The following is a 67,037-nucleotide window of genomic DNA, read 5'->3' on the forward strand; positions in this document are numbered from 1 at the left end:
CTGTCATGATTCCTCTATCAATCTGAGTAAAATGGAAAGTTTTTCCAGTGGCCTACAGTGCCTTTCATGATCCAACGTACCTTCTACCAAGCTGTTCCTCACTCACACGCTTTTGGTTGCATTAGCTTTCTTACTCTAACTGGAACATGAAAGGTATGCACTGGCTCAAGGCATTTATTCTAGTTGTTTCCTCTGTGGAACACAAGGCTATATACATGGTTAACCCCATATTCTTTTACTTATTTTTTTAAGATTTTATTTATTTATGTGACAGAGAGACACAGCGAGAGAGGGAACACAAGCAGGGGAGTGGGAGAGGGAGAAGCAGGCTTCCTGTGGAGCAGGGAGCCCGATGCGGGGCTCGATTCCAGGACCCTGGGATCATGACCTGAGCCAAAGGCAGGCCCTTAACGACCCTGGGATCATGACCTGAGCCAAAGGCAGGCCCTTAACGACCCTGGGATCATGACCTGAGCCACCCAGGCACGCCCCCCACATTCTTTTATTAATAGAGCAGCCTACTCAACTCTCTTTTTTTTTCCAGCTTTATTGAGGAATAGTTGACAAACCCTCTTCAATATCACAACCTATCTGCACTCTCCTGCACTTCTCATTGTTGTTACCCTGTTTTCTATTTCAAAGCACCTATCCCCTTAAAAGACACTATGTTGTTTATATTTACTTTTATTATTCTGATTAATATCCTCAATATGATTATAAGCAACATGAGATAGGGTTTGTTGTCTTGTTTCCTGAGACATAACACACCAAAAAGACTAACACACCAATATGCTCAATAAATGTTTATTGAAATAAAAAAAAATGAGACACCACTGCCTCCTTGTTCATCTTTACTACACTGGAAATGTTTTCTTAATTCTTTCTCTGTGTCTCCCTCAAATCTGGTAATTTTAAGTATCCACAAGGATTTTGAAGACATCACATTTGGAGACAAACCCTCAGGATAGCCAGGAACCCAGAATGCAGTCTGCTCACAGAAGGTCCTTTGCTCACCTGCTATTGATATTTAAATTATCTCAATAATTAAAGATATGTATTTCTGGCACTTTTTATGGGTAACATTAACATCAGTAGCATTCAGGGCCTTGCACATTTTGCAAATGTTTTGCAGAGATCATCTCAACTCTTCATGTAGATGCAGTCATAGCAATTAGAGGTGAAATGATAATAACTTCCCAGAAAGAGATGAGATCACAGATACAGAGACTTCTATCTCAGGGCTCATATATTCATTTTCTACACGTGCATGGATACAACCATGACAGCCACCATCCTGGCAGCAAGTGACAATTTGGTAAGTGCTATTTCCAGATAAGTGTCAAATTATAAGAATAGAACATTATGCAAATCATAAATAAATATCTTGAAAATCAATTCTGCTTGTTTGGGTTGGGACATAAATACAAAGAGAGGCACTGGGATGGTTTCTGAGGGACCCAGAGACATGTCACCCTTGTCTACTTGCTTTAGGGGTACCTACTTTTCCATGTTCTCTCTGATAGCCTGAGTTCATCTTTCATCTCTGACCAAATTGATCCTCACAATACCAGTCTGAAGCCTCCACTATGCATGAAGTGAAGATCAGTAAGAAGGTGTGTTTATTTTTTTTTTTTAAGATTTTATTTATTTATTTGACAGAGAGAGACAGCAGGAACACAAGCAGGGGGAGTGGGAGAGGGAGAAGCAGGCTTCCCGCTGAGCAGGGAGCCCGTTGTGGGACCCGATCCCAGGATCCTGGGATCATGACCTGAGCCGAAGGCAGACGCTTAACGACTGAGACACCCAGGCGCCCAAGAAGGTGTGTTTAACTCACAGCTACTGAGTATTCTTTTAGCATTTCTATAGCCATTATTGACACATTTTTTTTTCATCTCCAGGCATAATTTGCTAATGGAAGTTGGTAGGAATATTTTTTTCAACCCTTTTTTGATGTTTTCCCAGAGCTATCCTGCCACTACCTTTGAATGACTACATAATCATTATTAATGGTTTTCAGTGATTTTCATTTCACAACTTTTTCTGAGATAATTGCAACTCCTCATACAGACACCCTCCCTGCAATAACAGTAGGAATGATAATAACTTCCCATCAAATGGATGAGATCTTGGTGTCCTAAAAGCTTACCTCATGGTATCCCCTTTGCACATGTGCTCCTATATTGGGAACACTGTAGACACTGTCCTATTCCAAAATGACATTTGGTAAGTGGCTCTTTAAATAGTTGTCAGATTCCTAAAAGGAACTGATGTATCTAAGGCTATGGAGTAAGAAATACGGATATAAAACCCATGTTCCTCCGAGTTGGACACGGTCACTGAGAGTCATTTTCTGTGGGAACCCAAAACACAGTTCCACCTTTGTCCTCCTGTTTTACAGCAGCCTAACGTCCCTTCTGTATCTTCTCTGTTCTGTCCCTGTGTGGAGTCTTTTTCTTTTTGTTCTTGACCCAGCATACTGAAATTCACAAAACTGACTCTAAACGTTTCAAGCTAGAGGCACTTGAAAAAAGATAAAACTATTAGGTGGATACATTTTGTGTCTGAGTGACTCTGTAGAACAGATTTATAGTCATTGGGAGCATCTGAAATAACACACTGAGAATTCAGGAGAATGCTAAAGCTTCCAGAAGGCTGAAATAACGTCTCTAAACACAGGTGATCACTTGATCTTACTCAGAAGGCCGAGAAGCGAGAAGACACAGGTGATCAGTGGCAGACAACACTCCTCAGAAATCTTAAGGGCAGCCCCTTAAAGGAGAGAAGGCCCTCCCCCACCCCTGGAAGCTGGAGACACCACCTCTCAGTATCTCTCCCTCTCAGTTCTTTCCCATGGGTTTCCAGGTGAGCGACGCCAGCGCCAGGGCTTTTCGAGCTGTGAGAACTACATTACCCAGGGGACGCTGCGCCGGTCGCCGTCGGCGTGTAGCTAAGAAGGCTCCCGAGAAGGGCAACTTCGTGCGTGCGCATGACGTCGGGGCGGGACTTCCGGCGTCCTCGTCGTGGGGGTGGTTTTGGCTACTCTTAGGTCTGTTCGCTGAATCACACACTCTGATGCGCCGGTGGAGACTGAAGTAACAGGACCGGGAAGGCGCGAGAGGAGGCGCTGTCCCCTGGGGTCCGCGGCTGGCGACGCCGCCCGGGCTGCCCTGCGCCGGGAGGGGGACCGCGGGTCCGGGTGTCCGCTCCGCCCACCGAGTCCGATGGCGGCGGCCGCGCCCAGGGAGCCGCCGCAGGGAAGCGCTCGTCCCCCGGGCCCTCCCCGCCGTCCCCCCACCCAGACCCCGGAGGCCCGAGCGCGGGGCGCCGGCTCGCGGCCCTGCGGCCCAGGCCCCGGCGTCGGACGGGGCGGCGGCGGGGGGCGGGGGCCCCGTGTGCGAGCGCCGGCGTGCCGGCGTGAGGAGCGGGCTCCGGGCCGGGGGGCCTGAGGCGGGAGGAGGCCGGAGGGGGCCTGAGGCGGGAGGAGGCTGCCCTCAGGGGACAGGGAGCGTGAGGCGGGGTCGCGCCGGGACTGGCGGGCCGAGGTGCCGAACCTCTGTTCCGAGGGCCCTGGGGGGTCGTGAACAGAAGAGGGACACAGTCAGTGTTAGGGTGTTAACAGTTTTCCAAAAGCTGCTCGAGGGAGTGAACAGGTTGGGACGGGGGTGAAGAAGACAGAGGCCCCGGAAGTGGAGTTCTTGCCCAAGGTCGCAGAGCTGGTGGGAGCACTGCGGACTGAAGCACAGAGGTTAGCCTGAGGTCACTGGGTTCCAGGGCTGGGTGAGATGCAGGGGAGCCTGGAGCGCATGGAACCCTGCCATGGTCACCTGCTTCTGGCAACTTTCCTCTTCATACAGATTGTTACCAGTGCAGAAGCACTTAGGGAACCCACAGAGGTGAGTGAGTGGATGGTGTTCGGAACCTCGCTGGTCCTGATCCCTCTCATGATCTCTGTGATTGTGGTGTCCTGGAGCTCTTCGCTTACCATTCTTCCAGGCCTTGGGCCTGGGGACCTGGAACAGATTGTAAGCCCAGGGTCCTCAGATCCGGCTGGAGGTTATATGGAGTGGTTCCTACTGCTGGCAACCAGGAGAGTGAGGTGTGGAGGAAGGTTGCCCCAGCATAGGTACCTGTGTGTGCAGACCCGTGGAGGGGAGACTGAGCTGAATAAGGGAACCTCAGTGTCCTTTCTTGTGGGAACAGAGAGCCAGGGGACAGGAGCCAGACCTGGATGACACCCTGAGAAGTTGGGTGTCTATTCTGGAGGTGATGGGAACAACGGGAGGCTTGGAGCAGTGGAGGGATCTGATCAAGCTCTTACGGGGCTTCCTGTGATTGCACCATGGAGAACAGACTAGGGGTGTGAGCAAAGTGGCAGGAAGACCAGGGAAGAGGGTACCTCAGTAGTCCAGTGAGTGTTGATGATGTGGACCAGTGTGGTGGCCTTGGAGGTAGAAAAAGTGGCTGGATTCTGAATCAAGTTTTTTTTAGTAGATCTTCGATTTTATGATTTTGAAGGTGAGAGAGAAAAAAGTAGAAGTCAGGGGTGACTGCAAGATTTTTGGTTTATCAGCTGGAAGGCTAGAAGCTGCAACTGGGATGTAGAAGTCGGTGATAGGATTAATTTTCCTTCAAGATACTAGTTTTGTTTTGGCCATGTTAAGTATATGAGATGTTTCAGAGAACAAATGAGTGGAAGTAGAAATGGGTAGCTGGATGCACAGGTCTGCAAAATGTGGACCAGGATGGAGCTGTGTTTCTTAGCTTGGGCAGCTAAAACAAAATACCTTTATTTCTCAGAGTTCTGGAAGCCAGGAAGTCCAAGATGAAAGTGTTGGCAGCTTCATTTCCTGGTGAGAGTCTCTCTTCCTGTCTTGCTGATGGCTACCTCCTCACTGTATCCTCACATAGCCTTTTGTTGGTGCAAACAAGTGAAGAGAGCAGGAGATCTATCTTTCTCTCCTTAGAAGGGTCCCAGCCTCTGAATCTAAACCTCCCAAAGCCCCAGCCTCCACATACCATCACACTGGGGGTCAGGGCTCCAACGAATGAATTTTGGGAGGGTGCATACACTCAGTCCATAATTGCTGTGGATCACATTTAGGAAGGGTAATCTCCGCCATGATGATGTAAATAGTAGTCCAGGAAGGGGAGGGCGGGATCAGAGGCCTGGGTCTCCTGCTTGGTCACCTATGTGTGGAGTGGCAGACATCATAAACACAAGTGAAAGAGAGAAGTGGTGGTGGGAACAGTGTAGAAGTGGATGAGATGGCCACTATGTACAGATGGCCAAGGCTTCTGAGGGATGAGATCCACCTGCACGTGAGGTGGATGCAGAGGCATAGGGGTAGTGGAGGCAGTGAGGCCAGGACTGCTGCTTATTCACTGCTCTGGGGTCACCAGGATTTTGTCATGACCTTGGTGTGTCTAGGGAGTTTCAGCCAGGCACGTGGATTAGCTCAGGGGCCACGTGGTCATGTAGGAGAATTGCTGGACCTGGGGTGGAAGGTCTCTGGCACTGGTTTTGAATGAGGGTTAGGAAGAGAGAGGAAGGCTTGACAGGCGAGAGCCCATCAAGTGCAGCACAAGTGGAGGAGGGTCATGGGTGTCTGAGATCCATAAGTGGTTCTGAGTGGCTGAGGTTGAAGCAAGGAATAGTCAGGCAGGGAGACTGTAGAGCAGGATTCTGGGCTGCCTCTGCCACTGGAGATGGGGTAGTTCTAGATCCTGTTTGAATTTGGCAGCACTCTCTATGCCATGTGCTGAATAACATGGAGCAAGGAGAACTGGGGAAGGGAGTGGGAAGTGAAGGCCCGAGGGCCCTGGCATTGAGGACATCAGGGTGAAATGGGAGCCCACACCCTTAGTTATGTCTGGGAGGTATGATCTGGGGGATCCTAGCAGAATTGCTTAACGAGAAAGTATTTCCCTGCAGGCCAGGCCCAGAGCGTAGGTATCGCTAACTGCCCACCTGCCTGTGGCTGCTGGGGGTGGGTATAGTGATCAAAGGGGGACCAGGAGGAGAGAGTGGGCATCAGTGGCATCAGGGCATCTCTTCTCTGAGATGGGGACATGAGGTGGGTGAGCAGGGGAAGAATGAGTGGGTAGATGAACTTGGGGTCCTAGGAGAGAAGCTGATTATGGAATGAGCCGTCCCATTATTGGCAGAGTTGTGTGACCTTTGAGGACGTGGCCGTGTACTTCTCCCAGGAGGAGTGGGGGCTCCTTGATGAGGCTCAGAGGCTCCTGTACCACAGTGTTATGCTAGAGAACTTGGCGCTTAACAACATCCGTGGGTAAGGCCTTCATTTTCCTCTCAGTATCCTGAACTGTCTTTCTCCCTCTCCCAGAACCAAACTTGGGCTTCTAACTTCCCCACTTCCTTGGCATATGTGTTATGGGTGCCTGTGCTAAGCTGTGTGCCCTGTCCCATGCAATGCATTCTTCAAGCAGCCCTAACACCTGCAACCCCATAGTGTGCAGGGGAAGGTCTAGGAGTCTGGAGTCTGGCAACCACCGTAATGGATCTCACTTCATTCACTCTCTCCCGGGCGGGATGACTGTGTCCAGATCAATGGCACCTTGTGCCCCAGGTTTTGCCCCTTCTTTTTATTTTATTTATTTATTTGACAGAGAGAAAGCATACAAGTGGGGGGAGAGGGAGAAGGAGGCTCCCCACTGAGCAGGGAGCCTGATGCGGGGCTCGATCCCAGGACCCCAAGATCATGATTTGAGCCAAAGGCAGATACTTAACCGACTGAGCCACCCAGGTACCCCTGCCCCCCTTTTTTTTTAATTGAGTTGTAATTGACAACATGTTAGTTTCAGGTGCACAGCATAATGATTTGATATTTGTATATATTGCAGAATGCTTACCACATTACATTTGATTAGCATTCATCACCATACAGAGTTCCAAATATTTTTTTCTTGTCATGAGAACTTTTAAAGATTCCTTGTGATTGCCTATATCAGGAATTGTAAGCATTGTCATGGTCACTATTTACGTGGTCCATAGACCTTTCTTTTTCTTTCTTTCTTTTTTTTTTTTAAGGATTTACTTATTTTAGAGAGAACGCGTGCGCATGAGGGCATGACGGGAGGGGCAGAAGGAGAGGGAGAGAGAATCTTAAGCAGACTCTCCGCTGAGCATGGAACCCAACACAGAGCTTGATCTCATGACCCTGAGATCTTGACCTGAGCAGAAACCAGGAGTCAGAGGCTTAACTGACTACGCCATCTAGGCGCCACCTGTGTGGTCCATAGACCTTTCTTGAAAGACCCTCTTTTGAGACTTTATTGTAATGTTCTTTCCTGTCTTCTGATGTTGCCTGAGTTGCTCTGGTCTGGTGCTGACCACTCACCTGTGCTCTCTTTCCCTAAGGACTTGCTTCATTCGGGTCCCATTTAGTTACACAACTGGGAGTCTGGGGAGCACCCTGCTTGCTTCACAGGGTGAACATGGCAGGATGGTCTCAGAGGAAGCCTGGCCCTGGTGAGTGGCAGCTGGTGGGGGGGGGGGGGCATGACATCCGGGCTGTGTTCAGAGCATACCAGGAACCTGCCCTGTGTCCACCAGTGTTTTGGTGCATTGCCACTGGACACATCATCTACACTGTTTTCTCTGTACTTGACACTTTTCTGATTCTGAGTGACATTTCATCTGTGACTTCCATTCCCTGGCCATCCCCAGGTTTCTGACCTCCATGTATCATTTGTTCCTCTCCACTGCACGGTCTGCTGTTCTCCCACATGTCATGTGCTGGGAGGTATGCACATAGCCTTAAACCCAGATGCTCAGTCCAACTTGCATTTCCCTCGGCCTGGACACAACCATCATTCTGTGTAGCGCGGACCTGTCCCCAGACAACAAGTTCCTGCTGAAGGCTGTTGAAGAGGAGTGAATCCGTGATTCTGCCTCGCCTCCCTGTGTTGCACCCCATCCTTGTGCCCTTTGTCTCAAAAGGTCTCCCTCATTCTCTTTAGAGGCCCAGTACTGCAAAGCAGCCCTCCCTTCACATTGCTGCCTCGTTCTGAAATTACTCCCATGGATTAAACATTTTATTTATTTATTTGAGAGAGAGAGTGAGAAACAGCATGAGAGGGAAGAGGGTCAGAGAGAGAAGCAGGCTCCCTGCTGAGCTGAGAGCCCAATGTGGGACTTGATCCCAGGACTCCGGGATCATGACCTGAGCCGAAGGCAGATGCTTAACCAGCTGAGCCACCCAGGTGCCCCTATAACACACATTCTTGATGGGACTTCACTCTCTGCAAAGTTAAAATATACTGTATCAGTATTTCTCTACTTTCACATTGTTGGTTTGGAGCAGAGGATGAGGAAGTAACTTCTAAGCAGAGTGTTTCTGTTAGGAGGAGTATCACAGGTCAGGACTTCTAAGGCAGACTCATCAATCCAAAAGACTCATTTCTGTGAGAATTATGTCCCAGTATTTTTTTTTTAAGATTTTATTTATTTTTTGACAGAAACACAGCGAGAGAGGGAACACAAGCAGGGGGAGTTGGAGAGGGAGAAGCAGGCTTCCGCTGAGCAGGGAGCCCGATGTGGGGCTGGAGCCCGATGTGGGGCTCGATCCCAGGACCCTGGGATCATGACCTGAGCCAAAGGCAGATGCTTAACTCACTGAGCCACCCAGGCGTCCCTGTGTCCCAATATTGAAAGACGATTTGCACCCTTCTGAGCCAAGCAGCATGTTCTGGGCAGAAGTCATACTTGGGTGGGGCATCCAGAGGCTTCTGGTTTGGTGCAAACCTTCACCAGTACCAGAAGCATGACAGTGGAGAGAAAATCTTCAAAATAGATGTGAACAGTGCCTTGTTTGTGATAAGCTGCAGATTCCGTGTATCAGGGAAGCCCTTCACCTATGGGGAGTGAGATCTTGACCTGAGCAGAAACCAAGAGTCAGACGCTTAACTGACTACGCCATCCACGTGCCCCCTATGTGGTCCATAGACCTTTCTTGAAAGACCCTTTCTTTCCAGCTACCTCAGGCCTTCTCCAGCACCCGGACACTCCCAGTGGTGAGAAGCCACTGAGTGCAGCATTGAGTGTGGGGAGCGCTTTAACAGTGGAATAAGTCACAAGTGGAGTGAATGCAGGACAGTTTTCAGTAGCACTTACACCCTTCACCACCAGTGATTCCACACCGGAGAAGGTCTTGATGAATTTAGCAAATGTGGAAAAGCCATCAGCTACAAATACAGACCTCTTCAGCACCAGCAAATTCACGCTGGGAAAGAGCTTATGAGTGTAGTGAATGTGGGAGATTCTTTAGCCACAAAACCCATCTCATTTGACACTGGCGAGTTCACACTGGAGCAAATCCTTATGAGTGCATAGAATGTGGCAGATCTTTTAGCCAGAAATCTTGACCTCATTCAGCACTGGAGAGTTCACGTACAACATGGTAATGTGTAAACACTTAGGAAACCATCACTGTTATCAGTGATGATGAGCATGTCCGTCATCTGCATCTTTTCCTTATTCCCTTTTACAATCTCTCCTTGACCCTCCAGGCCACCTTTGATTTACATTCCTTTACAACTGGTTGCATTTTCTAGAATTTTATGATTGATCATAAAGTGTTTACTCTTTTTTTCTGTTTTCTTGACACTGCTTTGAGATTCATAAATGGTGCTTATAGGACTATTTAATTCTTATGCTTTTTCTTTCATGTGTCGTCAACAATATTTATCCATTCATCAGTTTATGGATATTTTGGTTATTTCTACTGTTCAGCTATTGGAAATAAAGCTGATGTGAAAATTTGTTTATAATTCTTTATATGGATATATGTTTAATTTCTCTTATATTAATGACTCAGTGCATTGTCTGAGTCATAGGGGAGGTAAATATTTAACTTTTTAAAAAATATTGCCAAACTGTAATCTAAAATGGTTGTGTCTTTTTGTACTCCCACCAGCAGTGTGTGAGACTTCAAATTCCTTCACATCCTTGTCAATGCCTGGTAAGATGACTTTTTAATTTTACTGTTTTAAAATAAGCATTGGGGGCACCTGGGTGGCTCAGTTGGTTAAGCGACTGCCTTTGGCTCAAGTCATGATCCCAGGGTCCTGGGATCGAGTCCCACATGGGGCTCCCTGATCGGTGCGAAGCCTACTTCTCCCTCTCGCTCTCCCTCTGCCTGCTGCTCCCCTTGCTTGTGCAAGGGCTCAGGTCATGATCCTGGAGTCCCTGGATCGAGTCCCACATCAGGCTCCCTGCTCCGCGGGAAGCCTGCTTCTCCCTCTCCCACTACCCCTGCTTGTGTTCCCTCTCTCGCTGTGTCTCTCTCTGTCAAATAAATAAAATCTTTAAAACAAACAAACAAAAAACTAAAGTTTCCATGTGCCCTTTTTAAATTCGTTCTTCCCAGCATATAGAATTACTGATATGAGGACATATTCTACCTTTTGAATAATAATGGCTACTTTCAAATATAAACAGAAGTGGAAAAGACTCTCATGGAGCCTCAGTCTTCCATTGTTATTTATGGTCTTTCTGGTTTCATCTTCCTTTATACATATTAGTGGGCTATTTTACCCATGAAACATAGACATCATGTTTTTTAATGCATACTGAAGAATGCTTTTCTAAAATGTAAGAGCCTTTTCATAATGCTAATAACTTTCTCCCAGAATAAAAATATTTTAAATTATAAATATGAAAAATTCAATGATGAATTTTATCAGTTTTCTCAAAAATGTCTTTTTTCTTTAAGGTAGACTAGTTACAGGGGCACCTGGGTGGCTCAGTCGTTAAGCATCTGCCTTCCACTCAGGTCATGATCCCAGGGTCCTGGGATCGAGCCCCGCATCGGGCTCCCTGCTCGGCGGGAAGCCTGCTTCTCCCTCTCCCACTCGCCCTGCTTGTATTCCCTCTCTTGCTGTGTCTCTGTCAAATAAATAAATAAAACCTTTAATAAAAAGGTAGACTAGTTACAATCAGGATACAAAATATGGGGCACCTGGGTGGCTCAGTCGGTTGAGTGTCTACCTTCAGCTCTGGTCATGATGCCATGGTCCTGGGATCGAGCCCCACATTGGGCTCATGCTTGGTGGGGAGCCTGCTTCTCTTTCTCCCTCTGCCACTCCCTGTGCTTGTGCTCTCTTTCTCTCAAATAAATAAAATCTTTTCTTAAAAAAAAACAAAAGGATACAAAATGTGTTTTGTCGGTCTGTTAACCTATAGGTGCCACATCTCTTTTTTAGTATTACTTGTTAAAGTGATGAGCCGTGTGTCCATTACAGTTTGCAGCATTCTAGCTTTGGCTCCCTGTATCTCATAACATGCTGACCTTTCCCCCAAATTTCCTGTGCACTAGATATCAATGAATGATGAGTCCCAGCAGATGGGTGTATGGTGGTGGCACCACCTGGAAACACATTCAGGTATTCGATGGGATGGATGCGTGGCGATGACACTGCAGTGCAGCCTGGGGACACACACACACTCAGATACAGGGAGCCCTGTCTGGCAGGCGTGTGATACTGACTCCCCTTAGCACATCCTGGGGAGACCTGACATATACTCTGGGAACGTGCGTGACAAATGTGCAATGCTGACATCCTCGGCATTGCATGGACATGCATGCAGACACTATGTCCATGACACTGATGGTGTGTGACAGATGTGAGGCACACACAGCTGGTATATGTAAAACTCACTGGGGACCTGAGAGGTAGACATGAGGTCTTGACACCTCCTAGCAAGTACGGGGACACAAATTGCACAGACACCCCACAGAGACTCGGGACAGGCATGGTATAGGGACACTACTGAGTCTGGTTTGTGGGCCACACAGTCATTGTACGGTCCCCCTGGACCAAGTACAATATGGCAGGGGCAGCCTGGTTTGGAGGGAACAACCCTCTCCTCTGTCACTGCACGTTTGACAGTGCACTGAAGGAGGCAGAGGAGGCGCCTTTATAGTCATCCCTGTTTCCTTAAGGCCTGGGTCACAGTCCTCAGGTAGGGGAGATGGTTTTAGAGGGCATGCTGACATGGCATCAGGTGGCATAGGTGGGCATTCTGGGAGCCAGTCCTTCTTTCCCTTCTCTTCCTGACTGGCATCGGGAGGAAGTCTTGGTTTAGTGCTGAATCTGTATGCCCCCCTAAATATTACTGACTTCCCCTTTGGCAAACGGAGCAGTCCTAAGCAGGCCCCATGAGTTTGCTAGGATGTAATAGCATTATTTTGATTTTATTGTTGTGTTTTCATGGTAACCTATCCTTTATGGCAAGGAAAACTTTTCCCCATTTACCAGAAAGATGTAAAGACTACAATAGTTTAAGAAAAATAAATTGTGGAGCGCCTGGGTGGCTCAGATGGTTAAGCAACTGCCTTCGGCTCAGGTCATGATCCTGGAGTCCCAGGATCGAAGCCCGCTTCGGGCTCCCTGCTCAGCAGGGAGTCTGCTTCTCCCTCTGACCCTCCCCCCTCTCATGCTCTCTATCTCTCATTCTGTCTCTCTCAAATAAATAAATAAAATCTTTAAAAAAAAAGAAAAAAATATCAGTTTAAAGAGAAGAAATTATTTTTCTTTAAGATCTATTTATTTTGAGAGAGTGAGTGAGTGGGGGGATGGGCAGAGGGAGAGGGAGAGAATTTCAAGCAGACTCCCTGCTGAGTGGGGAGCCTGATGCGGGGCTTGATCCCAGGACCCTGAGATTATGACTTGAGCCAAAATGACGTTGGCTGCTCAACCAACTGAGCCACCCAGGCGCCCCTAGGGAAGAAATTATTAAAAAAACAAAAAAGCAGCAAACATCCCCTGAACACCAACCACATGTCTGGCCTGTTCAGGGCCCCAGTAATTCCTCGCTCAGTTAATCCTCCCCATATCTGTCACCTCAGCCAAGTAAGGAATATGCGCCCACTGCAGGAAATGCCTCACATCGGCGCTCACACACTGTAGATGACATGCCTCTGGCTTTGCTGGTAAGGGTTCTTTAGGAGTGTCGGAAGTGTTTTTGGAAATGTTGGGAAGTGGACGATACTTGGTGTCTGGGTAAATGTGTTTATTTTATTCAGTATAGATTAGTTTGCCTTTTTTAAAATTTCACATAACTCTAATCCTTACTCCTTGTGTGGCTTCTCTTATGTGGCACAGTTATATTTTGGCATTTATCTCTGTTGTGTCATGAATAGTTAGGATTTTTTTTTTGATTAGTATACTATATAGATATATATTTTATACTCTACAAATGTAACACCATTTGTTTATCCATTCATCTGTTAATTAACATCTGGATTGTTTTTCAGTTCTTGGTTTTTACAGATAAAGCTGCCACAGATGTTTACGTGAAGTCTTCATGGAAATATGTTTCGTTTCTTTTGAGTTCATACCTAGGAGTAGGGTGTCTGAGTCAGGGGGTAGGTAGATATTTCTCTTATTAAGAAACTGCCGAACTGGGGCACCTGCAGGGTGGGTGGCTCTGTTAAGCATCTGCCTTTGGCTCAGGTCACGATGATCTTGGGGTCCTGGGATCGAGCCCCGCGTCGGGCTCCCTGCTCAGTGGGGAGTCTGCTTCTCCCTCTCCCTCTGCCCCTGCTTGTACACTTTCTCTCTGTCCTTTGTTGGTTAAGTAGTCATTGCAGAGGGCAGTCTCCTATTTGTATGAAAATGAATCCAAATTATAATATCAATGACCTATTTTATAGTAGGATAGTAACAGAATAATTCACCATAAGCAAATTGGATTATTCTGTGAGTACAGTTCCATATAAGGATGGCAAGGTCAGAGATTTACTCCTGTTTCATTCAGATGCAAATGAACAATGGCCACTACCACACTATTACTACCCCAAACAATAGGGCACGCAAATTAAAATAAAAACACTGTAAAGCAAAAACATTAAAGGATCTCATTTGCAGAGGTTATAATTACCTTCTTTTTATATGTAGAGGATTAATTCAAAATGTAGTAGAATTAATGATACCCAAATATAAGAAAAACATACAAAATTAATAGTTTTCATATATCTCAGCATTAATTAATATACATATATTTTAAATACTTATTTTACAACATCCTTACATTTTCTTAAAAACTTTGAATAACGAGGAGAGAGTTATCCAAAATGTCTTTTTTCAGGAGCCTGGGCCTGTGGTGACAGTCACCACAATCAGAGGGTGGGTGGTGGGGAATCAGCAGAACCCTAAGACATAATTTAAAATTCTCTGATCTCACCTCAAATTATCCAGTCACCTGGTGCGGTAATGACAGTGCCTGCTTGGGGAGTTGAGAATAACTGGAACGCTTTCTGTCTCTTCTATCAATTGGCAGAAACAGTAGTGATTAGTAATGCTTCTCCAAGGAGCAGGAGAAACATTAGTGAGAGAAACTTTCCTGTGATCTGTGGAGACTGAGAGTCTCCCCAGAGGAGGGCAATAAATAGTGAGATCTGGGTCAGGAGACACTGCAGCCCAAGGAGCTAGTCTAAGTGGACTATGTGCGTCCATGATAAGGTTTCTATCCATTTTTATTATTGTTATTATTTAAAGATTTTTTTTTTAAGATTTTTTTTTTTTTTATTCATGAGAGTCAGAGAGAGAGAGAGAGAGAGAGAGAGAGAGGCAGAGGGAGAAGCAGGCTCCCAAGGAGCAGGGAGCCCAATGCGGGACTCGATCCCAGGACCCTGGGATCATGACCTGAGCCGAAGGCAGACGGTTAACCATCTGAGCCACCCAGGCGCCCTATTATTTAAAGATTTTATTTATTTATTTGACAGAGAGATAGAGAGCACAGATAGGCAGAGTGGCAGGCAGAGGTAGAAGCAGGCTTCCCGCTGAGCAGGGAGCCTGATGCGGGGCTCGATCCCAGGACCCTGGGATCATGACCTGAGCTGAAGGCAGACGCTTGACGACTGAGCCACCCAGGCGCCCCCAAATTTATTATTAATATTAACGATTCTTCAGACCTCAGAGAAGCATCCTTATTCATGATGTGGGCAGAGAAATAACATCTTACAAAAGAAGCAGAAAATGAGTTGTGGATAGATAAGGAGGAAAAGGAAGACTGGGAGGGTATAGATTGGATTTCAAGAAAAGAAAGAGCCTAAAAGCATCCAAAGATACTAGAGTGGCTACTTTTAAAAGACCTGGAAGTGACCATTGCATTTAGTGACAGTAAACTAGCTGACCATGCTGACAGCAGTCCTGCAGGATGTATAGGCCGAAGCCTGTGGGTAGTAGGGGGCAGCCTGCCATGAGACAGGGACAGACCTCAGATACCCACTTTTAGCTCTGAAAGGAACAGACATGGGGCGCCTGGGTGGCTCACTCAGTTAAGCGTCTGCCTTTGACTCAGGTCACGATCCCAGGACCCTGGGATCAAGCCCCGCATCGGGCTCCCAGGGAGCCTGCTTCTCCCTCTCCCTCTGCCTGCTGCTCCCCCTGCTTGTGCTCTTTCTCTCTCTGTCAAATAAATAAATAAAATCTTAAAAAAAAAAAAAAAAAGGAAAAGACATGAAAACCTTTCCTTTAAGTCCCCCTGTACAACTAATTGAAGTGCACAAGAAGTGGAGACAGAATAAATGGTCAGCTCTTCAACTCACCAGTCAACATTACTTTGTCAATGTAGGAGTCAGAAAATGTCAATCATTTGGTTAAAACCTTGCAATGTTCCCTAGCTTTTCTGAGAAAAGGCAAAATCCTTGCAGAGTCCTGGGGAGCCTTGCCAGACTCGGCGCCATGTTGCCTCTCTAAGCTCTTCTCTGACAAGTTCCTTCCGCTCTCCTGGTTCCATATGCACTGTCTGCTGGCTTTGCTGGAACACAACTGCTACCTCTTCCCTCTGCTTTAATCTCACCTCCCCAACTACCCACGTGAGCCTCCTGCCTCATCTCTTTTCAACTCTTGCCTCACGGTAAGGCCTCTCCTTATATCTCATCCCATCCCCACCCCTACCCTACTCTTTCCCCTAACTGGTTTTGTTTTTCTTTTTTAAGATTTTATTTATTTATTTGACAGAGAGCACAAGTAGGGGGAGTGGCAGGCAGAGGGAGAGGCAGGCTCCCCGCTGAGCAAGGACCTCCCCCCTCCCCCCCCCCATGGGGGACTCGATCCCAGGATCCTGGGATCATGACCTGAGCCGAAGGCAGATGCTTAACCAACTGGGCCACACAGGAGCCCCTCCCCTAACTGGTGTGCTGGTTTTCTGTCTTTCTTCCATGATCTTTCTCATACACTGAGAATAATGGGTGACATATTATGTGCTTCACGGATTTGTTGATTGAAACAGTGCCTAAAGTTTTCTCCACTTTCTACAGGTTCATCCCTAACACTCTGGCAGTTCCTTCTCATTTCCCCCTCATTGTTCTGCTCTTCAAGGTGGTTACTGCACATGGTTCTCTGAAATAAAATGTGATCCTGGTTGGGAGACATAGCCCTCAGGTTGACCACAAACACAGCTGCTCCTGCCTCAAGTCTCTGGATAAAGTAAGTAGTACTTATTACAGCATACAGAATTTAAACCCTTCTCAAATGTTCTTCTGGGATCATCTGAAGCCCCTATACAGGCATGGTCAGTGCAGTTATAGATGAGATGATAATTACTTCCCAGCAAGGGGGCTGACCTCATGGTGGGCCAAACCATTATCCTTAGGATAAAATGCCCCCTTTTCATTTGTGCTCTGTGACCATGATGGCCGCTGTCCCCCCAAGGAAATGTAATTTGGTGACTAGACCTTCTCTTTAGGCAAAACACAGAAATAGAATATTTACTAGAAAACCTAATACACCTGACACTAATATAGCACTGTATGTTAATTATACAGGAATTAAAAAAGAAAAAGAAAAAAGAAAACCTAGTAAATAGTGTGTGGAAATTTAATGATCTTGTTTCTCCGGAGGCTGCAATATGAGCCCTGGTGAGTATGGGTGGGAGGCATATTTTCCAAGCGTTCCTCGAATGTTTAGTCCTCATCTTCCTCTCCAGGGGTGCATGAGATTTAACCTCTGTCTTCTCTCTTAATGCTGTATCTGGAGTCTTCTTCCTAAGTAAATACACTGAACTCAAAGTCTTCATCCTCTCACATGTAAGCAAATGTGAATTCTGTTTTAGAGACTCGATTGTACAGGCAGGAAAGCCAGTCTGTGCCAGTTCAATCTGTGTTTGTTATAGAAATTCTTTAGTATGTAACATATTTATTCTATTAGATCAGATTATGGAAACTTGCTTTAATTTAGTTATATACACATAAGATGCACAGTTTATTTAATCACCTTTTAATTTTTCTCCCCCTGCATCAAGGGGTCTGTTTTCAAATCGATAAGTAATTTAGAGCTAGCATTATGCTCACCACACCTGCATTTGCTTAGTACCTGGGGAGTAAAATTCTTTTTTCCCCCTCCATCTTAGGCCTGTGCCCCCTAGAGCGGCATGCTTCCCCCCCCCCCCCCCCCCCGCCCCAGGCTTTGCTTCTGTCTTTGGTTGATAAGCTGAAAGTGGGAGGAGAAAGGGCCCTGGTCTCTCCAGGCAGTAGCCTCCCTTGGTAAGGCCCCAACTGCGGATAATCAGCCCTTTTTTGCCTTTTTTCTTTTTCTTTCTTTTCCCTCTTCTCTTAGCAAAACCTTTTAGAATGGCTCTTATCTGTAGGCAGCTAATTGTTTACCCCCCTCGTGGGCTGTCCACCTGACCATCTCTCCCAGTGGTGTTCTCCCTCTCCAGGGCGTCCCGATCAACCTCAGAGGGGCAGGGACCACGAGCGACCCCAGGAGGGATGAGGGGTGGGGTGGGGGCAGCCAGAACCCTTAGGAGGGGTCGGGGAGGACTGTGTGGGGAACATGCAGCCTGCCCCCAGAGGGAGGGGTGCAAGTGATCTTCCCCAAGGGCTACTGTGAAGCACTGAGCACCGCCCACGGGTCTCCCTCTCCGCCCAGCCCCCCGGGCAGTGCACAGCTGTGCGCCTCCGGGGAGATGCAGGATTCAGTGGCTGGAGACCTGAAATCCCTGTCACCAGAGGCGCACTGAGAAGTATCGCTTCACATGCCGGGTGGCTGGGAATCCGGGAGCCAGGGGATAATTACCCCTTCTTGTCAGGATCGCAGCTGGAGAGCGGCATCCCGGGTGCATTGTTGGGATGGGGACAGGGTCTGCACTTTGAGAGGCAGACTTCGCTACACTCGGAAGGAAGGGGCAACACCAAGCAGCTCCGAGTAGGGCACTGAGTACCAAGACAGGGAGCCTTCCCGGATGGTGCAGTTGGCGCAGTAAACAAGCCACGCAGTAAGTGCTCAGTCAAAGGCATCTCTTGGGGACTTTCCCCAGAGTTCAGAATCATTCCCTCCCCCTGGCCAAATGGAGGAATAATTCCCCTTGTGGAGTCTTTAAGGATCATTCCAACACGGCAGCAGAAATTACACTTGGAGAGGCATATTAAAGAATTGATTAGGGTGCCTGGGTGGCTCAGATGGTTAAGCGTCTGCCTTCAGCTCAGGTCATGATCCCAGGGTCCTGGGATCGAGTCCCGCATCGGGCTCCCTGCTCCTTGGGAGCCTGCTTCTCCCTCTGCCTCTCTCTCTCTCTCTCTCTCTCTCTCTGTCTCTCATGAATAAATAAATAAAATCTTAAAAAAAAAAAGAATTGATTATACTCACAGGTCCTAGAAGAGGGAGGCCAGATGCAAACTCAGGGGCCAGATGGAGGAGAGCCCAGGAAGCCGGTTCAACCAAGCAGGAGGGGAGCAGAGAGAGACAGACACAGAACAAAGACCAACAGACAGGAGACAGGAGAAAGCAAGAAGGGACACTTGTGGCAGGAGCCAGCCTTATCACACTGGTGCATTGGTCACCTGGTGTTCACAGCCTGTTTGTGGGGATGCTGAAGCATCAGGGACATGGGAAGTTTAAAAATTTTAGCTTACTGAGTGTGTGTGTGTTGTTTGATTGTTTTATCTTATGAATCACGTTGTGTTTGGGTGTCTCTAATAGCATGTCTCTAAAAATAGTGAGTGATAAGCGTGAGACTGAAAACCACCTTCTTCTCTTTTTGTGGGTTCAAGATTCTTTTTATTGTGCCTGTGACATTAGATTTCTAGTAAATATCTGTGGCGATGCAAAGTAAACTTCATCTCCTATTTAGAAAAATAGAAGTCATGTTAAATAAAAAGTGATACAAAGGTTGCAAAAGTTGGAGAGCAGGAATGACCAGGAAATGTAGATGGGTTCCATGTGACCCCGACATGTAACCAGATGTAAAAGTGCTTTGATAGACTCTGAACTCAGCACTCGCTTTGGATCTGCTGAATTTGTTGGAATTTCTAAAGCTTTTGCCCCTCTCAGCCTTTGATTAGTGATAACTTAGTCTGTCTAACTGCTTAAGTTCCAGCCAGAAAAACTGGGGTGGGCATTTTCCTATTACTGTCCCTGAGAGATGCACCCAGCTTAATCCCTAATTGTGCCTGCATGAGGAAATGAGTTAGTACTTTATTTGTCCATGAATGACTGCAGTTCTTCAACAGCATGTTAATCTAGAATTCACTGAGATTCACAGAACATTTGTAGACTCCGTTCACCTTTTTTATTTTTAAATTTTTTGATGACTTTCATCTTACATAAATTGTACACTTTTACATACTCATTGAATTAAGTAATTTTTAGCTTCTATTTTTGGCATTGCTTACTAAGTATTTGCCATAACTCTTGGAAGAAATACACACATTTCTAAGTGGTTTATTCATGTGCTCCATACACACTTGTTAGAGCAGTGCGTAAACATGACACCTCATATTCCCTGTTTATGATTACTCTTCCGGCTACTCTAAATGTCCTCTTCAACTGTCTCTCCAAGCTGGTATTGCTCACTGTGCTCATGAATGAAAAAGAAGACAATATCCTCAGAGTGACCAAGCTTCCAACAGAGACACATGTTCTCACCCCTAAATGACTTCTCAAAGTCACTGAGGTCTTAAATTTTTTCACCCTTCCCTGATGTTTCCCCAGAGCTTCCTGCCACTATCTTTAAAGAACTACATAAACATTATCAATAACTCTGTCATTTCTATTTCACTACTGTCTTTCTGAGATAATCTGAATTCCCCTTGCAGAACTTTCCCTTCAGTAACAGAAATGATCATCATTTCCCAGCAAACTGATGAGACCATGCAGTTCAGGTGCTTCCTTCCTCTTGAGATTCAGATACCCCCTTAGTATTGGGGTTCAGATGCTCCTTTTGCATTTGTGCTGGAAGTGTGAAAACTGCAGCTACTGTCCCATACCGAAGTAGCATTTGTTGGGGCACCTGGGTGTCTCGGTTAAGCATCTGCCTTCTGCTCAGGTCATGATCTCAGGGTCCTGGGATCACGCCCCCACCTCAGGCTCTCTGCTCATCGGGGAGTCAGCTCCTCCCTCTCACTCTCCCTCTGTGCTCTTCTCTCTCTCTCAAATAAATAAATAAAATATTTTTTTAAAAACAGCATTTGTTTAGTTGCTCTCCATTTGAGATACATGTCAGGTTCCTAAAAGGAGTTGGATATCTTGGAATATGGGGAAAGAAATAGCCTATGGATTAAACTGTTCCTCAATGGGTAGGACACAATCACAGTATATATAGGCGGGAGAGATGTTTTCTGTGAGAACCAGAGGCAGAGCTTCACCCTTGTGCAGTTGCTTCAGGGCAGCCCCCACATCCCTCTTCGGATGAACCTGTCTCGAGTCTTCTCCTCTTCTGCCTGACCAAACGTACGAAAACTCACAAAACTCACTTCGACCTCTTGAGGTTTCATGCATGTGAAGAACAATAAATGATGTTTATTAGTTTACAGCTAAGAATGTATATATTTTATGTCGAAATGACTTTAGGGAATGATATGTCCATTTATATCAGACTTTGGGGACACCAGAAATACTGTTTTTATTCTCTGGGAGGCTGCTGAGCTTCATGGGGTCTGAAATCATGTTTCTAAGACCTTTTGAGCACTTGCAGACAGCACCCCTTATAGATCCGCGGGAATCCCTTAAGGAAGCCTCCGGAACGTTGTCAGACCGTCACAGAACCTCAGAGCCCTTGGGATGGTTCCGGTGGGGAACGTCCTCCCTTCCGCCTCTACTACATTACCCAGAGGGTGCCGCGCGGAGAAGCTGCGGGTTGAGCCAGTTAAGGCCCAAGAGCGTGGGCCTCACGTGAGAGCTCTTCCGTGCGTTTAACAGCGCTGTGGGCGGGACTTCCGGCGTTCTCGTTGCGGCGGTGGTTTTGGGTGTTCCTGGGTTTGTCCCGGCACCGTCAGGCCGGTCCGGGACTCTGGTGACGGGACCGAGAAGGCGCCAGGGGAGGAGCTGTCCCTGCCGCACAGACTGGGGCCACCGGCTAGGGACGCCGCCCGGGCTGCCCCGCGCCGGGGCCGAGACGGGGACGGCCGGTCCGGGTGTCCGCTCCGCACACCGAGTCCGATGGCGGCGGCCGCGCCCAGGGAGCCGCCGCAGGTAAGCGCTCGTCCCCCGGGCCCTCCCCGCCGTCCCCCCACCCAGACCCCGGAGGCCCGAGCGCGGGGCGCCGGCTCGCGGCCCTGCGGCCCAGGCCCCGGCGTCGGACGGGGCGGCGGCGGGGGGCGGGGGCCCCGTGTGCGAGCGCCGGCGTGCCGGCGTGAGGAGCGGGCTCCGGGCCGGAGGGGGCCTGAGGCGGGAGGAGGCTCCCCGCAGGGGACAGCGCGTGAGGCGGGAGGAGGCTGCCCTCAGGGGACAGCGCGTGAGGCGGGAGGAGGCTGCCCTCAGGGGACAGCGCGTGAGGCGGGAGGAGGCTGCCCGCAGGGGACAGCGCGTGAGGCGGGAGGAGGCTCCCCGCAGGGGACAGCGCGTGAGGCGGGAGGAGGCTCCCCGCAGGGGACAGCGCGTGAGGCGGGAGGAGGCTGCCCGCAGGGGACAGCGCGTGAGGCGGGAGGAGGCTGCCCTCAGGGGACAGCGCGTGAGGCGGGAGGAGGCTGCCCGCAGGGGACAGCGCGTGAGGCGGGAGGAGGCTGCCCTCAGGGGACAGCGCGTGAGGCGGGAGGAGGCTGCCCGCAGGGCACAGCGCGTGAGGCGGGAGGAGGCTGCCCTCAGGGGACAGCGCGTGAGGCGGGAGGAGGCTGCCCGCAGGGGACAGCGCGTGAGGCGGGAGGAGGCTGCCCTCAGGGGACAGCGCGTGAGGCGGGAGGAGGCTGCCCGCAGGGCACAGCGCGTGAGGCGGGAGGAGGCTGCCCTCAGGGGACAGCGCGTGAGGCGGGAGGAGGCTGCCCGCAGGGCACAGCGCGTGAGGCGGGAGGAGGCTGCCCTCAGGGGACAGCGCGTGAGGCGGGAGGAGGCTGCCCTCAGGGGACAGCGCGTGAGGCGGGAGGAGGCTGCCCGCAGGGGACAGCGCGTGAGGCGGGAGGAGGCTGCCCGCAGGGGACAGCGCGTGAGGCGGGAGGAGGCTGCCCGCAGGGGACAGCGCGTGAGGCGGGAGGAGGCTGCCCGCAGGGGACAGAGGGCGTGAGGCGGGAGGAGGCTGCCCTCAGGGGACAGCGCGTGAGGCGGGAGGAGGCTGCCCGCAGGGGACAGCGCGTGAGGCGGGAGGAGGCTGCCCTCAGGGGACAGCGTGTGAGGCGGGAGGAGGCTGCCCTCAGGGGACAGCGCGTGAGGCGGGAGGAGGCTGCCCGCAGGGGACAGCGCGTGAGGCGGGAGGAGGCTGCCCTCAGGGGACAGCGCGTGAGGCGGGAGGAGGCTGCCCGCAGGGGACAGCGCGTGAGGCGGGGTCGCGCCGGGACTGGCGGGCCGAGGTGCCGTACCTCTGTCCCGAGGGCCCTGGGAGCCGTCGATGGTTGTGACGAGAAGAGGGACACGGTCTGATTTAGGGCCGGAAAGGTTTCCAAGGGCTGCTCAGAGGGAGAACAGGCTGGACCGGGAGTGATGAGGACGGTGAGGCACTGGGAGGTTGGGTCCAAGACACAGAACTGGGAGAAGGGAGTCCTGAGAACTGAAGTACAGAGTTGATTTAGCCTTTCGCCCAAGGGCTGCCGCCAGGGTTGGGTAGAGGTACAGGGGAGGTTGAGCCTGTTGAAATACTCATGGCCCCCAGCCTCTCTGACTTGCTGCTGTTCCTGATTCTCTGAGGCTGGAGCAGCACTTACGGAACCGACGCGGTGAAGTGGAGGGTGTCCCTCCCCTCACGGGTTTGGATCCCACCCATGTCCGCTTTGGGATTGTGGTGTGCTGGGACTCTTCACCTGCTTTTCTGCCAGCCCTTTTGGTTTGGGGACCTGGGAGAGATCCCAAGGGCAGGGGGTGATCCTGATTCCAGGTTATATGGACTCAGGGATTATATGGAGTTCTTATTCCTGGCCACCAATGGAAAGAAGTGTAGACGCTTATCCCGGGAACAGGGCGCAGCCTGTAGGAACTCTTAAGAACAAAGAGCAGGGGGACTGGAGTTGGTTTTGGAAATGGCTGCCTGAGAAGTTGGGCAACTATAATGGACGTAATGGAGATTTGGAACAGAGGAGGGAGGTGATCTTACCCAGGTTTAAATATCTCCGTCTGGTTGTAGAGTGGAAAACAGACTTTGGGACTGAGGGAGGAGGAAGGGTGACCAGGGGAGAGGCTACTGCGACAGTCTAGGTGAGTGTTCGTGGACCAGAGTGCTGGCTGTGGAGGTGGGAGAAGTGGTTGGATTCTGGATCCGTTTTTTCAAGAAGGGCTGATTTTGAGGATGAGAGAGAGAAAGGAAGGAGTCGGAGATGACACCAAAGTTTGGTCTTAGCAGCAGGAAGTGTGGAAGTTAGATCAACTGAGATGGGAAAATCAGCAGTAGGAGTGATCCCCCACTGGGGATATCAGGAGCTTTGCTTTTGGCCATGTTAAGATTCTGAGATACTTCAGAGACCAAGTGAGTCGTGGCATCAAATGGGCACTGGACACAGGTCTGGAAATCTGGAGTGGGGTTTAGGATGGAGGCATCCGAAAGTGGTGACTAGTATGTGCACCAGGGTGGAGCTGTGGATCATATTTAGAAATTAGAATTCAGCTCATGGCAGTAATGTTATTAGTGGGTCAGAAAGAAGAATAAGAGTTCCAAGGGCTGGATCTATTGCTCGGGTACCTGTTTGGGGGTTATGGGTATTATAAATACAGATGTAGGAGAGAAATACCCACAAAGGGAGTATGTGGGGAGGCTGGTCTTGGCAGGTGGCCAAGACTTCCAAGAGAAGAGTGGACATGAGATAGATAAAGAGAACTACTTGAGATAAGATGGGTTTACTATAATTTTGCGGTGAGCTTTGGTGGGTTCTGGGGTATTTGCTGGTGTGTAAGATCTGGGGCAAATGTGGTCATCTGTGAGAATCACTGTGCTTGGTATGGGTACCAGTATGGCTGAGCTTTGAATGAGGGTCAGGTGGAAAGAGGAGGGTTGTGGCTGCTGGGGGACAGCAAGTGCACACAGAAGTGGGAGAGGGTTGTGTGTATCTGAAATTCACATATAGTTCCATGTGATTAATGTTGAAGCAAGAATTAGAGACAGGCAGAGAAGGCCTTTGAAGCAGCATCCAGGGCTATCCCTGGTGTTGAGATCCATCGGAGGTCTGGAGTAGTACTGGATCCTATTTGAATTTGCCAAGTTCTTTCTGCATGCCATGTGCCAAGTAGCGTGGAGCAAGTCCAGGGAGATGCATATGGTGTGGGGCAGGGAGTTGGCAGTGGCTGTGGGGATGCATCTATGGGGTGTGAGGATGTGAGAGGTGCATGTGGAGAGAGGGAGTGTGAATGGATGGTCCTGGGCCCTGGTATTGGAGACTTAAGGATGATAGGTGACCCCAAATTTTATTGTGAGGCATGATATGGAGGACTCCAGGGAAATTGCCTGGCAGGAAGAGATGCAGCCCTGTAATTCAGTTCCTGAATGTAGATGGTGTCTCTCTGCCTACCTGCCTGCAGTTGCTGAGAGCTGGGCATGCTGATTAATAGAACCATGAGGAAAGAGCAGTACCAATGGCATCAGGTCCTGGTTTCTCCTCTCAGGTGGGGAGCTTGGGAAGGGGATGGGCATGGGGTAGATGTGTGAGAGTGGATTGTGGGTCCTCAGGAGGGAGGCTGTGGTTTCATCTGTCCCCAACATGACAGGACAATGTGACTTTGGAGGATGTGGCCGTGTACTTCTCCTGGGAGGAATGGGGTCTCCTTGATGAAGCTCAGAGACGCCTGTACCATGATGTGATGCTGGAGAACTTGGCGCTGATAACTTCTCTGGGTAAGTCCATCACACCTGCCACCATGACCTGGGTAGCAACTTTGCCTTTCTGCTTTTGCCTGCGGGCTGCTCTGTGCTTCCATCCAGACCATGGGCATTACATCCTTTCCTAGTTCCCTGGGTAGGTGCTGTTGTTGCTAGGACTGGATTGTTCACCCTGCCCTTTTCTCTCCCTACTACCTCAACACCTGCTGCCCTGAAGTCTAGTAGCAAAGGGTTCTAGGTAATCCTTCTAAGTCTTTGCAGTCAGTCAGATGGATCCCACCTTGGTTGCTCCCTCCCTGGCTGGGTGATTTCTGCAGTTCCATGGTACCTACTTACTTCAGGTTTTGCGCCCTTCTGATAGTTCTACATGTCTGCATGTGCCAGGAATTGCCATCACTGACATGGACACTACTATGTGCACTATGGGTTGTTTTTGGAGACCTTTGTGTGAGGTTTCTTTTGTAATGTTTAGTTTTCTGTGATCTGTCATGTGGGCTGATAGTGGCCACTTACATGTCCTGTCTTTCTCTTAGGACTTACATTATCCACGTCCCATGTAGTTGCTCAATTTGGGTTGTGGGGGAGACTTCTGGGCACTTCACAGAATGATATCACTCCTGCCATGGCAGGAGGAGCCAGAGGAGGCCTGGCCCTGCTGATTGGCAGCTGAAACAGGACATGACATCAGGGCTGTGTTCACCTAATACCAGGAACTTCTTCAAACTAGTGTTTTGGTGCCATTTCCAGTGGCCACACCTCATTTTCGCCTTTTCTTCCCTATTCTTGATACTTGACTAGTTTGTCATTTTTACTGTGACCTCTAGTCCCTGGCTGCTGGCAACTTCCCTGCATCTATCAGTTGCCCATTCCTTTCCACTGCTGCCATTGCAGTGTTCCCAGCATTGGCTCATGCTTAACAGCTGGTGAGCACTATCCTCAATAGTCCTTGAACACTAGCTACTCACTAGCAATCATTTTTCTCTTCCTGGACAAAAACGTCTTCATAATACTCACATGTGAGCAACACCCCTCCTGAAGGTCATTCTGAGAGGAGTAGGTTGGAAACTCTGCCTGCTTCTCCTTAACTGTGCTGCGTCACGTTCTTTTTTTTTTTTTTTTTAAAGATTTTATTTATTTATTTGGCAGAGAGAGACAGTGAGAGCAGGAACACAAGCAGGGGGAGTGGGAGAGGGAGAAGCAGGCTTCCCGCTGAGCAGGAAGCCCGATGTGGGACTTGATCCCAGGACCCTGGGATCATGACCTGAGCCGAAGGCAGACACTTAACTACTGAGCCACCCAGGGGCCCGCTGCGTCACATTCTTAACTTCTTTCATCTTGTGAGGCCTCCCTACTTCCTAGAGGAGCCTTTTAGAATCCCAGTACTGCAAAACAGCCCCTTCCTCATCTTGCCTCCCAACTCCTTCATCCTGAGAACACTCTCATGTATTCATTCTTTGGTATGTCAGGCACATATTTATAATGTGGCTGCCACCTGTCCCCAGAGACAACGTACTTTACTAGCATTTCTCTGTTTTCAGATTGTTTGTGTGGCATAGAGCATGAGGAGGTGCCTTCTGGACAGAATGTTTCTCTGGGAAGAATGCCACAAATCAGGTCTTCAGAGCCAAATCCGTCCACTGAGAAGGTTCATTTCTGTGAGATGTGTGTTTCTGTCATGAAAGATATTTTGTACCTGGCTAAGCATCAAGAAACACATACTGGGGAGAAGTCATACACATGTGTGGCATGTGGGAAACACTTCTGTTTCAGTGCAAATCTTCACCAACACCAGAATGAGCACAGTGGGAGAAAGCCCAATACCAAGGACATGGACAGGGCTTCCTTTGTGAAGATCTATAGAAGTCATTCATTAGGGAAGCCTTTCACCTGTGAGGTTGAAAAGGACTTCTTGGCCAGTTTGGGACTTCTCCAGTATCAGGCCACTCCCAAAGCAGTACTGAGTATACACAACAGTACTAAGTGTGAGGGTTCCTTTCACAGTAGAAAAAGTTCTTACAAATGCGGTGAATGTGGAAAAGCCTTCTGTCACAAACGTACACTTGTTCAGCACCAAAGAATTCACACTGGAGAAGGACTGTTTGAGTGCATTGAATGTGGGAAAACCTTCAGCTACAAGCATACATTTGTTCAGCATAAGACAGTCCACACTGGAGAAAAGCCTTTTGAGTGCAGTGAATGTGGAAAGGCCTTCAGGTTCAAATATAAACTTGTTCAGCACCAACGTACTCACACTGGAGAAAGGCCTTATGTGTGTAGTGAATGTGGGAAAGCTTTTGGATGCAAATCCAAACTTGTTCGGCACCAGAGAATTCACACCGGAGCAAGGCCTTATGAATGTGCTGAATGTGGCAAATTCTTTAGACAAAGTTCCAGCCTTGTTCAACATCGGAGAATTCACACTGGAGCAAGGCCTTATGAATGTGACGAATGTGGGAAGTCTTTTAGCCAAAGCTCTATCCTCATTCAGCACCGGAGAGTTCACACTGGAGAAAGGCCATATGAGTGCAGTGAATGTGGGAAATTCTTTAGACAAAGCTCCAGCCTCATTCAGCACCGGAGAGTTCACACGGGAGCAAGGCCTTACGAGTGTAGTGAATGTGGGAAATCCTTTAGCCAAAGTTTTAGCCTCATTCTACATCGGAGAATTCACACTGGAGAAAGGCCTTATAAATGCAGTGAATGTGGGAAATCCTTTAGCCAAAACTATAGCCTCATTCAACACCATAAACTTCACACTAGAAAAAGGCCTCAGGAGTGCAGCCAGCCTGAGAAAGTTTTCATTTAACAGTCTTTGATTCAACACCAAAAACTTCATGACTCACATCAGTCTTATGAATCAGGAGATGTGGAAAAACCTTCAGCCAAGATCTAAACCCATTCAGCCTGAAAAAGAAATTCCACGTAAGATAATGGCCTTAAACCTTCAGGGAATTTGCTGTCTCTTTGTTCAGTGTGACGGCACTAGAGAGCCTCTGTGAGGAGCCATCTACCATGCATTCCAATCAGGAGTTTTCAGGAGCTGCATTTCATATTTTGACCTGCTCAGACCTTGCCAGAATTGTGTCACTGCCAATTGTGGCAGAAGTTATCTCCCTCTGACACCTAGCAGGTCCTCCTCATGGCATGCATGTCACCTTAGCATGCTCAGAGAAGACAGATGTTTGTGCTCTCTCCCGTTCTCTGCTGGAAATCAGTCTGAACCCCTGGGGTGGGAGGTTCCCATTCCCTTCTCTCTGACTATGGCATGGACCTGATCCACTTTTTGCCCAAAGAACTCAGTCTAGGAACCACTGATATTTTGCAAGTTTTACCTCTTCATGGCCTTGTTGGTTATGCAATATTTTTTATGGATTTTCCAGCCTCCCAAGTCACTGATGTGGGACCTGTCTGCCTCACATTTGCTCTGATTTGTGCAATAATAAAGGTCTTATTAAGTCACATTTAATCTTAAGATTTTTATTCATTGTGTGGAGTGGGTTGAAAACAGTTGGGCTTTGCCATTGTGGAGAGGTAGACAGCTTTCTTGAGGACCTCAAGGGGACAGTATAATATCAGAGACTCTCTCACTATTTATTTATTTATTTATTTGACAGAGAGACACAGCGAGAGAGGGAACACAAGCAGGGGGAGCAGCAGGCAGAGGGAGAAGCAGGCTTCCCGAGAGCAGGGAGCCCGATGCAGGGCTCAATCCCAAGACCCTGGGATCATGACCTGAGCCAAAGGCAGACGCTTAATGACTGAGCCACCCAGGCACCGCAGGGTTGTTTTTTGTTGTTGTTGTTGTTGTTTTCAAGATTTATTTATTTGAGAGAGAGGATGTACACGCATGTGCATGATTGGGATGAAGGGCAGAGGGAGAGAGAATCCCAAGCAGACTCCCCAGTGAGCACACAGCCTGACATGGGGCCCAGTTTCATGACCTTGAGATCATGACCTGAGCTGAAATGAAGAGTTGGACGCTTCAACTGAGCCACCCAGGCACCGCTTAAGACCAGTTTTAAAAGGCCTCATGGGTGCGGGGGAGTTGCCTGAGAGGCTCAGTCTGTTAAGCGTCTGCCTTAGGCTTGGGTCATGATCCCGGGGTCCTGGGATCGAGCCCTGCATCTGGCTCCCTGTTCAGCAGGGAGTCTGCTTCTCCCTCTCTCTCTGCCCCTCCCCCACGCTTGTGTGCTCTCTCGCTCTCTCCCCCCTCCCTCCCTCTCAGATAAATCTTTGAAAAAAAAATAAAAGGTCTCATTAGTAATGGAAATCTTACTGACACCATTGATGGTGACTTTCTCATTGCACAATGTCCACTTAGATTTTTATCAGCCCAGAGAACCTCTGCAGCATTCTCCATATTCCATTTGCTCAGTCATCATCTCAAAAAAGAGCCTCACTTGCAAAGCTGAGATACAATTCTTTTTTTTTTTGAGATACAATTCTAAGGTGTTTTGTTGTTTATACCCCAATCTGCAATCTTTGATCTGACATCCAGATGCTAAGAGCTTCTTGAAATCTTATTTTTGCTTTGTACACTAACCACACTTCAATTCATATATGGACTCAGTGGTATGATGTGTTATAGGCTATTTGTAGCAGAATACATAATTCCTATTTATGATTCTAATGGGAACTTTCCTTACAGCAAAAGCACTAGATCCAAAAAATTAGGGAAGTGTACTTGCACCCTACCCCAATAACCCTTGGCCCAGTGGCACATGGCTGCCATTTATATCATGGAGCATAAGCTGGTTGCAGATAGAGGGGAAAGTCAGATCCACCGTCTGGGGTCACAAACACGTTTTCTAGAGCCATGTACATCCCTGCGCTCAACAATTACTGCTCTAACATTCCACTGTTGCCATTGGCTAAAGAAGACTCCATATTTTGATTACTAATTGGCCTTATTGCCACCACCGTCAAACCTCACATCGTTTAGTTGGAGAATCCAGAAAATCTAGGACCTCTCTTCTATCCTGAATTGTCCTAATAATTAGCTATAAAGAGGTCAGTCCATATACTTAAAGAGCTGTCATTACTGATCTGTCACTTAAAAGCTTCCCAAATCCTAGCCAAGGACCTTACCTCAATCTTCCAGCTGTCCTCTACTCCTGCAGCCCCTTTTGCTCTTCTGTTACTTGCCTGTCCATCTTGATGTTCCTAGTTCAATATATTCACTAAAATCTCAAGAATGCCAAATCTGTTTTTTACTTTACGAAATTCCTCCAGTATTACTTTTGTCTCTGTTAATATTCTGCCACATTTATACAGAGAACAGAAGATCATTATTTGATATTGTTTGACAACATCCCTGCCTCCTAAATCTAAAATCTCTTGTGGGCTACCTGTGTTGAAATGGAAATGATGCCTCCCCTCAATTTAGCATCAATCCCTCCATGCCACCAATGACTTTCCCATGTCTTAGCTTCTGAGAGGTTTTGTTCTTGATATATCAAATCTCTTGACTAATCACCCATCACTGATCTTCAGTCTCTTAATCTCCTTGACAAAAAACATCAATACAGTTTGTATACTTCATAAAATAACTACCCTTCACTCTGAGCTAGTACATTTTCTTTTCTACCATTGCTCTCCCTCATCCTTTATTGCTAAACTTTTACAAGCATTTTCTCTCCTTTTGTTTCTGTTACTTCAATTCCTATGTAGTTCTCTACTCATTTGTATGAGTTTCTGTCTTCACAACTCCATCACCATTAATGAACTTAAAAACACAATAATGACGTCTAAAATTTTCTTTAACATTTCAGCAGCTTTTGTACCATGGGGTTTTTGTTGTTGTTGCTGTTGTTTTGTATTCTTAACTGAATATGCTGGCTTAAAAAAAAAAAAAAAGCATTCTCTTTGTACTATAATGAATAAAAGCCCAATCAGTTATTTCTTCACAGTCCGTCTATGTTCTGTTGGTCATCTTATGCAGTGGCATGGTTGTAAATATTATAAGCTCAAAACTTTAGTGTGTATCTCCATGTAAAAATCCTGGGATCCTCTATCTAATGATCTACTTGCAGCCTGTTCCTGGACATCTAGTAGACATCACAGACTCAACACCTTTAAACTTGTCCTGAGCTTTCTTTAAAAAGCTTTTTAAAACTAAATCTTGGGGTTTTTTTAGAGAAGTTTTAGGTTCACAGCACAATTGACAACAAGGTACAGAGATCTCCTGTATATCCCGTGCCCTCACATATGTATAGTCTCCTTCTTTATCAGCATCCCCCTCTACAGTGGTACATTTATTATAATTGATGAACCTACAATGACTTGTTACCACCCAAAGACCATGGTTTACACAAAGGTTCATTCTTGGTGTGCATTTTATGGGTTTAGGTAAATTATAATGACATGTGTCCACCATAATAGTTCATACAAATTAGTTTCACTGCCCTAAAATTTCAGTTTCTGCTCTAAAAATTCTCCACTAATTGTCCCTCCCTCCTGCCTAACCTCTGGCAACTACAGATATTTCTATTGTCTCCATAGCTTTGTCTTTTCTAGAATGTTATGCAGTATGTAACCTTTACAAAATGGCCTCTTTGACTTAGTAATATGCCTCTAAGTTTCTTGTCTTTTCATGACTTGACAGTGCTCTAAGTGTTGAATGATATTCCATTGTGTGGATGTACCACAGTTTATTTATCCACTCACTCACTGAAGGACATCTTGGTTGCTTCCAAGTTTTGGTGATTGTGAATAAAGTTGCCTGTAAACATCCATGCACTGGTTTTTGTGTGGATATGTTTTCAACGCCTTTGGGTAAATACCAAGGAATTCAATTGCTGGATTGCCTGGTAACCCTGTGTTAGTTTTGTAGGAAACTGCCAGAGTTTCTTCCAAAGTGACTGTGCAATTTTGCATCCCCACCAGCAATGAGTGAGAGTTCCTGTTGCTCTACATCCTTGCCAGCATTTGGTGGTATCACTGTGAGCTTTCTTTTCACTCTGCTCTGACCATAGCTTTCCCATTCTCAACTCCATCCTTCCAGTTGCTGAGACTAAAAATCTCAGGCTCATTCTTGACTCATTCTTTTTCTCATACCACAGAACCAGTCCCATAGGAAATCTGATTAAGTCTACTTTCAAAACATCATGAATCTGACCCCTTTTCATCACTATGCCTGGCCTTAGCCTGAGAAGAGCCACCATCCTCTACCTGAATTTCTGCAAGGGTCATCTAACTGATCTTTATCCTATGCTTCTTCTTTTCCAGTCTTTTGTCAACTCTCCAGCCAACATGACCCTTTCAAAGTATGAATCAGGTAATGTCCATATTTGATCAAAACCCTGGAAGCACTCCTCATTTTACTTAGAATTCAAAATTCTCATAGGACCTTAAGGGACCTTCACAGTTATTTAGCTTATGTTCCTCTCTGACTAAACCCTCTGCTTTACTCATCTACTTGCATGGGCATACATACCTGGCTTTGCTTGGCACATGACACTGGCCAATACCTGTGCTTGAATCATATGCTCAAAAATGCCACATGGCTTAATTGATCTTTATTCAAGTATTGCCTGAAGTTTCATTTTGGCATGAAGTCTCCCTTACTATTCTATTTAATAGTGCACCCTCTTATTCCCTGCTTAGCTCCCAACTCTAGCTCATTCCCCTCCAAGGTACCTATCATCATATAGCATAGTGAATAATTTGTTATTCATTATTATCTACTATCTGTGTCAATACAGGTAAGTTCTTTGCTAGCATCCCCCTTCCTCTCACCCCCTATGGATCACTTACACCAAGAATAATGTGTGACACACTTTAGGTGCTTAACATCTGTTTATTGAAGTAGTGAATAAAAGTTGCCTTGGGAGTGCCTGGCTGGCTCAGTTGGTAGAGTGATCCTCGATCTTGGGTTGTGGGTTTGAGCCCCGTGTTGGGTGTAGAGATTCTAAAAAAATAAAAATCTTTTTAAAAATGTTGCCTTACTTTCCTCGTGTTAGTTTCTAACACTTTAGCGATTTTTACTTAATGTTTCTTTCTTTCCCCCTGTCTTTCAGAATACAGTTGGACATTGTAAGAATCATATTGGGGTAGGCAAAATCCTCAGGTTGGCCAGAAACACAGACCAGCCTTGAGTGAAGCTTCCTTATTTCACTTCATGCGTACATGAGACCAGTGTCATCTATTTCCACCTGACACTTTTCAGACAACTTAGCTTTGTTTTCCTCTTGCTTCCTGCTTTTCTTTCTTTCTAAATGGATTAATTAATCACTACTAACAGCTTCTAGTAATTTGTGTTACAATTTTTTTTTTCAGAGAATTTCAACTCTCCGTGGAGACATTGTCACTGCAATTATAGGTGAAATGAAATCACTTCCCAACAAAGAGGTGAGATCATGATTTCAACTCCATGCAGACACTGTCACTGCAATTTTAAGTGAAATGATAATCACTTCTCAGAAGAGATGAGATCTGATGCCCCAAAACTTTATTTCAGGGATAAGATACACTTTTTGCACACATGCTTCAGATGTGACCACAAAATCTACTGTTTCTGTGGGGAGTGATAGTTGGTAAGTAGAGCTTCCTTTTAGATAAAAAGAGAGTCTTAGAGAAAAATGACATTGCTAAGAAAACATTTTAAGTGGGCGCCTGGGTGGCTCAGTTGGTTAAGCGCCTGCCTTCAGCTCAGGTCATGATCCTGGAGTCCCGGGATCGAGTTCTGCATCGGGCTCCCTGCCCAGCGAGGAGCCTGCTTCTCCCTCTAACCCTCCCCCCTCTCATATACTCTCTCTCTCTCTCTCTCATTCTCGCTCTCTCAAATAAATAAATCTTTAAAAAAAGAAAACATTTTAAGAAATAGTATGTGTTAGTATAATCTCATTTTCCTGGGGTAAGAACCTGGACACAAATATATGCAGAAGAGATATTTTCTGAGGGTTCCCAAGAAGTAGAAACCTAATAGCTGATGTCCTCTGCCTTCTCTGTCATAGCCCTCTCTGAATTTCTGAGGTTAGGGAGCAGGAATCATCAGGTAATATTACTGTGTTAAAAGCTCCATATGACCCTGACATTTAACCAAATTTATAAAAGTCCTTTGATATTCCCTGAACCTTAGTAGTTGCTTTTATTCTGTCGTGATTTTTTTTTTTTTAATTTTATTTATTCATTTGAGACGCAGAGATAGCATGAGCAGGGGGAGAGGCAGAGGGAGAGGGAGAAGCAGGCTTCCCGCTGAGAAAGGAGCCCAATGTGGGGCTCGATCCCAGGACCCTGGGATCATGACCTGAGCTGAAGGCAGATGCTTAATGACAGCCACCCAGGCACCCCAAGTGTGGAAATATTTTTTCTTTCTTTCTTTTTTTTTTTATTAAAGATTTTTATTTATTCATTTGCGGGAGAGACAGAGAGAGAAGCAGGGGGAGAGGCAGAGGGAGAGGGAGAAACAGACTCCCTGCTGAGCAAGGAGCCCGATGCGGGACTCGATCCCAGGACCCTGGGATCATGATCTGAGCCAAAGGCAGACACTTAACCATCTGAGCCACCCAGGCGCCCAATATTTTTTCTTTCTTTTTTCTTTTTCGTTTTTTAAGTGTGGAAATATTTTAATAATATGTATCAAACGAACTTTTCTTTTCCAACTGATTTTTAAATTCATTTTTACTCACACTAAGTTTCTACTATTTTTCATACCTGTAAATCTTTATCTCTCTATCTTACATACAAAAAGATCTATCCAATTTTATCTATATTTGTCCCCTACCTCCCTACATGTCCAATACTTTGCAACAGTTTATAGCTCTGTTTATAATCTATCTCATAACCTTGATTTTACTCTCTAGCTATTGACCAAAACCAAGCTGTAATTGCATTTATTTTTCAATAACCAAGAGAATTAATCCTCTCATTAAACAATTTCATTTGGGGATCCCTGGCTGGCTCAGTTGAAAGAACATGCAACTCTTGATCTCAGGGGTGCAAGTTTGAGCCCCACGTTGGGTGGAAATTACTTAAAAATAAAATCTTTAAAATAAAATAAAATCCTTTAAAAAAAACAATTTCATTTGTTTTTCTTCTTTTTCACTGGCACAGGAAACTTGTATACATTATTATTTGGTTATAAGTTAGGTTGTTTAAGCATACATTTATTTATTTTATGGATTCATTTGTTAATGTTAAAGCTCCCCATTTGGGACCATGGCTTATCTCTGCTTTATTTAGATCTTTTTAAAAATTCATGCATTTTCTTTCAGTGTTTCTTCCACATTTCTATAATTTTATTATCAAATTATATAAATAAGCATATCCTTCATAACATTTTGTGCTTACATTTTTAAATACAACACTGTCTCTAGAGAGAAAAATGTAGTTTATTACTTTTTTTAAATGTAGCATTTGTGTATATTCTAAACACTTATTAGTATTAATAATTCATTTTATTCACTGTATTTAGCCATTATGCTCCTGCCTCTTCTCTGAATGTTATACATGTGATTTTGTGATTTCCATAAATACATCCAGGATTATATTTCGGTTTATTGACAGACTATGCCTGAAATATATTAAGCAAAAAATAGTGGTGTACAGCATTGTGATCTTATTTCAGAAAAAATTTTAATAATATTTATCCACAATAATACAAAAATAAAAAAGAAAGGCAAAAAAAACCCCCAATACCCAGTAATTTTGGAAAAAAATAGAAGTTGTGCTTGAGGTAGTATCTCCTTAATATACTGCATCTTTATTGCTGAGACCATGATTGGAAGCCCAGATGTTACTCCTAAACAATAGGTATGTTTTGCTTGCCTGTATAGTGTTTTAATAAAAATTGAGAATATTGCAGAAACCGACCTGGGTTTGTTGATATGGCAATACAAGGTAAAAATTGGTCAGAGCTGGGAAATACCCACCCACCTGGTTGGGTCTTGCATGTTTCACTTTGCAGCTCTACCTGTGTGGATGGCTTTCCTTTTATCACTTTCCTCTCCTTGTAATGAAGGCATATGAATTGTTGGTGCTGACTTAGGAAAAATACTAAAAAAAAGTAATATAAATAGATTTCAGTGAACTCATATCTGAAAATGACAGGGTAAATATGCAAAATAAGAAAGAATGGTGCTGTAGACAATAAAAGAACAAAATTATGGCAAACAGAACAAACAGTATTTGTCAGTTATTGCAACAAATACTTTACAACTTTAGTATAGACCTTTTCAAACATCTATAAAAGAGAAGCCGGTAATGATATGAACCACATGAATCCTTCACATGGTTACAACAGAAACCACCCCAGGCCACACTCATTTCATCTGTGAACCTACCCCATCTTTCCTTCAGCAAAAATTCATAGGTCCTTGTATTGCCCTCTGGACCCATCCATGACATTCATCATGGTCCTGTCACCTATGGGTTTCCATAGTCCTTAATGAATATTGCCTCCATTTAGGTGCTGTTCCACTTTTGTTTCCCTTTTCTTATCAGGTTGAAACTTCTACAAAAAGAGAAAGTTTAGATAGCAAAAAGATCTGAATCCTTTATTTTCCCTTTAGAATGTGTTGATTTTGGCAGGCTCTGTAGCGCAATGGACTTATAGAATGTGTTGATTTGGTCTTCTATCATTCTCCAAAGGTGGCTCAGTTGGTTAAGCATCTGCCTTCATCTCAGGTCATGATCCCAGAGTCCTGGGATCCAGTCCCCTATTGGGCTCCCTGCTCAGCAGGGAGTCTGCTTCTCCCTCTGCCCCTCCTTCCATTTGTACTCTCTCTCTCTCTGTCTCGCAAAAATAAATATATCTTTAAAAATACTATTTTTTTAATTTACACTATGTGCAGTAATTTGTTCTTGTTTACATATGTATTAATATAGAATATATGTTCAAATTATGGTGTTTAAAATATAGAAGTAATTCCTTTTCTTTGGATTTAACCTGAATTTGGCACACATTTAGGTTTATTTATTTTTTTGGTTTTATGTTTGAGTTATGTTTTATAATATTTTTGGCACCATATATATTTAAATATGTAAAAGAATTGAAACCAAAACCATGAACCAGATATATTGAGAGCAGTCTGACTTCATACTTTCTCCTCTATTCTTTCATCACTATCACCTACAGGTGCTCATTTTTATAATTTTTATTTTTATTTTTTTTATTTATTTTTTTTAAAGATTTTTTATTTATTTAATTGACAGAGAGACAGAGAGGGACAGAGAGAGAGGGAACACAAGCAGGGGGAGTGGGAGAGGGAGAAGCAGGCTTCCCGCCGAGCAGGGAGCCCGATGCAGGGCTCGATCCCAGGACCCTGGGATCATGACCTGAGCCGAAGGCAGTTGCTTAACCAACTGAGCCACCCAGGCGCCCCTCATTTTTATAATTTTTAAATGTGTTCTTACATTTAAAAAATATGGTCATATACACACAGATAAATGGATATTAGTTATACTCCCTTTATTAGGAAAATATAGCTAACTGCACACAATATTCTGACACTTTCTATTTTTTACTTAATTGTATGTCCTGGAAATGCAGCAGTAAAAAGAACTTCACTCCTGGCTGCCTAGTGCCCCATTGTGAAAATGCACTATGATTCCTTCAGTCTCCTCTTCATTGACATTGAGTTGGTTCCAATTTTTATTATTACAAATAGTCCTGCAAGGGGCGCCTGAGTGGTTCAGTTGGTTAAGCGACTGCCTTCGGCTCAGGTCATGATCCCAGGGTCCTGGGATTGAGTCCCACATCTGGCTCCTGGCTCAGCAGGGAGCCTGCTTCTCCCTCTGACCCTCTCCCCTCTCATGCCGTTTCTCTCTCTCTCTCTCTCTCAAATAAATAAATAAATAAATAAATCTTTAAAAAAAACAGAACAAAAAACAAATAGTCCTGCAAAAAATTGTCTTGCATATATGAAAGGCATGTCTAAATATTCATACTGAGTTGAGAAATTATGTGATCAGAGATGTTTTATTAGTGTATTGAGAATAACAAAATTTTCTATTTTAGTCTCCAGATTCCTGTAATTCAAATAAAAAGAGCCACCAGTATCCCCTTTAAATTGAAGAAATGGTTTCCACTAATTTAAATGTGGGTATTATTTCCCTCACTCAGGCTAGAATAGGGATCCTGGGAAACTCCTCACTTCTTTGTCTTTATATCTTTACTTCACTCACTAAGCACATGTGGAGACCCACAGACTTGATTCTCATCTACCTAGTCATAGCTAACATCTTGGTTCTTTTTAATAAGGGAATTCCTCAGACAATGGCAGCGTTTGGGTTAGAATCTTTCATTGATGATGCTGGATGTAAGCTTGTCTTCTATTTTCACTGAGTGGCCAGAGGGGTTTCCCTCAGCACCACCTGCCTTCTCAGGGGTTTCCAGGCCAGTAAGCTCAACACTAACACTGCTATGTGGTTAGAGCTCAAGATTAGATTCCCAAAGTGCATTGGCTTCTGCTGTTTCCTCTGGTAGATCCTGCATCTCCTGTTAAATATTTTATTGCTTTGCATGTTACTGGACCAAAAAAGAGAAAAAACACGAGTATGGAAAAAACATATGAATATTGTAATTCACCCATTCCGAACAAATCTGTAGTTTTAGTACATGCAGTCATGTTCCCCTTCGTTGATGTTACTTGTTTCAGCCTCATGGCCTGGTCTAGTGGCTCCATGGTCTTTGTCCTGCTCAGGCACAAGCAGAGAGTCCAACACATTCACAGCAACAACGTTTTTCCTAGACCTTCCCACGAGGCTAGAGCCACACGTACCACCCTGGTCCTGGTGAGCATATTCATCTCCTTTTATTTTCTCTCTTCCATTTTGTCTTTGTGGGTAACACTTATTGTGAACCCAAGCCACTGTTTGGTGAGTGTCTGTGCACTGGCATTTTCTGGCTTTCCAACATTCAGCCTCTTTGTCTTCCTTGGCAGTGACACCCGTGCCTCTTAGTTCTCTGGTTTCTGGGGAACACAATTATTTTTCCAAGTATGGTCTCTGGACAATAAGTTCCCTATAGGGCATCCTATAATTTATTTATTAAATTATTTAATCACTTTTTTGTGTGTGTTTACACATAAAACACTCATGTTTTATGCCAGATGATCTATTATCACATAGGGATCAGTATGGAATAACAGCAAAAATAACCCTGGCCTCATACTGCTTATATGATTGCCAAAAATGAACATGGTGTACATATGACAATGACCTTCTAAAACTGCATAAGCTATTCATTGAAGAATATCAGGCAATAATGATAATGACATGGGGGAAATTTTCAGTGTTCAGGAGTTCTGGAATGGAAACTCACTGTTGATTCAAACTCTGAAGTGGCATCCAAAAGATTTATTGCATTGTTAAAGCAGTTGAGTGAAAAATGTTTCAAGGGAAAAGAAAATGGCTGGGGAATACCCTAAATTGGTACAACACAGGTGGACTTCAAAGAATGAAAAGACGTTCATGATGTTTAGCTAAGAGTATGTGGTATACAATGTGGCAAGGCAGGAAAGTAGGTGATATCTTCTGGCAGGTGCTGGAGGTCATGTCAATGATCAAAACCTTTCATAGGAAAGATCATGGATCTCTGAGAATTTTTGTCAGTGAAATCAAAACTGTGGTAAAAAATAATTTAATTAAAATAAAATTTAGTACACATTATAGTTTAGCACTCTTTTACCTTATTTACAATATTTTTTCCTTAAAAAAATAAGTGGTAAAATAATGCACTTCCAATTTAGCAATATTTAGGGGTCAAAGCTTGAGAAAGAGTCTCTCCTTGACCAAACTTTAGTCGGGTTCCTCAGAATCCTATTCCCAACTAGACCTCAACGTTTGGACTTCTGTGCCCATCTTTGCATTGCCCAATTTTAGCAAGAATTCTATTAAGTTAGTTTAGCCAGAATCCATCCCTCCTTAATAGCTGAAAACCCTTGATATCTGATCAAACTGCTCATCCTACCATCCCCCAGATGGTACTAATCACATTTGCCTGCTTTCAGCAACAATCCCCCTTACCCCTGAGGTTTCCTACTACTTAGTACTTTTCCATCCACTGACCCCCCACACTGCTTCTTGGGCTATGAACCCCTAATTGTTCATGCTATATTTGGAATTGAGCCAAGTTCTATACTGGGATCTCTTTTCCACTATCACACAATTCCTGATTAAAACCTGCTTTTACTGCTTTAACTACTGTTCAGCTCTGGTTTTCTTTAATAGATCTTGAAACTTATTCTTTATGAAATAAAACTGATTTTTAGAAAATTTTGTCAGTTGTTGGTACTTAAAGGAAACTTTCAAAGAGTTCCATTTTTATTTCACCTTTATTTTCATCTTTAAATAATCATTTGGGATGCCTGGGTGGCTCAGTTGGTTAAGTGTCTGCCTTCGGCTCAGGTCATGATCCCAGGGTCCTGGGATCGAGTCCCACATCCAGCTCCTTGCTCAGCAGGGAGCCTGCTTCTCCCTCTGCCTGCTGCTCTCCCTGCTTGTGCTCTCTCTCTCTCTGTGACAAATAAATAAATAAAAATCTTCAAAAAAAATAATCATTTGACTTTTATTATCACTAACTTCATAAATACAATACTTGGTCATTAAAAATATATGTGGTTAAAAGATACAAACGTAGGGATCCGAAGGGGTACGTGCACCCCAATGTTTATAGCAGCAATGTCCACAATAGCCAAACTGTGGAAAGAGCCAAAATGTCCATCAACAGATGAATGGATGAAGAAGATGTGGTATATATACACAATGGAATATTATGCAGCCATCAAAAGGAATGAGAGCTTGCCATTTGCAACAACATGGATGGATCTGGAGGGTGTTAAACTGAGTGAAATAAGTCAATCAGAGAAAGACATGTATCATATGACCTCACTGATATGAGGAATTCTTAACCTCAGGAAACAAACAGGATTGCTGGAGTAGTGGGGGGGTGGGAGGGATGGGGTGGCTGGGTGATAGACAGTGGGGAGGGTATGTGCTATGGTGAGCGCTGTGAATTGTGCAAGACTGTTGAATCACAGATCTGTACCTCTGAGGCAAATAATGCAATATATGTTAAGAAAAAAAGAAGATAGCAGGAGGGGAAGAATGAAGGGGGGGAAATCGGAAGGGGAGACGAACCATGAGAGACGATGGACTCTGAAAAACAAACTGAGGGTTCTAGAGGGGAGGGGGGGGATGGGTTAGCCTGGTGATGGGTATTAAAGAAGGCACATTCTGCGTGGAGCACAGGGTGTTATGCACAGACAATGAATCATGGAACACTACATCAAAAACTAATGATGTAATGTATGGTGATTAACATAACTAAAAAAATTTTTTTAAATGGAAAAAAATATATGTGGTTAAATGTACAATTCTGCATTTCTATTATGTCTACAACTAAAATTGTATTAAAATTAATTTTATTTATATATATTTTTTCTTTTTTAGAGCGAGGGCATGGGAGAGACAGAGAGGAAGAGAGGGAGAGAGAGAGAATTTTAAGCAGAGCCCAACATGGGGCTCGATCTCATGACTCTGAGATCATGACCTGAGCCGAAATCAAAAGCTGGACACTTAACTTACTAAGCCATCCAGTCACCCCTATTATAGTTTTGAAAGTATCTCATGTAAAATACAGTTTAATATATATAGAAATAAAACATGTACCTAAATTATCTAAATACCATTTTAATCCAATATATTTAAGCAATCTGTTTGTTATGAATGATAAATCATAATGAAATAAATTTCTGGCTTCTAGTTAACTCAAGAGAAACATTGTGTCTCAAAGAAAGAGCCCTTCTTTTTCTTCATTAGCCCATTGTCTTCTAATTGAAAATCTGCACTTTTTTTTAAGATTTTGTTTATTTATTTTATTTATTTGACAGAGACACAGCGAGAGAGGGAACACAAGCGGGGGAGTGGGAGAGGGAGAAGCAGGCTTCCCACAGAGCAGAGAGCCTGATGCGGGCTCGATCCCAGGACCCTGGGATCATGACCTGAGCCGAAGGCAGACACTAAACAACTGAGCCACCCAGGCGCTGCTCTGCATATTTTCTTTAGGGAGTTTAACTTGTGTTAGTATTTTTCATGGGCTCAAGTTTTTATATAAGCACTCAGTGGCTTACCTTAAATGGGGAGCTCCATTACCTAGGAATGTTGAATCATTTAAGTGTTTCCTGAAGAAAACTGCCTGCCCTATATCATCCCAGGGCCAGGTACTAGGCAACTGGGGACCACCCCTATAACCCAGAGCCCACTGGAATTATTCAAACTAGCCAGTTCTCCTTGCCTTGCCTGTAGAAACACAATGAAGTCTCAGGGCTAGGCCTTCCCTTGGCTCCTGCTTTTGTGTCCTAACCCAAGCCTGGTGTTCCCTCTGTGGCCTTTCGTGGTATGCTATGCCTCTCATTTCTAGGGAAATGGTAAGTAACATTAAGCTTTTCTCTCAATGGCATTGACCTATCCATGTTGTCACTAAGTCACCTTTATAAACTAAGACATGGGTTCAAATCAGCCTCCCTTGGCTGTATAATACTACATCTCATACCGCATTTCTTGGTGCCCTCATCTCTCTTTTCTATTGTGCCTCTCACATTCTAACATTGTACATAATTCAGTATATATTTCATATTTCTTCCTCTCTCTTTCTTGAATACTGTAGAGTGTAAGCTCCTTGAGGGCTGGGGTCTTTGTCTCTTGTTTTCAAATACGTTCCATGCACTTAAGATAGTGCCTGAAATGCATAGATGTTCATTGAATGTTTGTTAGAGCCGTGAATAAGCATGGTATTACAGTATCCTTGTTCATCTTCATCATTCTGGCAACGCTTTTTTGTTTATTTTGTTTTGGGTGGGCAGCAAAGCAAGGTTTATTGAATGATAGTACAAAGCTCCCAAAGAGGGAGGGGACCCGAGAGGGTTGCCCTCTGGCAACACTTCTGAATGTTTTAATTCTCCCTCAAAGTAGATACTCAGCATTTTCAAGAATGGAAAGAAATTACATTCTGGAGACTAAACCCTGTTGTATTCAATGTTTCAGCCCCATTTATGCTCAGCCTCATTCTCTCACTTCTCAGACATCTTAACCGTTTTCTTGTCACAGATATGTCCCCCAGAGCCATTTTTGAGTATATCTGTGCATAACCACAGAATTATATTAATAGCTTTCAGTAATTTAAACAATTCGTAAATGTTTTCCTTCTTTGCTTTCCTTCCTTCCTCTTTCCTTCCCTCCTCCGCTTCCCCTGCCTTCACCCTCCCTCTCCTCTTCTTCATCGTTTACCAAAAATAATCTCAACTCCCAATTCAGACACTGTCCCTGTAATTGCAAGTGAAGTGAAAATCACTTCCTAGCAAAGAAACGAGATCATGATGCTATATAAATCTTTATTTCTGGGTTCAGATGGTCACCTTTGCATATTTATTGCCACCAGTCCTGGCACATTAAAAAGCATTTATAACGGCCCTTTTCAGATAGGCGGCATATTCCTAGAGGGAAATCAATATATCTCAGCTTTGGGCTAAGAAGGATCTTTTGAATTACAGGGTGCTACACCCTGGATTGGCCGCCGTCAGCGCCCCCACCGGCAGGAAAGTGCCTTCGTCGGCCCAATAACCCTCCCGGGCGTCATCCCCAGGCCCTGTCGCTGACCTGACCCCTGATCCCGGGCCCCTGACCCAGCCAAAGCGCCCAAAACTGACTTAAAGCTTCCATCTACATGGATTTAAAAACCAGCAAGGAAATACGAGTGGACTGTGAGTGGACTCAAAAGGATATTTCACACGATGTGTCCATGTGGCTTTGTGGCTTTGGGAATAGCTACAACAATGTTTCCAGCATTTTTTGGACCCACCCCGCAGCGGACTGCACAGCACGCAACCTGGGCGCCGAAGCCCCGCCCCGTCCTCTGAGCCTCGAGGCACCATCTCCCCGCGCCGCTCGCGGGACCGCACCGCCTAGCCCCTGCGGGGCGCAAGTCCGCGGTCACTAGGGCCGATTGCTCAGGGAAACTACATTACCCAGAAATCTCTGCGCCGCGCTGCGGCGGCACTATTAAAGGCGCGCAAGTCGTCTGGGCGGGACTTCCAGCGTCTTCCTCGCAGCGGACATTTTGTCTGCTCCTGGTGGAGCCCTCGGAGCAGATCTTTGGGGACGCGGGTTCGGTTCGGAGTGACGGAAGCGGGAAGGCACGGGCAGAGATCCTGCGCCAGTTGCGGGAAGGCCCGGCGGTGGCAGCGCCCGCGAAGGCTCCGCGCCCAGGGCCAAGCGACGCCGGTGCGGGGGGTCCCGACCCGGGACTCCTCCCCGCTCGGTGTGGTTCAGATTGTGATGGCGGCGGCCCCGGAGATGGATCCCGCGTAGGTGGGTACTTTATTCGCCGGACCTTGACGCGTTTCGGTCTTTCACTCTGAATCACGAAGCCCTGAATTGAATGAGGGGCGCCTGTTGAAGTCGCTGCAGCGCAGGCTCCGGTGTCCTGGGCTGTGGGGGCGTTTCTGGGGGGAGCCCCCATTCCTAACAGCCGGTGTGATGAGCCGTCGAAGTGTTCCTGGCCGATCGGTTATCACGAGCAAAGGCTTGGAGGCGCGACCGAGCCGGGAGGATTCAGGACACCGGGGCCCTCGTTTTTGCGGGAAGCCTCAAGGGCGAGGGGTAGTTCCTGCGTGGGAAGGCTGAGTGAGCCGAGTGCCCTCGTGGCGAGGACGCCGGGAGCCGTGCAGGAACGTGATGTGATCTGGCTCGGGGGGATGGATTACGGTAGGCTGGAGTGGTGAGCATGGAGGCAAGGAGACCGGTGAGGAGGCCGCGGACTCCAGGAGTCTTGTGGCTGGACCAGAGCCGTGGCGGGGAGGTTGGAGGTGGAGAAGTGGGATTTTTAAAGGTAAAACCAACAGGATTTCTTGCTGTGTCAGATAATGGCTGTACGTGAAAGTAGGGAGTGAGAGGCCGAAACACTTTTGTTTCCTTTTTTCCCCCCTGAAGTTCCGTGGGAATGGGTCCGTTGAAGCAGGGAGCTCCGTTGAAGGAATCAGGAGTTGCATTTTGGACATTGTGAAGCTAAGGTGTTTCACAGAGGAGGTGTCCCATGGGCATCTGGCCATGCAGGTCTGGAGTTTGGCGGGGGGCGGGTGTGGGGGGGCCTGTGTTGGAGACCACTGAGGGATGAGGCTTCAGGTCAAAGCCTGGAGATCAGAATCGGAGGAAGAATATTAAGGTTGTGTTTATCTTACGTGGCCCTTGAGGTGAGAGATTGGAGGGCAGGAAAGAAGGGGTGGACATCCTTCCTTCCCTCCAGAAAGAAGCACGGGAAGTTCTGGCTGGTCTCAGCAGGAGAGGGCTGTAGGGTATAAAGAACCTGGCCTGAGATGCAGAGGCAGATGTGAGACCCTAGAGATTTGCCCCCCTGGACTCAGCAAAGGCACTGCTTGTGGAACAGAGGAAAAGTCAGCCTCGGCCCAAACCAGGGACCTGGTACATCAGTTCTCCAGCTCTTAGGTGAGGAGAGAGTATGAACATCTCTAATGAAGGGCCACCGGCAGGCTCACCTTCAGAGGAGTATGTACCAGGTAGGCTCGTTTGGTGAGAGGACTAATGGACACTTGGCAGGTATACACAAGCAGTTAAAAATTTAAAATGGATAGATATGATAAGTTTATATTAATGCTTAGTAATTGATTGAAGTGGTTGCCTGTAAGTGTTTATGATCAAAGTCTTAAATATCACATTTTCTTAAACAAATCCCAAATATCAAAAACCTATCCCTTCATTTGCTCCAAAACCATTTGGGAAAATGTGAAGCTTGTGGGCAGTAAAAGTTGATTCAAGGATCCTTGACATCTACTAACGTGTCCGATACAAACAGTAGCCCTGTTAGGTGGGTACCACTGTTATCCTTGCTTTACACATTAGGACACTGCAACACATCTTTGTTCATGGACACCCATCTGATAGGAGGCAACACTAAGGTCTTAGTATCTGAGAGTAGACATTCAGAAATCATTCTCACCAAAAGGCAGGGCAGGAGTTAGAGGAATAGTTCAGTCCGTGATACCCCATTCTGGTAACCTGCCACGTTCAACTCCTTCTTTCTGCCAGGTTGCTTTGGTGGCAGAAGCACTTAGGATCTCTGCACTCACTTTACTTACCCTTCTACTTGCCGTTGAGTTTGGGGATGCCGGTGTTACCAACGGTCTTTTGCCTTGAATTGAGTGCAGAGGGATGAAGTGTGAAACAGTGCCCTAGGCACAAGAACCAGCATGTGCAAAAACATCACTTTAGGCTGAACTAGGAGTGTTTAGGGAACCTCAGGTCTCCGTTATGTCTAGTGTGATCAGAGAGCAGGGGACAGGATTCAGCTCTGGAAGGGCAGCTGTGGAACTGGGCTTCTGTTTTGAGAATGGTGGGAGCCGTGGAAGGTTTGGAACAGGAGGGAGTGATCTGACTGTGGTCTTAACAGGCTTTCTCTGGCGGCACAGTGAAAAAAAGACTCTGGGGTGAGGAAGGAGCACTGTTGATGATGGCTGGACTAGACTGGTCACTCTGGAAGCGAGGGACAAATGCTTGGATTCTGGTCCTTTTTTTGTTTTGTTTTTCTTTAAGTAGGGTTAACCAGATTTTCTGATGTGGTTGGTGAGGAAAAGAATGGGAAGAGTCAGGGATGATTCCACAGCTCTCAAAGTTTTTGGCCTGAGAAGGTATAAGGATGGAAAAATCCTCCATTGAGATGGTGAAGTTGGTGGTGGGAGTAACTTTCAGAAGTAATATCAAGAATTAGGCTTTGACCGTGTTGAATCTGAGTGGAGGTACAGACAGACAGCTGGGCACACAGGTTTGGGTTTCAGAGGGATTCAAGTCCACAAGGTGGCAGTCAGTAGATGGATTAGAGTAGAGCTGCTTATCCGATTTATGGAGAGGACCTTTATGTCATAGTGGCAGTGCCACTGAGGGTCTGGAAGGGGGTGGACCTGGCAGAGTGGGATAGGAGTCGCCTAAGAGACAGGAAAAGAGGGGTTAGGGTCCATTTTGGAGGGAGAGAGTAGGATCTGGCAGGTGGGAAAGTCTTCCGGAGAGCGTGGACACGAGATGGATGCTGGGGTAGAGCAGTATTAGAGATGAGGTGAAAGTGAGGCCCACGCAGGTGCTTTCCCTTCCCTGTGTGCTTCCCAGGTGTTCATGGTGACCTTCAGTGGGACGTGGGGAGTTTCAGTCCAGCTGGTAGAAGAGCTCAGGGGCAGACTGGGTCAGCTGGCAGAGTAACTATGCTTGAGGTAGGACAGTGGGTGTGGGCTTTGAATGAGAATTTAGTATTAAGTGTTAAGTCTTTTATTGTTGAGAATAAAGCATCCTTAGTATATGACAGCAAGGTGGGAAGGGGCTGGGTTTATCTGATATCTTTATGTCGTTCTGGATTGCCGAAGTTGAATCAAGGAATAGGGCCAGGAAGGGAGGATTTAAAAGCTGGGTTCAGAGTTAAATGGCAGTGGGGACCATTGACTGGAGCCAGATGTGATCTTGGATGCATTAACCAAGAATTCTCTGGATGCTATGTGCAGATTTGCATGTGGGAGATACCTGTGTTGTGGGTATCCATAGACATGAGGGAGCTATGGTCTCAAGAGTGATGTGTACTGGAGATGGAATCTGAATTTGTAGCCTGGGGGCTCTAGGGAGAATTCTGAACTCAAATTTGTATATGAGAGGTATGAACTCTAGACCCCAGGGGAACTAGCTGGCAGAAGTGTCTGTCTGGGGGCGCCTGGGTGGCTCGGTCATTAAGCGTCTGCCTTTGGCTCAGGTCATGATCCCAGGGTCCTGGGACCGAGCCCCGCATCGGGCTCCCTGCTCAGTGGGAAGCCTGCTTCTCCCTCTCTCACTGCCCCTGCTTGTGTTCCCTCTCTCGCTGTGTCTCTCTCTGTCAAATAAATAATAAAATCTTTAAAAAAAAAAAAAAAAGTGCTTATCTGTCCCCCGCCTGTTGTTCTGGGCTGGACAAAAAGATTATTAGGAAATGGGGAGAGTGAGTAGGCACCAGGCACAAGGGCCTGGTATCTGGTCTGAGTTGAGCTGGGGAGGAAAGTGAATGTGTGGTGGGTAGTCCAGGAGTTCAGGGGAGAGCTGCTGCCCCTGTGCTCAGTTGTTGACTTCATGCAGGGTCATGTGACTTTCAAGGATGTGTTTGTGTATTTCTCTTGGGAGGAATGGGGGCTGCTTGATAAGGCCCAGAGACTTGTGTCACACACAGTGTTTTCTATGCTTTGTGCTTATGTGCTTACAGTCTTCCTGGGTAAGGCCCCACATACCCCAGTTTTCTGGGCTGTGTTCTATTCTTTCTTCCCTCAAAGGTTGCCATTTTCTTCTCATAGCTGCCACGGGCACTGCTGTTTTCCCTCACTAAGATAGGTTTTCTGGGTACTGGGGCTTAGCTGTGTATTGCCTCTTTACTACCTGTACTCCCCAGCCCGTGCTGCCCTAAACCGTTACCAGAAAGGGTTTGAGGGTCAGGAGTCTAGTGGTCAGCCCAGTGGACTACCCTGCTTGCCCTTTCCCTGGGTGTATGGCTCTACCCACGTTCATGATACCTCTGTACTCTAGACTCTGCCCCTTTCCTATAATTTCCTTGGGCCTACCTGTCTCATGAATTGCCATCATGGTCACTGCTGTGGGCCCAGTGTGCTGATCCTGCAAGACATTTCTGATGTTCATTTTGTAATATTTAGTTGTCTTAATCTCCTGTGGGTGGGCTGCTCTGGGCCACTGCTTTCCTACTTGCCCTGTCTTTCCTCTATGACTTGTTTTCTTCCAGATCCTTTGTCGTTGCTGAACTTAGCAGGGGGAAGAACTCTGAGTGCCTGACTTAGAGGGACTCTAGCCATGGCAGGAGGGACGTGGACAGGCCCTGGTGAGTGGGAGCTTGGGGAGGGTGTGACTTCAGGGCTGGGTTCAAATAGTGCCAGAAGCCTGTCCTGGCCCCACTCCTGTTTGGTGCCTAGGTTATAGACCATACCTCTTTCTATCTTTTTCTCCTCATTCTGGACGCTTTACACACTTGTCATTTCCGTTCTGACCTCCAACCAGGGCTGTCCACACCCACTCACCAGTGCTCTCTACTGCTCCTTCTGCAGTGCTCTCCTGTATTGGACAATGCTCATGTGTTGTGAGATGTACACATATCCTTAAATGATTCTTGAATACCACTTGGTCATTTTAGATCAGATTTTCCTGGGCCTAGACATACATTTCTGTAAAGTGATCACCAATAGCCAAGGCCCTTCTAAAAATCATTTGCACAGGAGTAAATTGGACATCCTGCCTGCTGGTTCTCTCTGAGCTACACCCCCTCCTTGTGTCTTTGTCCCTTGTGCAGACTTCCTCATTCTTTCACTCTTTGAGGCCCAGTATTACACAGCAGTTTTTTCTTTAACCTGATGCCAAGGCTGCTGTCCTGCCAACACCCGCATGGACTAAATCCTGGGTATACTAGACATATTTGTGACGGGGTTGCCCCTTCCCAGCAGTCATCATGCACTTCAACAGCATTTGTCTGCCTTCAGGTTGCTGGTGTGCAGGCAGAAATGAAGAGGATGAAGAGGCACCTTCTGAGCAGAACATTTCTGTAGAAGTGTCACATGATAGTATTTCCAAGGCACGTTCATCAACCCAGATGGCTCACCCTTGTGACATATGTGGCCCCATCTTGAAAGATATCTTGCACCTGGATGAACACCAGGAAACACGCCAAGGACTGAAACCTTACACCTGTGGGGCATGTGGGAGACAGTTCTGGTTCAGTGCAAACTTTCTTCAACACCAAAAGCAGTACAATGTAGAGAAACCCTTAAGAAGAGACAAAGGCAAGACCTCGTTTGTGAAGAACTGTAGAGTTTATGAAGAACCTCACCTGTCAGAAAAGCCTTTTCCATGTGAGGAGGAGCAGAACTTCCAGGCAAGTTTGGGCAGTCACCAGCAAAAGGCCACCCATAGCAAGAAGAAGACAAGGAGTACCGAGAATGGAGAGACTTCTCACAGTGGACATATGCATTACAGGTGCAGCGAATGTGGGAAGGCCTTCAACCGCAAAGACACACTCGTCCAGCACCAGAGAATCCATACAGGAGAAAGGCCTTACGAGTGCAGTGAATGTGGGAAAGCCTTCAGCCGCAAAGCCACCCTTATCCAGCACCAGAGAATCCATACCGGAGAAAGGCCTTACGAGTGCAAAGAATGTGGGAAAGCGTTTAGCCGCAAAGACAACCTTACTCAACACAGACGAATTCACACTGGGGAAATGCCTTACAAGTGTAGTGAATGTGGAAAATACTTTAGCCATCACTCCAACCTAATTGTACACCAGAGAGTTCACAATGGAGCGAGGCCTTATAAGTGTAACAATTGTGGGAAAGTCTTCAGACACAAATCCACACTTGTTCAACATGAGAGTATCCATACTGGGGAAAATCCTTATGTTTGCAGTGATTGTGGGAAATCCTTTGGCCACAAATACACCCTCATTAAACACCAGAGAATTCACACTGAGGCAAGGCCTTTTGAGTGCGTTGAATGTGGGAAATTCTTTAGTCGAAGCTCTGACTTTATTGCACACCAGAGAGTTCACACGGGGGAAAGGCCATTTGTGTGCAGCAAATGTGGGAAAGATTTCATCAGAACATCCCACCTTGTTAGGCACCAAAAAGTTCACACTGGAGAAAGGCCATACGAGTGCAATGAATGTGGGAAAGCCTATAGTTTAAGCTCCCACCTCATCCGGCACCAGAAAGTTCACACTGCAGGAAGGCTTTAGGAGTGCTTTCAACACAACGAGATTCATAGGGAGAGGAGCTCTGTGATTACCCTTTGAGAGGAAGACATCAGTCAGATGTTGAACCCTCATATATCAGCATTACCACCAGGGAGATACCTTATGAATGCCAGGTACAGGGAAGCTCTCATGGGTTGTGTTGCACTTTCAAACAGGTCCTTGCCAGATTTGTCACGCAATGCCTGTGGCTGAAACCATCTCAGCTCTACCAGCTTAGTTACCATAACATCCTCAGGGAAGGTAGAATTTTGTACTCTCCAGTCCCTGGAGGGAATTACAAGAATCCTGAATTAAATGGGATTTCTCATTTCCTCCCCACTGACTGATAAAAGGTGTGGACTTTACATCTTTAGCCAAGAGGATCTGAGCTGTGTTCTGGCTTACAGAAAAGGTTTACTTTCTTCATGGACATTGTTGGTCTCATGTGGTACTTGTGACAGATTTTCCAGCCTCCAATTCACCTAACCTGGAGAACTACTTGTCTTACGTTGCTCTGGTTTCTGTGATAATAAAGACCTTATTATTTAAGCCATCGTTAATCTTGGACATTATTTTTACTGTTTGGAATGGTTTGAAAACACTTAGGCCCTGCCAAACTGAAGAGATAAACAGTGTGTCTGTGGCGGGGGGGCTCCAGTTTCGTGTGCCTCAAATGGAAGAGCAGGTTGGCAGAGAACCATTTTCAGTCCAGTTTAGGGGTTTATGGGCCTGATTTTGTCTGGATTTCAGAGTTCTTTGAAGGCCCAGACATCACCCTGGGGGTGACAACCTTCAATATGTTTGGGAGCAGCATGGATTCTGTGTCTTATTTCCAGCATATATACCATATTTCGCAGCACTGTTGAGGGGAAGCTGTTTCTGAGGACCTGCCAAGTGCCATATGCCCTGAAGGCCAGAATCTGATCTGGTACCCAAGTCTGGCCACAAGACTTACCATTCCAGGAAGGAAACAAAATTGATACAGAAACACTGGGTGTGAATAACTGGGTTTGGGGAGACTGCAGCAAATGAGAGTGGATGTGCCCATTTTAAAAAGACATCCATAAACATTCCTGTCACTATGGCTCTGTGAGATGGGGGTGCATGGGAATTCTTAGCATCTCCAGGGCTGTATCACTCTATGACCAAGGTCAGTGGCAGGGCAAAGAATGTAAAGTTTATCGATTTCTGTACCTCCCTAGGCTCTATACCTAGTGTCTTTGCTGCATGGGCAAGAAATCTGGGATGGACACTGTGGTCCAAGGATGCAGATTTTGTGACCAGCCAGAGCTTCTGGTGACTCAACTTGGAAACGGCCTTCACTGCTTGCCAGTTCTTCTTGCTGCTGGGGAAGAGGTTCTCTTACAAGGCGTTTGGAGAAAGATGGTAGAGTCACTATATTGATGCTCAGTCTGGTTTTCCAGTAGAAGTGGAAGACCCAGATGTTGCAGTGGAATCATTTTTTATAGTTTCATTGAGGTGTAGTCAACATGCCATATGCTGCACATGTGTAAAGTGTGCAATTTGTGATCCTTAATATATGTATAAACATAAGAAATCACCCAGCTATTGTATTGGACATATCCACCCCCAAAGTTACCTCATGGCCCTTCCTAATCCCTCTCAATGCCCGTCTTTTTTTTTTTTTAAATATATATATATATTTTTAATATCTAAACTATATATTTTATTAACATTGTTTCAGGGGTACATGTCTGTGAGTCATTGGTCTTACACAATTCACAGCACTCACAATAACACATACCCTCCCCTATGTCCATCACCCAACCATTCCATCCCTCCCCCCCCGCCCCCCGTCCACTCCATCAACCCTCAGTTTATTTCCTGAGATTAAGAGTCTCTTATGGTTTGTCTCCCTCTCTGGTTTAGTCTTGTTTCATTTTTCCCTCCCTTCCCCTGTGATCCTCATAGCAGTGAGATCATATGGTAATTGTCTTTCTCTGGTTGACTTATTTCGCTTATTTCAATGCCCTTCTTGATACTTCCTATCCCTTCCCCCAGGCAACCATTGATTTACTTTCTGTATAGATAAATTTGACTTTTCTAGAATCTTATTTAAGTGGAACCTTAGAAGTCTATTAATTGTCCACTGTCTTTCATGCAACATTATTTTGAGAATCGTTTGTATAGATAGTTCATTCTCTTCATTGGTGAGTAATAGTCTATGGATATACTGCAATTTATCCCTTTATCTTTTCTGTGTGTATGTACAAAGTGGTGGTTTTATTAAAGCACGTCCCCGTGGGCAGAAGGAGCTGCCCCTTTATCTTAATTGACATGTTTTTCCCCAAATCCTAGATATTAAAAACAAAGCTGCTGCAAATATTAATGTACAAATCCATATATGGACATTTAGCTGAGGAAATTTCTAAACCAAGTATTTTAAGTGTGGCCTTGTTTCTTACTGTTTATGGTAAAATGTGATAGGGAAGAGATAAACGTAGGGAAGAACTATTGAACAGAAAAGACCCCAAGACTTTATGATTTGGGAAATTCTTATTCCATCTTAATTGCAAAAGACATTGAAATGAAGTGATTCATGGTCAAGAAAGCATGTTCTGGAGAAATACCCAAGGGTGTAGCTGTACAGCCTTTTGTAATATCTCAGCAAGATCAAAAGACCAAAGTATTTAGTCACATAAAATTTCTTTGAAGAGATTGTGACTAAGCAGGTCTCAGTATAACCAGAGACCATCTAGGAAGTTTAAAGGGATCCCTTGGCTATCTCAACAAAAGCCAAAAAATTGATACAGGATTATCCAGGGAAAAAAATATGTGAACCAACCTCTTGTCTAATGGAACGAATCTCTGTGGTATATACAGAAGAACCACAAAGTTCTTGAAAATTCCATTCTAGTAGAGACACCTTGAATCTTAAAGGGACAATATGAAATTAGGACCTACAATATTCTGCACACATGAAACCGCCTGAGAAAATTACTAAGCTGCAAACCTTTATTACCTGTCAGAGAAAAGGAGGTGGACGACAGAGCAGAACAGGGTGGGGAGCTGAGAGCCCAGTGGCCAGAGCCCTGAACCATAGAAGGTATTCCCAGGCCTTGATACCTAATGTAGTTTGCTAAACTTGATTTCAAAATTTCTTGGAACTTGTGGCTATTTATTTTTTCATTTTCTCCCATTTGAAACAATGTATATAACTATTATCTTAGGTCTATTCCACCATTTTATTTTGGGAGCAGATACCTTGTTTTCTGTTTTTACAGATCCACAGATGGAGAGCATTGTGTGCCGGGGTGGAGTATATCCAGAGCCTCAGCCATATCCATGTCTGATTTAGACAATTTAGATGATGAGATTTGGGATTTTTGAGCTGATGAGATTTGGGTGTTGAGTTGATACTGTAATGGAAGGAGACATTTTATGATCTTGGGATGGGTAGAGTATATTTTACAAGCAGGTCAGATAGGAATCTGCGGACCAGACAGCAAACTGTAGTAAATGGAATCACTGCTCCCAAAGATGTCCATGCCCTATTCCCCAGAATCTGTGAATGTTCCTGTAGATGGCCAATGGGGCTTTGCATATGTAATGGACTTTGTGATTAGACTTACCCAGGTAGGCTCAATCTAATCACATGAGTCTTTATTATTTTATTTTAATTTTTTATTTTTTTTAAATATTTTATTTATTTATTTGACAGAGCACAAGCAGGGGGAGCGGCAGGCAGTGGGAGAGGGAGAAGCAGGCTCCCTGCTGAACAAGGAGCCAGATGTGGGGCTCGATCCCAGGACCCTGGGATCATGACCTGAGCTGAAGGCAGATGCTTAACTGACTGAGCCACCCAGGTGCCCCTCACACGAGTCTTTAAAAATAGAGAACTTTTTCCAGCTGTAGGGAGAAAGAGGCAGACAGAAGAGTCAGACGTGGCTGTATCAGGCCCTTTGGTGCCCCGTTGCTGGTCCTGAGATAAAGCTAGGAACTAAGTTGAGCACCACACATCTGATAGTCAGCATCTTTAGTTCTGGCTCAGCAAGATCAGAAGGTCAAAGTATTGATCACACAAAGAGCCCTTAGAAGAAATTCTGTGACTTTGCAGATTACCTCATTATAGAAAGCACCCCGGAAGCTTAGAAACCTCAGTCCTACAACCACATGGAACTGAATTCTGCCAACAAAGCACACAAGTAGGAATCTGATTTCCCAGAGCTTCCAGAAAGAAACAACTTGCCAACTTCAGGCACAGCTGGAGCCCCAGGGACTGGGGGAGAGCTCCGCTGGCCGGTGCACTGCATCAAAGGTATGAGGGAGCTGGGGCCTGCCAGGGTAGCACTTGCCTGCAGAGAGGCTTTGGTTCAGAGGAGAAGGAAGCCAGAGCCTTAAATCCTGAACTGCTGGCTCAGAGGTGCGGTGTCAGGTGGGTACCCAGGCAGAGTCAGAGAGAGCTCTGGTCTAACTGGCTGTACCTCTCTGGGCTCTCAGGCCCCCGGGCACCAGGTTCTGTTGCCTCCCACCTCTGCAATCCCTAGCAGCCCAGGGCTCTCCATGTGCCCTATTGGCCCTAGGAATTCCCTCTTCGCCTAATGGCTCCTTGGCGGCAGCACTGACTCCCTGGACCTCTTGCACTATCAAGACACCCAGCCCTGTGGCTGTCCAGGCCCTGTTCTGCATCCTTGGCAACCCACTCCCTCTATGGCCCGGCCTCTATGCTGGCTTCTGAATCCCCTATCTCCATGCTCTCCTCCTTCCTGCCCCCTGTGTCCTCAAGGCTACTTCTCTCACCTGCTTCTGCACTGCTGCGTACTTTGCCCTAGCCCCTATAACCCACCTCCTTCCACCTGGTCCCAAGCTCAAGGTGCAGGCCCCTGTGCTTTATCCCTGGCACCTCAAGGTTTTAGCTTCTCTCTGCCTGCTGAGCCTGCTGCAGAATCATTCCCTTTCTGGGGTGCCTGGGTGGCTCAGTCTGCCTTCATCCCAGGTCATGATCTCAGGGTCCTGGGATTGAACCCCGCATTGGGCTCCCTGCTAGACAGGGAGTCTGCTTGTCCCTCAAATTATTGATAGGTATGTATTTATTTCCATTTTGTTACTGTTTTGTAGTTGTTCCTGTAGATTTTCTCTGATCCTTTCTTCTCTCTTTCGTGATTTGTTGGCTTTCTTTAGCAGTATCCTTGAAATTCTTTCTCTTTATTCTTTGCACATCTATTACTGGTTTTTGACTTGCAGTTACCATTAGGTTTGTGTATAACATCTGCATATAGCAGTCTATATTAAGTTGATGGTTGCTTAAGTTTAAATGCATTCTTTACTTCTTTCCCCCTCACATTTTGGGTGTACTGTCTCATATTTTACATACTTTTATTTCATGGATCCTTGGGCTGATTTTTGCAGAAATATTTATATTTGCTGCTTTTGTGTTTTTTACTTTTCATACTCTCACTTAGGGTCTTTCTTTCCAGTCAGAGAGTCCCCTTTAATATTTCTTACTGGTCTGGTTTAGTGGTCATGAACTCCTTTAGTTTTGGTTTGTTTGAGAAACTCTCTCTCTCCTTCTATTCTGAATGATAGTCTTGCTGGATAGAGTATTCTTGGCTGTAGATTTTTCCCTTTCAGCGCTTTGGATATATTATGCCACTCTCTTCTGGCCTGCAGTCTCTGCTGAAAAATCTTCTGATAGCTTATGGGGTTTCTCTTGTATGTAACTATCTTCTTTTCTGTTGCTGCTTTTAAATTTTTTTATCACTACTGGTTACAAAACACAAGAAGCAACAGATGTTGACAAGGATGTGGAGAAAAAGGAACTCTCTTGCACTGTTGGTGGGAATGTAAATTGGTACAGCCACTGTGGAAACAGTATGGAGGTTCCTCAAAAAATTAAAAAGAGAACTACCCTACAATCCAGGAATCACACTAGTGGGAAAGTGAGAGATTACATTTACTATTATGATGAAAAAAATAAAATGATTTAAAAACTATCTGAAGCTAGGCAAGAGGCAAGGAAGTAATCCTCCCCAGAGCCTTAAGAAGAAGCATGACCTTATTGACATCTTGGCTTCAGATTTCTAGCCTCTAGAGCTATGATAGAATAAATTGCTGTTTTTTAAGCCACTCGGTTTATGATAATTTGTTACATCAGCCATAGGAGACTAACACATTAACCAACTTGGTCTAATTGACATTTAGAGAATCTTTCTCCAACAATAGTAGAATGTATTTTAATGTTCACAAAGCATCTTCATCAAAATTGACATAGGCCATAAAATAAATGTCAATAAATGTAGAATGATTAAAACCATGAAACTATGTATTCTGACCATAAGGGAATTAAACTAGACATCATAAAGGAATACTCTGGCGGAAAAAATGCCCACATATTTGGAAATTAAAAAAAACATTGATAAACAATGTTTGAGTCAAAAAAGAAATCACAAGAAAAAGTAGACAATATTTTGAACTGTGTGAAATGAAACCCAATGTATCAAGATTTGCTATAGCTGAGATTAGAAGAAAATGTATGGATTTTAATACTTATTTTGGAAATAAATAGGAGATGAAAAAATACTTTCAATACTCAAGCTAGGACACTGTAAATATAAAACAAATTAAAAACAAAGTAGGCAAAAGGAAGAAATACTAAAGAGCAGAAATTAATAAGATAGATCATAAGAACAGAGAAAAATCAATGAACTCCAAAGCTGTCATTTAACTAGATCAATAGAGTTGATCTGTAGGTAGATTGTTCAGAAAAAAAGAAAAGACACATTACCAACATATATATGAAATAAAAGATAGTATAGCACTAGATATATTAAAGACATTAAAATGATACATGATAGGGCGCCTAGGTGGCTCAGTCATTAAGCGTCTGCCTTCAGCTCAGGTTGTGATCCCAGGGTACTGGGATCGAGCCCCTCATCGGGCTCCCTGCTCAGCGGGAAGCCTGCTTCTCCCTCTCCCACTCCCCCTGCTTGTGTTCCCTCTCTCGCTGTGTCTTTCTCTGGCAAATAAAGAAATAAAGTCTTAAAATTAAAAAAAAAGATACATGATATTTTAAACAACTCTATGAAAATTAGAAAATGACAAATTTCCTTGAAATACTTCAACTACTCAGGTTCACTGAAGAAATGAGTAATCTGAAATGCCCTCTATTATATATATAGACATTGAATTGGTAGTTTTAAATTTTCCCACCATAATTTCATGCCAAGATGGCTTCACTAGTGAGTTCTTTTAAACATTTAAGGAAGAAATAATTCCAATCCCACTAAAATTATTTTTTTAAAAGAGAGGATGGAACTCTTCCCAGCTAGTTTTATGATTTTAGCTTTTTTGTTTAATTTGATACGAAACACAGGTAATTCTATTAATAGAAAACTGCAGACCAGTACCCATATGAACACAGATGCAAAACATCCTTAATAAAAATTTAGGAAATAGCATACAATGATGATACATAAATAGAAATTACATTTTAACTCGTGAGGTGATACACGTATACACAGGCATATACATATATATATATATGAATATGTTTCCTAAATAAATGGAAACTATCATAACATCAATACAGTGATCAAAATGAGAAAGTTATGCTGGATAAGAATAGGATATACACATGAATAGAACAAAAGCATTTGAAATAATAGCATTCTAAAGCTTTGAAGCATTTGGGAAAAGGGTTTGTTAAAATAATTACTAATTTTAGATACTGACACAACAATAATGAAAGTTAAAATATACAAGGTAACCTCCAAAGAAAGTAGGAAAAGGGTTTTCTGTACAGGTGGGAATTAAATTGATTTTAAACAACTCAAAAGGTAGAAAGAAAGGACAGGTACATAAATTTATGACTATGGAAAAATAACGCAAGTTAGAAATTAATCCAACCCTTAAGCATTTAGAAATTAAAGTAGTTTGACTTTTTATTTGAAAAGTCTCTTGTTAGGGGCGCCTGGGTGGCTCAGATGGTTGGGCGTCTGCCTTTGGCTTGGGTTGTAATCCCAGGGTCCTGGGATCGAGTCCCGCGTTGGGCTCCCTGCTCAGCAGGAAGCCTGTTTCCCCCCCTCTGCTGCTCCCCCTGCTTGTGCTCTCTCTCTAATAAATAGATAAAATCTTAAAAAAAAATAAAAGTCTCTTGTTAGACTTGTATGGATAGTAGTGGTCAGATGGGGATTAATTGCTAAAGAAGCCTCACATGATTCAGAACGACTGACACCAAACTGCAGTTTATTGAAGGGAAAAGAAAATATAACGACATTTAAGTAAGAATATCTATTCCAAGCAAGGCCTGTCTCACAGCAAAAGCTAGAGAAGCCAGATGTAGCTCAGGTTGTCTTCCCTCTGTAAGTAGCTCTGCATGACTTTACTCTCAAACCAGGAACCACTAACATGTAGACAGAACATCTGGGAAGCAGGGAACCCAAAATGAAGTTTATACTCTTCTGGTACTGTAGGCATATTCTCTCTGTATAATCAGCCTCAACAGCAGAGAGCCTCAGGCACTCACAGACCCCTGGTGAAAATCATCAATGTGATAAGTATCAATAAACACTATCATTAAACTTGTAGAAACTGCCCCAATACTCACCTCGAATTTATAAGTACAAAGCAATACCAATCATCACTATGTGGCATGCTTTGACTATGAGTCACTGTTGTGTACTGTTTTCAGCAAAACAGCTCAGGCTAGTTCAGACCAGCTGGACTGAACGAACAGAATGGTTTACCCATGTAACCCTTGGCGTTTTTATGACAAGACAATCATTCTTTATTTTTTTTAAGATTTCATTTATTTATGTGCCAGAGAGAGACACAGCGAGAGAGGGAACACAAGCCGGGGGAGTGGGAGAGGGAGAAGCAGGCTTTCCACTGAGCAGGGAGCCCGATGCAGGGCTCAATCCCAGGACCCTGGGATCATGACCTGAGCCGAAGGCAGATGCTTAACAACTGAGCCACCCAGGTGCCCCTCATTCTTTATTTTTTAAAAAATTATTTCAAAATACTTTAGGTCAACACTAAACTCTCGCCCCATTCAGTGTACAAGCTACAAATGCTTGCTCAGCAGCTGAGGGGCACTCTTGAGTAGCATGTTTGAAAAGTGAATAAAAATCCATATAAAACAAATATTCAGATAGTTTCCATAGGAACACAGATAAGTGACCCCATCTCCTAGTCTTCCATATTGGTGCATCCATGCCAACCCTACTTACGAAGACATTTAGCAGTTAATAAGAAACAGCAGTAATTAAGTTAAACAGTCCCCCCAAATCCCATAATTCAAGATAAAGTTAACAGCTACAGGAGCGGCACGTCTGTGTTAATGCTAGCTGAAGCACAGATAGCAAGGGGACACTTCATCCCCCTCTTCCAGGCATAGAACACAGGCAGAGTGCTGACATGCTGCTCCTCCACTTCAGGTGAGAAGTCGTGGTCTGGATTTGCTGCGTCAGGTGCCATGTTGGCCCCAACATCACACAGTGGATAATTGGCCTCTGGAACCCATTGAAAGTAGAAGCAGCAGCAACAGCAACAGCATAAGCACCCATGTTTTCAAAGAGCATCCAATTGCCTACATGCATCTCAGGCAAGTCACAGCGTTCAACAATGCAATCGAGGCTGTCATATGTCTGTCCCCATAAACTGGTTGGATAATTCTTCTCATCACATGTGTGTGATCAACAACATCGCATAACCAGACAATTAAATGCACAGGCTACACATGATACAATCAATAGTGACTGATTGGTATGGGATTAAATAGAGAACTAAAGTGTCAAATATTACCAGCAAAAGCATTTTCCATATTCTGTTCTAATTTCACAGTGACTTTGGCCGCCTTGATCTACATCTATCTATAATTTATAGTATGCATATATGGAACCGTTAAGAACTGTAACTAATTTATTATTAATTTAAATCTACAGGTCAGTGCTCCCGCATAGAGACAGCATCCTGTGAAATGAGAATCAAAAAACATAGCCACATCATTATGTTCCATATAGTCATAGTCAAATCAAACAAAATTCTGTCCTGTGAGTTTTGAAAGATACTATTAAGCATGAAGGCAGGGGAATCATAAAGCTAAAGGATGGAAATAGCTATACCAGGTAAATATTTACTAGAATATAGCTGTAATATATCATAAAAGAAAAATCCTTTAAAACCCATGTCAGGATAGACATGATTGCTCTCAAGGGATTAAAAATTCAATCTCTTGTGAAAACCTGGTAATAAAATACTTGCATGCATCCAGACAGCTCACACAGGAGGTGCACAAGGGATAGAACTTTCCAGGAGAAAAGAACCCATCTGAATCTGACCCTGAAGTTGATCAAACCTCTTGGATGATTTGAGCTACTAATGCTGTGGTTTTTTCTTTTACAAGTTGCATTTAAATACTGTCTTCTCCATAAAGGATAGTCTCTCCACTGACTCCTTGGATGAATATGCTTCCTGCTCTGTGTCTCTTACTTTTGTGCAGTGGGTTCTCAGGGGTATTTTCTGCACTCCCTGTGTTCATATCCTGAACTCTTATGTCATTTCTGTGGGATCTCGCCCTGGCTTATGACTGATGTACCATCTGTGAACTAACAGTTTCCAAATTTATGTATTCAGCCTGGTTTCAGACTTAGAGCTAATTCTGCTTGACATAATTCTTAGGTGTCTGGTAGGCACCTGAGACTGAACAGGCTCATGACCAAATTCCTGATCTTCCCTAAAAACCTACTCCAACTTCACCCTTCCATATTCCTTTTGATAGCAACTCATATTCAAAGTTGCCCAGGCAAAAATTCTCAGACTCACCCTTGAATCCTCTCTTTCTTACTCTTCACCTCTGTTCCATAGGCTTCCTCTTGGCTTCACCTTCAGAATTTACCAGGGTTTAACCACTTTTCATTGTCAACCCCTCTCTCTCCAAGTCAGAACCATCATCATCTCACACTCAGAATCTTTTTTTTTTTTAAGAATCTGTTCAATCCGATTCCTTTTTTTTTTTAAAGATTTTATTTATTTGAGGCCCAGAGATACAGAGAGAGAAAGAGAGAGCATGAGCAGGGGGAGAGGCAGAGGGAGAGGGAGAAGCAGGCTCCCTGCTGAGCCAGGAGCCCGATGTGGGGCTCAATCCCAGGACCCTGGGATCATGACCTGAGCCGGAAGGCAGACGCTTAACCATCTGAGCCACCAGGCGACCCGACTCACACTCAGAATCTTCTAAATGGTTTCTGTGCTTCCATGTGGTTCCTTCCACATTATATTCTCAACAGAGTGGCTGCATACCACTTCTGGTCAAGGCCTTGTACAGGCTCTGGCTTCTTCTGCAGTGCACACAATTCTGCACTTGTTGCCCCTCTAACTTTCTCTCTCAACCCTCTCCTCCTAATGGCATGGCTTTAGATGCATCACCCTGCTTGCTCTTCCCTGGACATGCCAGGTCGGCTCTTGGCCTCTAGGCCTTGCGGTGGCTCTTTATTCTGCCTGAAAACAAGATATACACCTGGCTCAACCCCTCACCCTCATCTTCGTCAGGTCTTTGTCAGATACCCTCTAATTTGGAAGGCCCCCTCCCCTTACTATTCTAGTTACCATGGCCACACATGCCCACCTCCCTATAGCACTCACCACTCACTCGATATTCATTGTCCACAGCAACATTACTTTTTAGAATGATCACCAAGTGATCTCTGTTTCTGTTTGTCATCCTCAACCAGAATGTGAGCTTTATGAGGGATTCTTGGCCTAGTTGGTTTCCTTTTATATCTTGATGGCTTAGAAAAGTATCTGCCACAGAGCAGTTACTTACCACATGTGTACTAAAGGAAAACATGAGTGGTTTGTGCCCTCTGGCAACTTTTCCTTGCTGCTTTCTCTTGCTCACTTCAAGGCCATTGTGTGGGTTTCTTAGGAGTGAAAAATAGTAATTTTGGGGAATGGAATAAAGACACTCAATATAGGGGGTGCCTGGGTGACCCGCTCAGTCGTTAAGCGTCTGCCTTCGGCTCAGGTCATGATCCCAGGGTCCTGGAATCGAGCCCCGCGTCGGGCTCCCTGCTCAGTGGGAAGCCTGCTTCTCCCTCTCCCACTCCCCCTGCTTGTGTTCCCTCTCGCTGTGTCTCTCTCTGTCCAATAAATAAATAAATCTTAAAAAAAAAAAAAAGACACTCAATATAGGCAGGAATGAGGCTTGGAGTTGTAATCTGCTTCATTCTCTTGCTTCTTAAACATCAGCGTTGGGGCATCTCTCCCACTCTTCCTGCTTGTGCATTCTCTCTCTCTGTCAAATAAATAAATCTTTTTATTTGTTTTTTAATTTTTTTCTTTTTAAAGATTTTATTCATTTGAGACAGAGATACAGAGAGAGAGAGCATGAGCAGGGGGAGAGGCAGAGGGAGAGGGAGAAGCTGGCTCCCCACCCTGCCAGGAGCTCAATGTGGGGCTCGATCCCAGGACCCTGGGATCATGACCCGAGCTGAAGGCAGACGCTTAGCCATTGAGCCACCAGCCATCCCTAAACAAATCTTTTTTTTTTTTTTAAAGATTTTATTTATTTATTTGACACAGAGAGAGAGAGAGACAGCGAGAGAGGGAACACAAGCAGGGGGAGTGGAAGAGGGAGCAGCAGGCTTCCCACTGAGCTGGGAGCCCAATGCGGGGCTTGATCCCAGGACCCTGGGATCATGACCTGAGCTGAAGGCAGACGCTTAACGACTGAGCCAACCAGGCGCCCCTAAGCAAATCTTTTTAAAAAATTAAAAACTGCAGTGTCTTCTGCTGCCCTTCCCGTGACACCTTATCATTTTTTTCGACACCTAAATTAAGACTGTCCTCTAGTTATTTCTGTTCACCTCACCCTCTTGCATAACTTTTTTTTTTTTTAAGATTTTATTTATTTATTTGACAGAGAGAGAGAGCACAAGCAGGGGGAGCAGCAGGCAAAGGGAGAGGGAGAAGCAGGCTTCCCACTGAGCAGGGAGCCCCAGGACCCTGGGATCATGACCTGAGCTGAAGGCAGATGCTTAACCAACTGGGCCACCCCAGTGCCCCTCTTGGGCAACTTTACAAATAAACGTTAAGAGCTATCAGTGTTATGCACAAATCACAGATGTTTCTCAGAGATAATCTCAAATCCCTGTGCAGATCCTGTCAGCGCAGTTAGAGATGATAATTATTTCCCGGCAAGGAGGTGAGCTCACTGAGTCTCAAACCTTTATCTTATGGTCCAGAAGACCCCTTTCTACACCTGTGTGAATGCTGCCCCTGCAGTCACTGTCCTGGTTATCAACCATCAATTTGGTAAGTAGCTATTCTTTTCAAATAACTGTTAGACTCTTAGGAGGAATAGAATCCATCTCATCATCCCATATTTCCAGTAGGAAACAGGGTATGGATGAAACCATTCTGCCTGCCGGGGCTGGAACATGGACACATAAACAGAGGCAGGATGGCGGGGTTCTGAGGAATTTAAAGAAATGCTGTTGCCACTGTCCAGCTCCTTTGGGACTGCCAGGCATTACCCCTCCATCTTTTCTGTGCCCTGAAATCTCCTCCACCTTGTTGCTGACAAACCCACTGACCCTGAAAATATTTCCCCTAAGACTCTTCTCTGTAGACACACGAAGGGCAGGGAGATGTGTTTGTCAGCTCCCATCCCTGAGGAGACGCCTGGCATCTGCTAATACTTGGTGGTGCTGGCGTTTGGTTTCATCATCTCTGGGAGCCAGTGTGCCTAAGCCTAACTGGTCTGTAACAGAGTGTCTCCAGAATTTCTGTCCTCAGTGGACGATAGTACACTTCTAACTCCCCTTTACAGAAATAAGTCTCTTTAAAGGAAAAGTGACTCAAAAACTGCAGTTTTAAGATGTGCTTTGAGGGCGCCTGGGTGGCTCAGTTGTTAAGCGTCTGCCTTCAGCTCAGGTCATGATCCCAGGGTCCTGGGATCGAGTCCCACATCGGGCTCCCTGCTGGGGGAAGTCTGCTTCTCCCTCTCCCACTCCCCCTGCTTGTGTTCCCTCTCTTGCTGTGTCTCTCTCTCTGTCAAATAAATAAATAAAATCTTTAAAAAAATAAAATGTGCTTTGACATTCCTGTTCATTTAGTAATATATTAACCTATCAGTACTCACAGGGCCTCTACATCAAAGGGCACTCTAGGAGTCACGCCACCTGTCCACCCACAATTAATAAGATGGTTTATTATTACTGTATTAATAATTCTAACCAGCTGGGTACTTTCCGTTCTTCCTGAGAGCAGGATGCTTTTCATGAAGTTATCCGTAGAATACCTGTGAGCAGAGAAGAGCTGAGCTTTATCAGTCCTTAGTGGACAGATGGGATCAGTAACCACAGTAGTTTTAGGATTCACAGGCTCAGTTGAGGTCTAGGTGATGCAAACTTTATTCGTTTTCCCATCAAGTCGATTGACCTGTTTATTGTCTAAATTCATCATGATTTAGAATAATTTTACTCTTTCCCTTCTCCCTTAACTTAGTTTGCTTCATTGATTAATTCGATTTATTTTTATCCTAAATGTGCTTCCCTCTTTCTTTTTAAAGAGTCTATTTATTTATTTATTTATTTGAGCGAGAGGAGGGAGGGACAAGCAGATTCTGCACCGAGCACGATCCCATGGCTCCTAAATCATGACCTGAGCCAAAATCAAGAGTTGGAGGCTCAACCAACTGAGCCACGCAGATGCCCCTCTTTTTAAGTGCTACTGTGTGAATTGAAATATCTTCCACGAAAGTTCTGTATGAGCCGTGTGTGTGTGTGTGTGTGTGTGTGTGTGTGTGAAAGAGAGAGAGAGAGAGAGACATTGGAGTAGATACTGCTCTCTGAAGCCATCCGCCACTCCCTGTGTCTCCTCTATATCCATGGGGTGAGCCCTCTTGTCAGCAGTGTGGGCTCTCTGAGAAGCATTTGGTTTACTTAGAAATACATGGTGCCTTCTCTCTTACTTGCCCTTTTTAGTTAATCATTTTCTCATTAGCTCTATAAAATACACTCACTGAAGTTCCAGAATGCAAATCATTGCTTGGAGGATGTGTTCTCTCATGCCCTCTGTTCCCACCAGAGGGTCTTATGTTTATCAAAATTCAGTTGATTTCCTTGCCAAATTCTTAATTCCAATGTTACTTTTAAATTTTATCATTTATTTAATATAACGTATACAAGTGGAATGCAATTGCAAGTAAAAGTTTCTATTTAAGAGATTCCTTAAAAAAAAAGTGTTCACTTTGTCAGCACATATGCTTAATAAATAAATAAGTAAATAAAAATTAAAAATTCCTCACTTTAAAAATTTTAGGTCCTTACAATAAAATTCTATATGAGGGTTAAAACTATAAATGATTAGGATGTAATATATAATCTATGACATTCTGTACTCAGAAGATTTGTGAAACATTTTGAAATTTTTAGTCCACTAATTTTTTTAAAGACTTTATTTATTTAAGAGAGAAAGAGGGAGAGCACAGAGTGAGAGGGAGAAGCAGACTCCCCAATGAGCAGAGACCCTGATGCAGGGCTCCTTCCCAGGACCCTGAGATCAGGACCCCAGCCGAAGGCTTAACCTACTGAGCCATCCAGGTGCCCCTTTAGTTCACTTAAAGAACTCTAGTAATTAAATAGCAGCTGTATTTTTTTTTAAAGATTTTATTTATTTATTTGAGAGAGAATGAGAGAGAGAGCATGAGAGGGGGGAGGGTCAGAGGGAGAAGCAGACTCCCCGCTGAGCAGGGAGCCCGAGGCGGGACTCGATCCCGGGACTCCAGGATCATGACCTGAGCTGAAGGCAGTCGCTCAACCGACTGAGCCACCCAGGCTCCCCAAATAGCAGTTGTATTTAATTCACTTTTGTTTTTTTATAGACACAAAGGATGATATAAAATATTTATCAGGAGATCCATAATAAAAATTGGATCATATAAGAAATTATAGAAAATTAGGTACCTTAATGGTGAAATATCAAATGTCATTTATTATTTAACTTGTATTTTCATAAACATATATGAGATGAGCTTTTAATATGTGTTTATGATTTTCCTCCTAAAATGCTTTTTTTTATAAAATTTGCTAGAATTTTTGTCTTTTATCAAATTGATTAATAGGGGTACTGAAAATTATC

The 67,037-nt window shown here is 45.1% G+C and overlaps 2 protein-coding genes, 1 long non-coding RNA gene and 1 pseudogene across 6 annotated transcripts; all 4 read left to right on the top strand.

Annotated features, from left to right (window-relative positions):
• Positions 1 to 3,484: 3,484 nt before the first annotated feature.
• On the top strand, positions 3,485 to 20,397 carry LOC114200970 (uncharacterized). Of its 3 annotated transcripts, none has more exons than XR_015769245.1 (5): positions 3,485 to 7,492; positions 9,939 to 9,983; positions 16,290 to 16,458; positions 16,797 to 16,889; positions 18,621 to 20,397. It is a non-coding gene; the product is annotated as an uncharacterized LOC114200970 (long non-coding RNA). The 3 variants fall into 3 exon arrangements; XR_015769246.1 differs by lacking the exon at positions 18,621 to 20,397 and having other exon boundaries at positions 3,485 to 4,850; positions 6,166 to 7,492; positions 16,797 to 17,345; XR_015769244.1 differs by lacking the exon at positions 18,621 to 20,397 and having other exon boundaries at positions 16,797 to 17,345.
• An 805-nt stretch (positions 20,398 to 21,202) lies between these two features.
• On the top strand, positions 21,203 to 28,657 carry LOC148163308 (uncharacterized). The gene is made up of 3 exons (XM_088027013.1): positions 21,203 to 21,441; positions 25,087 to 25,213; positions 26,737 to 28,657. Exons 1-3 carry the CDS (start codon positions 21,409 to 21,411, stop codon positions 28,002 to 28,004), a joined length of 1,428 nt encoding a protein of 475 aa, XP_087883139.1. The 5' UTR covers positions 21,203 to 21,408; the 3' UTR covers positions 28,005 to 28,657.
• Positions 28,658 to 38,279: 9,622 nt separating this feature from the next.
• Positions 38,280 to 39,100, top strand: LOC114200955 (vomeronasal type-1 receptor 1-like; annotated as a pseudogene).
• A 5,322-nt stretch (positions 39,101 to 44,422) lies between these two features.
• Positions 44,423 to 51,488, top strand: ZNF134 (zinc finger protein 134). 2 transcript variants are annotated; one of them, XM_028093354.2, is made up of 3 exons: positions 44,423 to 44,506; positions 48,948 to 49,043; positions 49,696 to 51,488. In XM_028093354.2, exons 2-3 carry the CDS (start codon positions 49,016 to 49,018, stop codon positions 50,940 to 50,942), a joined length of 1,275 nt encoding a protein of 424 aa, XP_027949155.1. In that variant the 5' UTR covers positions 44,423 to 44,506; positions 48,948 to 49,015; the 3' UTR covers positions 50,943 to 51,488. The 2 variants fall into 2 exon arrangements, with proteins under 2 accessions (XP_027949155.1, XP_027949156.1); XM_028093355.2 differs by lacking the exon at positions 44,423 to 44,506 and adding an exon at positions 44,515 to 45,250.
• Positions 51,489 to 67,037: the final 15,549 nt, after the last annotated feature.

Source organism: Eumetopias jubatus, unplaced genomic scaffold, assembly GCF_037043125.1.
Source record: "Eumetopias jubatus isolate StellerSeaLion01/CBP00866 unplaced genomic scaffold, mEumJub1_p1.0 scaffold_10, whole genome shotgun sequence".
Lineage (NCBI taxonomy): Eukaryota > Metazoa > Chordata > Mammalia > Carnivora > Otariidae > Eumetopias > Eumetopias jubatus.

Coding starts and splice junctions, on each gene's coding strand:
- LOC148163308 (XM_088027013.1), top strand. CDS start 21,409: ATGGCGGCGGCCGCGCCCAGGGAGCCGCCGCAG. Junction 21,442..25,086: donor CGCCCAGGGAGCCGCCGCAG/GTAAGCGCTCGT, acceptor CCAACATGACAG/GACAATGTGACTTTGGAGGA. Junction 25,214..26,736: donor GGCGCTGATAACTTCTCTGG/GTAAGTCCATCA, acceptor CTCTGTTTTCAG/ATTGTTTGTGTGGCATAGAG.
- ZNF134 (XM_028093354.2), top strand. CDS start 49,016: ATGGCAGGAGGGACGTGGACAGGCCCTG. Junction 49,044..49,695: donor AGGGACGTGGACAGGCCCTG/GTGAGTGGGAGC, acceptor GTCTGCCTTCAG/GTTGCTGGTGTGCAGGCAGA.